The sequence below is a fragment of the Malania oleifera genome, chromosome 12 (assembly GCF_029873635.1).
Source record: "Malania oleifera isolate guangnan ecotype guangnan chromosome 12, ASM2987363v1, whole genome shotgun sequence".
Lineage (NCBI taxonomy): Eukaryota > Viridiplantae > Streptophyta > Magnoliopsida > Santalales > Ximeniaceae > Malania > Malania oleifera.
The window spans coordinates 38930971-39003059 of record NC_080428.1 but is presented as its reverse complement, the minus strand read 5'-3'; the positions used below and the strand labels follow the sequence as shown (position 1 = coordinate 39003059).

Here is a 72089-nt window from a genome sequence, read left to right as displayed (position 1 = left end):
TCAAACATAAAATAACTATGCAGGATTGCCCACCCAACCTGGCTTGCCCAGCCTAGTACACCAACAACCTATAGGGATTAGTAACACAGTGGGTATCCTACTACACTGCCTACACTTCTGGGCTAATTGGCCACCGGCCCACACTTTCAAAACAATGTGGTTGCACTGTAGGCTATACCCAATCCGGTCTACCCAGCCTACGCACCGACAACCTCTGGGGTTGGCACTCAGTGGGTATATCCAACTACACTAATATAATTGGCTAGCTACGGTATCGTGCTCTTTAACATTTATAACCATTCAGGTTCTGCTACTATATAATACATTTCATATAACATATTTCTGTTCGTAAGTAACATTTTCATATTTCTGTAATAAAATCTGGCTTTTACATAATTTAGAATAAAAATTGTTATTCCATAATTTCTAAATAAAATTTTCATATCTGATTGATCACAACATCTACGCCGGCTATCATTACACGACATCTACGCCGGCTGAATTTTCATAAAATACTGAACAATATCTTAATTTCCATATTGATCATTAACTTTAAAAACTATTGCCAAATCATGCTTATTCTGGGAAAATATAAAATATCCTAACGTGTTATAAATTTGTAGTAAAAATTATCTATACTCATGCCACACAAATAAGTATTTCTATACAATATTATCTAGTCTGGAAAAAACGTATTTATTGAAAAAATAATATTAAATATAAATTCATGATTTACTCAGTTCAACATCAGTATTTTCTAAAAACTAATTATTTCATACATATAATTCCTGAAACATATTATGTATAATAAACGTTAAACTTTTTGAAAACCCTGACTTAATCTATTCCTTTACCTAGTTTCCTAAACTACGCATGCAGAGATCCCGAAATCATACCAGCGGCGCTCACCCGAACCCTGAATTCAATAACCCTAGTTCAATCCCAAAATGCCCAATGTTTTAACATTTTCAAATCTACAATAATTATATAAAACTTAATTTCTAAATAATCCCCTTATCCTAATTTTGGGGCAATGCCTACGATGACCCCACGAGAAATCTGCTCCACTAGACTCGTAGAGAATCATCTTTAAATTCTCATGGTAGTGTCCAATCGTCCATTTGACTTAGGATTTAAGAAAAATTAAGGTAAGAGTGAGAATTTAGGAGATATGCCTACGTTGCTCTTACGACAAATCAGCTCCGATATATATGTCGGTGGTGGAGAATGGAGCCCAGTGGTATTTTTCATTTTCCAATCAGTGCTTGTTAAGCCGATGAGATCGAGGAGAATGAGAGAGAGAATGAGGAGAGAGAGAGATGGAGAGTTGAGCGTAGAGGCGTGAGCTCTCTGTTAGATTTAGGAAAGGAATTTTACATTCTTTCTTCAGGAAGTTTCAACTTCCTTATACCTATAATTTATATAATCATTATATAATAATCTTATATATATATATATATATGTATGTATGTATATATTAACATTTTAATTATTTAATAAATTCAATTTATTAATATTTAATTAATTAATCTAGTTTAATAATTTTTAATTAATTAATTAATAATAATAATAATAATAATTATTATTATTATTATTATTATTTTACTTTTCCATGCGCACAATTTTTTTGGGGGTCATTACATAGGGTCCGTAGGCTGTCACAAGAAGATGAGAACGATGTCGAGCACTACATTCGAATGCAGCTTTTTTTTTCTGTATTTTTTGTTATCAGAACATATCATGTACATATGATGTTTTCAAACAATTTGTATACATTTTTTGAACAATTTATGAATTTTCATTAATTCTGGTTCAAATTATGTGTCCAAAAATGTAATTACATGTTTTTACAGGGATCAATGGGTGATTTTTAAAAAAAAAATCATTTTAAACTTTTAGTGACGATTCTACAACCGTCACTAAAAGTTGATATAGTGACTATTTGTGACGGTTTTAAAATCATCACTAAAAGTCCTACTATTAGTGAAACTGTCACTAAAGGCCTTGTTTTTTGTAGTGCATTTAGTTCATAAATCCATAATTCATCTATGTGTGTATCTTGATTTTAGGTGTGTATCTATTTATTTTTTATACATATTATTTATTAAATATGTGGATAATGAAAGGTCTTATCTGCCTATAAATAGACTATTTTAGCATTAGCTATATAAATAGCCTTTGCACACAATTCTCTTCACATAACTCTTATCATACTATCCTATCATTTGAGTCTAAAGAGTTTAACAACATAAAATATGTTTTTTTTCTTTTTGTGAAGTTTTAGACTCTTCTATTAGTGCAAAATTAGAGATTCTCATACAATTCAAATTGGTTAATATATCTTTTGGGAGACAAGTTGAAGAGTTATGTTGCACCAATTTATGGCCTAAGTCGAAAAACCACATAAGGTTTGAGTATCCTTAAAGGGAGTGAAATATATGTGTCTTATCCTAATTATGAATCGCTTTTTGTATTTGTTTAGTTATGACTCATATTTAGAGAGTTTGTCTACCTGAAGTTTGTTACAAATGGGAGGGCTCAAGGGCCCACTAGGTGCAATGTAATTGTATTATAATATGAGGGTATTTTGAGATTCACATATGGAGCTATATATAGATATTATAGCCAAGGGTTAAAACCCTACGACAATTTTCATTTGATGATAGTGGAAATTGCGTAGGGGCTTTGTGGGCATAAGCACATTACTAAACCACACAAATTCGTTATTCTTCTTCTCTCATTTGATTTTCTTTATATTTTTATATTTGATGTGTGTATGTGTGTGCACATAACCCTAGGGCATTATTTCACAACAATTGGTATTAGAGCACCAAGTTCATGCTAAGTTTTATAGGGTTTGCATATAGATCGCAACAAGGATAAGTGGGGTGAGTACCAGAATCGAAAAGTTCTATGGTAAAGGAAACTTCAGTCTATGGTAGATGCAAGTATCCGATTTGTTGGTTCAATAGAAGGTTTACAAAGCTCTGGCAAGAAAGAAATTAGAGAAGATGGATGAAGATTATTAGGTGGAACCAAAATAGACAGTCGTCAATATTATCTGATATTGTTTGACAGATCCTATCATATTCAATGTGACGAAGGAGAAAATTATTGAGGGTTTATAGATGAAGTTGGAGATCCTGTATATGTCAAAGAGTAATACTAACAAATTACTCTTGAAGAAGTCACTGTTGTTTCTTCGTATGCCTAAAACTATGAATTTGAATCAGCATATGAATTAATTCATCAAAGTCTCAACTATTTTCTTAAAGTGGATGTGATGATTGAAGTTAAAGATAAAACACTAATGTTGCTATCTTCTCTTCCTTCTCCATTAAACACTTGGTTACGACACTATTCTAAGGAAACATATTATAAGCTGCGATTAGGTTTCTGGGGTTCTTAGGTCAAACCAAGCTAGAAGAGGACTCAACAAATAGGACCATGAACTAGAGGGTTTGGTTGCCAAGGCCAAACATAATAGAAAGAGATTCGTGAATAACTACAAGCAGAGGGGCAAATCAAAGTCTAGTTCAATGACTAAGAATGTTGAAAGCTTCAAGTGCAAATAAAATGGGCACCATAAGCAGGGTTGTCCTCTTTGGAAGAAAGAGGAGAGAAAAAAATACCGACCTTCGAGTTTTGCAAGTGTGGTGGTGGATAGTTCACACGATGAAAAGCTCTTGCTGGTTGCTTCAGGTAACACTTCTTTTTCAGGTTACTTAGAATATGGATTCTAGTTGCTCCTTTCATTATTGTTCATATAAGAGGTGGTTTGATACTTATAGGAAATGTGATGGTGGGTTAGTATTTCTTAGGGATGATCATCCAGCTAACATTGGTATTGTGAAAGTTAGAATGTTTGATGACATTGTTAGAATATTACAAAATGTTATACATGTTCTAGAATTGTAGAAAAACCTACTTTCTTTAGGTTACTTAGAAAAAACTTTGCATAGGCTTTCAACAACTATCGAAAGTGGAATCCCAATGGTGTCAAAGGTTTCTATTGTTATAATGAAAAAAATTAGTTGATAACAATTTGTATTGGCTAATAGGTAGTACAGTTGTGGGTAGTGCAACAGTTGCTTTATCAAATACCGACACAGTTGACACTAAGCTCTAGCGTATTTTTCTGAACATATGAGTGAGCAGGGTATGATGGAACTCCATAAAATAAAAAATGTTGAAAGGGTTGAAAGAGTGCATAGTTGATTTTTGCAAGTATTGTGTTTTGGGTAAAATGTGTAAAGAGAAATTCAAACTGCTTTGCTGTAAGAGTATAGGCATTCTAGATTATGTTCACAGTGATGTTTTGGGTCCCATAGGGGTACCAACTATGAATTAAGCTTAGTATTTTGTTCATTGATGATTGCTCCAATAATTTTTGGGTTTATTTTATGAAGAAAAAGTCAGAGGTAATCTCCATATTTAGGTAGTGGAAGGTATAGGTTGAGAAACAAACAGGAAAGTTAGTGAGTGTCATATGTCAGATAATGGGTTGGAGTACGAGTTTGATGAGTTTTTGATCTTTTGTAGGTCTGAGGGAATCTTTAGGCATTTTATAGTTCACTGGACTCCACAACATAATGGGTAGTCAAAATAATGAACAAGACCTTCCTTGAGAAAGCTAAGAGTATGAGACTGCATGTAAATTGCTCAAGAATTTATGGGCAGATGCAGTTAGCACAACTTATTATATTATTAACAGGTCACCTTCTACAGAGTTGGTTAGTGAAATAAGTGAGAAAGTTTGGTCAAGTCAAGAGGTTGACTACTCTACATTAAGGATCTTCAGTTGTTTAATATATGCTCATATTTCTAGTGAGCTTCATTTCAGACTAGATCCCAAATTCAAAACGTTTATTTTCATTGGTTATGAAAAGGGGGCTAAAGGGTTCAAGTTGTGGGATCTAGAGGAAAAGAAAGCAATTATGAGCAAAGATGTAGTGTTTGATGAGGCATTAATGTTGAGGTACAAAAAAGATGAACAATGTAGTAAAGTTGACAAGAAAGAGTCAGAGGTGTTGGTGGAGCTTGGAAAACTTTAGGACTAGCAGCCAAAGTTGTCCTCAGCTTAGCAGCATGGTCGACGACAATCAGATAATCACGGTGTAGCTACAGATGAACCTAGATGCATTACCCATGCACTGTAGAGATATGGTTTTGAGGATATGTTGGCCTAACTAGGTTTTTCAATCTTGTTTTGATGATAACAAATGTAGATGGTTTAACATGTGTTTTTGAGTGATTTTGTTTCAGGAATACATATCTCAACACAAGATAAAGAAGTTATAAATCAAAGCCACATCAAGAGAAAGCTTCTCAAATAAATCAAGTATCAAAAGACTAAAGCTTGAAGATAAAGAGAAACTCAATGAAAATCTCAGTATCTCAAAGCTTGAAGAACAAAAGCATGAAGACTTGAAGTGGTCAAGAATGGCAAAAAGCTTAGAAGTCTTTATGTAAGTGTTTTAATATTTAAATATCCTTTGGAATATTGTTGAAGCTCTTTAAGGGACAAATATGAACTTAAGAAACTCATTTTTAAATCCCTAAAATATTTTATGAAAAATCCAATCATAAGCGTAAAGCTGAAATGGAAAAATCAAAAAGAAAAATCAATCTTTTGTCTGTCCAGCCGGCTGACTAAACCAAGGCAAAATTACTCGACCGACTGACTCAAAATGAACTATATCTCGCCAGCCGACTGACAATTTCTTGAAATAATTTTTGGAAGACGGAATGGTGTCAGCCGCCTATCCAGCCAACTGACCCTATAATTTTTGAACTACCCAGTCGCCTGTCCAGCCGACTAACTCCATGGGTTTTTGTTTTTTAAAACTCCAACGGGCAAATTTCAAAAATTGGTTTTTCAAAATATGAACGTTGTAAAAACTTTGGAAACACTCAAAGTGACTTGGGGAACAAGGAAACTAATCCTAGAATGCCTATAAATACCTCTTTGAACCCAAGAATTATACAACAAGAAATTACACAAGCATACTTGCATCATATCTCTCAACCTCTTTCAAAGTTCTGAATTGCTCAAACTATTGCTAGAAAGAGGACATCTGAATTGCTGCTGAAATATCTACCAAAGGTTCTCATACTAAATTTTTCAAAGCATAAAGGAAACCTTGGTGAATTCTACTATTAAGCTTCAATTTTATTTCTTAGTGGTATTTAAATTATTGAAGTACATAGAGTTGAAGTTGTACTAATCTACTTTGTTTTGAGAGTGCTTTGTATGCAGTATTTTCTTCATATTTTTGTGTAGTTCTTGGATGGTTCAAGGTGTTCGGATCGTTGGCTAAGCAAGGGGGTATTGCTTAGAGAGGCGGGCTCTAGCCTAGTTAAGGAGTGACTAAGTGAGGGTATATCGCTTAGAGAGGCGAGCTCTAACTTATTTGAAAGAGTGACCGAGTGAGGGGATATCGCTTGGAGAAGGCGGGATCTAGCCTTAACAAAGGAGTGTGTAAAGGTTTGTTCCACCCATTAACGGAACATGTTTAGTGAATCATTTGGTGGTTTTTCCAAAGGCGAGGATGTAGGCTGTGTTGAAGCCGAACCTCATAAAAATCCCGGTTTCACTCTCTCTTTCTCTTACTTTTTATTTTTAGTACATATTTCAATTGCGTGGATGGTTTAAATTTGAAATCATATATACTACGTAAACTTGGAAATCAAACAAACTCAAAGTTTAATTTTGATTTGGGATTGCAGAAACCGAAAAGGGAGTACGTTGGTTAAACCATTCTTTGCGGAAACCTTACGAGAGTGCGTTACTTGGTTAAACACCCAAAGACAAATTTATCAAGAGTTTATTTGAGTTTTGAAGTTTGGAAAGAGTGTGAATATTGTGTGGATTGAGAAAGCTAAATTATTATCAAAAGTGATTGCATTTACAATAGGGCTGCACATAAGTTGAAAAAGCTGAGAATTTCAATGTATATCTTGATTGAATGTGTTTGATTGGTTTGGATAGTGTGGTTGATTGAAAAATTGATTGTATTGGTTACTTGGTTGTTTTATTAATTGTGTTGTCAATTATACAAAGAGATTAAGTTATTGTGTGATTAACAAACAAAACAAACAAGTTAAAGAATTGGTTAAAGAATTAAAAGAAGTTAAGAATTCTTAAAAGGAATTAAAAGAAAATTTTAAAATCCAATTCACCCCCCCCCCCCACCTCTTGGGTTGCTATCCTAATTTCAGGATATAGTGTCTTTTGGTCGAGTTAGTGGTAGTGGTGATTTATATTCTTTTCAGGATGTAGTTTTGGTATAGAGAGAAATAGTTGGATGTCAGCTATGATGGAAAAAAATTGATTTTTTGCATAAAAATCAGACTTGGGAGTTGGTGGAACTTTATGAAAGAAGGAAAGTAATGAGATGCAAATGGGTGTTCAAAAAGAAAATTGATATTTTAGAAAATGATAGTAAATGGTTCAAGGCCAAACTAGTGGCAAAAGGGCACTTTTAGAAGGAAAGGATAAACTATGATTAGGTATTTTTTCCGATAATCCAACATACCTCCATTCAGGTTTTATTGGTTGTAGTAGCTCAATTTGATTTGGAATTAGGGATCATTTGAAACCACTTACGTAGAAGTACTTTTTAGAAAAAAAAAAATGCCGAAATTAGTAGGTGCTGATAATAAGTGTTAAACCAAAAAAAATGTTGAAAGTTATAAGTGGTATTTGGTTGTATTTAAAATAAGTGGTATTTGGACACTTACTTTTATTATAGTGTACTATAAAATTATTTTTAAACATACTTTAAATTACAAATGTTAATAATTTTAATTATAGTTTCATTAATAATTATTTTAATTATTTATAATTAAAATTTAAATATTTTCTATTAAAAAATAATATTTTATTATTTTTAATTAATAACGACCTTGTTATTAATGTATATTTATAACATGTTACTATCATACTAAATTATTATAAAAATAATATTATTAATTAAATTTAAAATTTTAATTTATTTAATTTTAATTTAAATTAATAAATAATTATTGTTTAATCCAAAATTGAATAATAATAACTAATATGTATTTTAAATATATTTTAAACAAATATATCTATTATTTTTATAATTTTAAATTTAAATGATAATTAATTTATTTTTATAATTAAAATTTAAATATTTTATATTAACTAAATAGTATAACATTATTTATTAATTAAAAATAATCTTGTTATTAATGTTTATTTATAACATATGATCATCACATTAATATATGTTAAAATAGTATTAATAACTAAATTAAAATTTTAAATTTATTTAATATTTGTTCAAATTTATGGATGGTTCTTTTTATTGTTCCAAATTTTTATTAAATTTTATCAATAATTAATAGGTTATAATGCATAATAAAATAATATACGATTAATTTTTAATCAATAATTTATTTAATAATTATTTTAATTGTTATTTTAAATTAATATTTAAATATTAGTGTTAAGTAAAAAATAAAATATTATTTTTTTGATTAATAATAATCTTGTTCTTAATATATATGCATAACATATGACTATGATACTAAGGGGAAACTTGCAAACCATGGATACACCCTCTACTGACAATCATCTTTCTTCTTCCATCTCTCTTCCTCCTTCCATAAAAAGAACTACTTCTTCCAAGATTACTAACCTAGTAGAATACTCTTATATTCCTGATTCTGTTTAGATCCAGGAAACCTTTCTTCCTCTTGTAAATCCCTACAATATTTTCAGAAAAAAGAAATCCTTAGTCAACCAAGTCTGAACTCTTCTTATATCCTATAATAGACCTCAAGTCAAAGAATTCGTTCAGACCACAACCCTCGATAAGTGTCTTATCCCAGCCTCTTCCAGAGAACAATATATTGATCTTGAGCTTGACCAAGATCTGATCAACCAATGGATTAGAGAAGGTTATACTCACTTTCACTTTGGTGTTGTTCAACTTCTTCTCACCTTACATGGAAGAAAAGGACTTCCTATTACAGCAAGAATCACTCTTCTTAATACTACTTATACTCAGTATGAGCATGCTGCAATCAGAACCTCTCTCACTACACTTCAAGCTGGAAGTGTTTGCCTCACCTTTTTCCCAAATTTCAATATTCCTTTAAGGGATAAGAATCTGAAGAACTGCATAAAAGTTCAGCTTCAAATCATTGGTGCTCCTCAGATATCCTCTGCTTACATGGCTACTCTTCACTATCAGCTCATTTACAGACTACAAGATCATGCTGTTGATCTCCCCCTACCGAGACAGTCTGACAACACCATTCTGATCACTGTTGAAAGAGAAGATGAAGTGCCAACCATTTTGCAGATACGACGACAAATCAAAGAGACAAATTGAAGCAATTAATCCCTTTAGAATGGATTACCAGCTATGAACAACTTCACCAGCAGTCAATACCTATTCATCTTTCAGATCCAAAGTTCGAGAGACTGCCAGAAGAAACCGCGAAGACTGTGTTTGATCCCAAAGATGGTGCTTCCTTTTGCACACCACCGGTCTTCATTGATGATAAAGCCTGTCACTTTTGAAGATGACATTCCCATTGACAGTATCAATTCAAATGGATCTCCCATCTATACTAACAAGATTAAAGGCCACTTTATCTGGGATGTCGACCCTATGATGTGTGATCCAGATTGTGATTGCCACAAATCACACTAGAAGGAAACCAAACCATCCTGTAAACCCTTTTCTCCTTACAAAAAGCCTGACAACCCAAGCTGCCCATGGATAGGAATCCGGCGTCCAGATCCTAAACCCAAGCCTTTATGGATCTATGACAGAGCTCTTAAAATTCTTCGTCAAGAAGGATTACTTCCTCCGGAAGAGCCTGACCCAGTTCCTTACCAAAACCCAGTACCTACCCAGAGTCAAGCCCAACCTATTCCTTGTTTTATGGCTTCTCCATATGACAAACATTTTCCACCATTGGAACCTAGAGCATATCCATAATTAAACATCCATTCTAGACCTTTTGTTCAAACCACTGAAGTTCAACCAGATGGCTCTAGAAAGCCTCCCTCTCAAGCAGAGTAAGTCTTAAATTGGCAAACTTAGAATGCCAGATCTCAGAATTCAACTTTATCCTCCATCGATCATAAAGTTGACAAGCTTATTTCTTATGGCACTCAGATGAACCAAAGACTTGATCATTTTGATTCCCAACTCAACGAGATGTACACTAGCCTGAAAAGAAGGATTGCTAGTCTTGATATTGAGCTCAGATGATACATTGATGAAGGATATTTTGGACCTATGTTCAATCGAAAGGAGTTTGAGATTAATAGACTCAAAAACCAATTATCTCAAATGGAACGAGATCTCCGTCATCCTCCTCCAGTTTCTTATGTCCCTAAATCCTTTCCATATTCACCATCCTATTCCTCTTTCCCATCTCATTCACCACCATCTCCCTCCTACATGCCAAATTATTCTAAACATTTCAAATCCACAGCTGAATTCCTCAGAAGAAATTCTCTCATACCACCCTTCAAACCTTCCTCTTCGAGATCCTCAGCTTTGCCCAAATCAGAATCCTCCAATCCCACTTTTACTGACCAAAAGTTCAAACAACCTTTTCCATCCCAGGATCAGCCACCATCAATGCTTGCTAATAGTGTTCTGACAATCCCTGATGTATCCTCTGAAGAAAACAATGATAGTGATGAGGTATTGTCAGAAACCTTGTCCACATCAGATGATGAGATTACAGATCTCTCACACATGCTTATGACAACTCCAACTGATCCAAGATCATCCAGAATGCAGGAATTCAATGAACAGACTAATACTACAACTCCCATTGTAGAAGAACCCATTGAAGTTGAATCAACCCCTACTGACCTAGTCCCAAAGCAATCTGTTCCCCAAAATGGTCCTTGGTTTTCATTTGAAGGTCTATCACCAACAAAATGGAGAGATAGAATTGGAGAATTTGGTGCTTGGATTGACCTCCAACTATCTAAACCAGGAAACAATCTTGATACTGTTCTACTTGAATTTGTTTCTAGATTCACTGGAACATTAAGAGATTGGTTTCAAAGTCTTGGTGATTATAGACAATTGACATTCATTAGATCACATTCTCCTTCTCAAGCTCTTGGAGTTCTTTATCGTGAATTTATTGGAGACCCTGATGGTCATGCCAATGAAGTCAGACAGGAATTCTTTGAAATGAGATGTTGTTCTCTAAAAGGAAAAGATCTTGATTTTCATTATCAAAGACACCTTGGCAGTATAAATGATGAAAACCTCAGACAATTCTATGTTTTCTCTTCCAGAATACATTCAACCTGAACTTCAAAGAAAGCTCTTTGATCTTCAAAGATCTTTGAGAGACATCTCTCTTGGAGAAATTCATCAGCTTGCTTTAGCCTCTCTTGGGAAACTATGTGACACTCATCAACTATTTTCGAAGATGATGAAACAGAACCACAAGTTCACTAAATAGTGCAAGAAGCCATATCTTAAAATCAAATGCAAAGAAAAGGATTGCATCTGTAGTCCTAAAAAGAAGAAACACTTCAAAGATTATGGTTCTGACAAACGTCTCAGGAAAAATTCTAAAAAAAAGAAATAAATTTAGATTCTTCAAGAAAAAGGATCAACAAGGACATGACAAATCTCCTTGATGTTTCATTTGCAAAAGGAAAGGACACTATGCCAAACAGTGCCCAATGAACAGGACAAAGTCTGCAAAACTTGCCCAACAGTTACAAATAAAAGACTTTGATGCAGACGTTGAGTCTGTCCTATCGGAACAAGAATAAATGACTGAAGAGACCATTCTTGTCCTTACTATTCAAAAAAATCCGATTTAGAAGATGATTCCCAATCAGAGGAAATATTTGATATCCAGCCTGTTCTCTCCCTTGAAGGTTCTCAGATAAGTCCTCATATTCAAATCTAGCTTCTCCCTGAAAAGTATGGAAAACCTATACCTGCTATTGCATTCATTGATATGGGATTCCATAAGACTATGATTAATCCAAAAGTCCTACCATCAGATTGTTGGTCTTCCCACACTCAATTCTTTAGAGCTGCGAATGATCAGATTTTCACTACCACCTTGATTTCCAAAAGAAAAATTGGGATTAAACTTCTTCCTAATTGCATCATTTGGACTCATGTCATTGGAAGTTCACTTCCTCAAAAAGATGTTTTATTAGGATGAGATGTCTACTGTCTTTCAAAATCCTTGAGGATTCTTCCCACAGGAATTCAGTGCAAAAGAGAATTCAAAGCCCTCACCCTGATCAACAAGATCTATTCTCTTTCCCATTCCTTCTCTAATTCCCTTCCCATTCAAAAACAGTTGTTGAAACTATATGCTGAAAGTCATGATCAGTTCACCCATAACCATCCTCTCTGGAAAAACCCAGACTTTTTCATTCACATCCCATTCAAGCTTAATGAAGATGTTAGTCCTACTAAAGCTACTCATCCGGGGATGTCCCCCCTCAGATCTTAAACTTGCCAGGGAAGAATGTCATTCATTGTTAAAGTAAGGTTTAATTGAGCCAACCAGTTCCTCTTAGGCATGCCAAGCATTTTATGTTGAAAAAAGATCAGAAAAGATCAGAGGAAAGAAAAGATTGGTTATTGATTACAAGCCATCAAATGTGTTCATTAGGGATGATAAGTTCCCTATTCCAAAGGCTAAAATGCAATTCATCTATCTTGCTGAAGCCATGATATTTTCTAAGTTCGATCTAAAAGGAGCTTTTTGGCAACTTGGAATTCATTCAGATGACAGATTTAAAACAACCTTCTGTATTCCAAATGAACAGTTCCAATGGACTGTTTTATCCTTCGGACTAAAGATTGCACCATCACTATTTCAAAAGGCAATGACCAGGATTTTCAATCCTATCTTTCACAGTATCCTGGTCTATATTGATGACATTTTATTATTTTATAAAAGTCATGCAGATCATTATCACCTTCTTGAACATTTTCACCAGCTGGTATCACAGTTCGGGATAATGCTGTCAGAAAAGAAAAGCATGATCGGACAAACCGAAATTGATTTCTTGGGAATGAAAATATCTCACGGGACCATCTATTCAGGTCCCCATATCGCTGAACAGTTATTACAATTCCCTGATGATAATCTCTCTGTCAAGGAAATCCAGATAATCTCTCTATCAAGGAAATCCAGCAGTTTCTCGGTATTATTAATTATGTTAGAGATTTTATCCCACATACAAGTCAATTCACCAGTGCCTTGTCATAGCTTTTGAAAAAGAAACCACCCCCATGGGGCCCTGACCAGACACAGGCTGTCAAACACCTCAAGAAAGCTGCAAAGGATCCACCGCCTCTAACTATTCCATCCATAAGAAATCTTATCCTCCAATCAGACGCTAGTGACCATTATTGGGGTGCTTTATTACTTGAAGAAAAGGACAACAAGAAATCCTACTATGGACATGCTAGATAGAATTCAAGGATTCCCAGAAGCATTATCACACTGTCTTCAAATAAATTATTGCAGTGAAAAATGGAATCCAGAAATTTGACTTTTATGTCAGATCAAAGCAATATAAAATTGAAATGGATAATTCATCTTTCGCAAAACTGCTTGAATTCCGGAACAAGATTCTTCCTAAACCACAGATTCTCAAATTGAAAGATTGGTTTTCCAGATATGACTTCTCTGTGAAGCATATAAAAGGCGACCACAATGTTCTTGCCGACATGTTATCTCACCCTCGGAGAACTTCCTTCGTCATCTCAAGACACCGAGCCATTCCTCTTATCCTTATGGCCTCATCCTCCTCCTTTTCACCTCCGGAAATCCTCTATCTTGGTGCCTCTACCCAGATACAATTCCCTTCAGAAATACTTCCTTAGACCAATGATGCATCCAAAATCAAATCCTGTGCTAAGACCTTCTATGGCTACTATGCTGACCTGATAAACGATCACCTGACCTTCCCATCTTACCCTTTCCTCAATCCTTACATCATCCAGCCATCATCCTTTAATACTAATGTACTATGGTATATATGGTACATCTCTATTTTGCAGGTACATGCTGTATTCCTTCCACTATAGAAGACGTATGCACATCTCAAGAATCCAGCTAAACAGAACTCCTTATTTTGGACTTTCCTCCAACTGTTTGACCTTCTTTTCACCTGGAGAAAGAAATTGACTATTCTTATAGGTAATCATAACCTTTGGAAGATGGACCCAGCTGAAGCAGCCTCAGTACACAGTATCTTCATTCTACATAGACCGTATTTCTACAATTCCAACAGGAATCTCTTATGGTCCCATTATCAAGTCTGCGAATGGGATACATTGTACAACTTCCCCAGTACATGACCCAGCTACAAGCCTTCATTACTAAATCACCTCTGCGAAATGAACGATCTGCAGTTCTGCTCTGAACTCGTCCATGCTATTCTAGACGAGATTCCAGCTCCTAAGCCACCAGCTGACAAGGACTGCACTGATCATGATCCTATGGACACTAATGAAGGTTATCCTTGGGATCCGCCAACTTACCACCATCCGATCCATGGAAAAATCACGAATGAGGATTACATCAACCTCAACCTCTCTCCGTCACATCGCATCTAGCCCCACATGTTCCCCACTATGTGTAAGGCATCTAATGCCTCTAATAATATGTAATTTGTAAGCTTGCATGTGAGTCAAAAAGTTGTTGGCCTTAGAGTCAAAAGTTGTTGACGTGATTAAAGGTGGTGGGTCACTCCCACACAAATGCAGCAGCCCATGTGTTGTCACCTTTGTTGTGTTAGTTGTTAGGTCATCTATATCAGTAGTCAGTCGATGCCATAAAAGTATTCACCCACTTTAGCTTTATGTCTTTGTCAAGTTTTTGTCCACCTTTATGTCCCTCTCAGTTATTTGTTAGATGTTTACTTAGCGTGTAAGCTTTGAGGTTCTTATACCTCTATATAAGGGATTGTCTTCTTGTTTGTAAGACAGAACAAGTTTGAAAGAAATAAAAATCCTTTCGTGTGTTTTATCCATGACTCTCTAAATTCTCTCTCCCTAAAGACTATTTGTCCAAAGGGATTCTATCTTCCACTTCTATGAGCTTGTAATATCTTCCATGATATTATGAGGGAATACTTTACAGTGAATACCCGTAACCTACCGAGTCACGGTGCTGGCGCAAGGCAAACTTCAGGTTTAACAAAATTGTAATAGGTTCCTCTAATGATCATGACATGACACCAAGTATGCTCTATGCTTGCCTCTAAAGAGGATCTTGCACATTAGAAAGGTTGTACGGTCCCCATTGACATCCTCTGGTAAAGCATTGGTTGAAAGATCCGAGTTCTTATGTTCACAAAATTTACTCTTCCTATAAATAGTATCACTTATAAGTGGCCAAAAGCTATCCTGGCTATCTTGGTTTTCTTTTCAAAATCTACTTAGATAATTTTCAAAAAAAGTGGTTATGGAAAAACACTTATTGTAATCGATGTTTATTGTAGTGCAAGTCAAACACCATTTTTTTTTTTTGGTAATTTTTTTTATTTTAAGTGATAAGTGTTATAAGCACTTTCTTTTTAAGTGCTCCTAAACGGGGGCTTAAAGTAGTTAGATGTTAAAATAACATTTCTTTATGGTGACTTACATGAAAAAAATCATATAAAGCAGTCAAGAGGTTTTATAGAGCCTGTGAAAGAGAATTATGTTTGCAGATTGAGGAAATCATTGTATAGCCTGAAGTAATCACCAAGGCATTGGTGTAAGCATTTTGATTTATACATGGTGAGTATCGAATATACCCATTTGTGAATATGATTATTGGGTTACTTTTAAAGTCTATCTAACATTTCATTTATCTTTCTACTGTTATATGTTAATGACATGTTGATTGATGTAAAAAAGATCTGTGATGTCAATAGTTTAAAATCCTTATTAAGGAATTTGAGATAAATGATCTTTATGCTGTGAATAGATCATTGAGATGGAAATGCGAAGAGACAGGAAATGTCATAAGCTTTAGGCCTCTCTAAAGGCTTATATAGAGAAGGAGTTTGAGAGATTTAACATAGCAATGTTAGGCTATTGTCTACCCCATTGATAGATCATTTGAAGCTATCTCCAAGACAATATCCACAATCATAGGAGGATATATAGATGTTAAGGGTATCGTACACCAATGTAGTTGGTTGCTTGATGTATGATATAGTTTGTTTTTATCTAAATCTTGCACATGCAGTTAGTATGATGAATAAGTTTACAGCAAATATAGGCAGAGAGCATTAGAGTGCTTTGAAAAGTGGGTCCTCAAGTATTCGAAGGACATTGCAAATTTTGGGCATTGGGTTTGGTACATGACAAAATCAACTTCCGTACAAGGATTCCTTTATGTAGATTATGTAAGAAATTTGGACAATAAGAGATCCACCACAAATGATGTATTCACTATAGCAAATGAACCTACTTGTTGTAAACCTATGTTACAATCAATTGCTGCATCATTTGCCACTAATGCAAATATAACAGTGACAGAGGTTACAAATGAGACTATGTGGTTAAAGGTATTGATAACTAAACTTAACCTAAAACAACAAACTATTCATTCACGTTATGATAGTTAGGATGCTATTTATTAAGCAGAGAATCAAGTTTATCATGCCAAAATAAAACACATTTTAGCCATATATTACAAAATACGAGAGTTGCTTGGCACTAATAAGATTTAATTAGTTAAAGTGGTTATGTGAAAAAAAATGTAGCTAACTTGTTGACAAATGTTGTTATTAAGGAGAAAAATTGCTTGAACTTAGTCCATATTACTTGCTGAATTAATGATGTGCAACTTCAAGTGGAGGTACAAGTCTAAAAGCTTTAAGAGATGCATTTTCACTAAGGTAGAGATTGTTGAATTATGATTCATATTTGTAGGGTCAACAAAATGAAAAATTAATATATTGAATTTAAGAATTTTTGGGAAATAGTTTCAGATTTGGATATTGCACAAAAAAGGGAAAAAATGAACACCGCTATAAAACGAAGTCGTGGAGTGTAATATTGACGATAAATCCCAAGTTCGCTTTTCCCCTCTCAGCTCCACTCCTCTTTAGGCTTCCAGCCAACCGTTTTCTGGGAGCAGGGTAGAGGATGAGGGTCTTCCTCTGCAACTGCTCGGCTGCGCTCTCTCCATCCCCAACCTCAACCCCAACCTCAAAATCTCCTTTTCTCTGCAATATCAACAACAGCAATGGTGGTTTCAATTGGCCTCAGAAGACTCTACTTCGTGCCTTGACGGGGGCTCTCTCCATCAGTCTCTTCATTTCTCCTCCTTCTTCCGCTGCTTTGGAGCCTCTTTCCCTTCGAAGCCTCAGCGCTTCTGCTGCTTCGCCGTCTGAGTACTGTCGCGATGATGAGGGAGAAGAGAGGTCTCGTGTAGCTCCGGAATTTTTGTCTAACGAAGGGATTGTTGAGGAAGCTTGGGAGGTCGTCAATGATAGCTTCCTCGACGCTGGTAGCCATCGATGGTCCCCTGAATTCTGGCTGGTAACTGTCTCTCTGCGTGCCAATGTGTGCGCGCGTGTATCGCTCTCTGCAGTTTTTTTTTTTTTTTTTCAAAAAATTTTTATTGTAAAATTGTTCGTTGTTTTTAATTGAAAGTTGAAACTATCCCTCCCCCTCTTGCGCACTCCAACACCTGCTTTTCTGTAATTCGGAGTGGTCTTTTTTACCGGTATGCTTGCTTGAGTACTCGTTATTTTATTATTATTTTTTCTGCTAATCTGGCGATCGAGTACTTTGCTGCCGTATTAAGGTTTTTTTCTGGATTTTTTATGTTCTCTAAAAATTCTAAAAAAATCCCGTCCACTAAATGCCATGGACAGTATCAGCAAATGCATATGGAAATTAAACCAAGTTTTAATGCTTTCATTTTATTCGTTGACAGTATTTCTTTTGAGGCGAATGAGTCACAAGGGATAAAATCCCATATATTGAGTTTCATGTGGCGGTAGAATGTGATGTGGACAATGTCTTGTCCTTTTCCGAACTGGATTTTTGCCTCTTGAGTTGTTTGCATCTCCTTTGAATGAAGAAATGCATTTTTCTTGCTCATATATACTACCTCTTATATTTGGTTATGTGATTTATTACTCTTTGTGTTAAATTAATTATTTTGAAGCCCACATGTACTCATCCAGTATCAGAAAATACAAAGGGAAGTGTTTATAGAATTATAAGATATTTGGAATGTTGGAGATCAAGCTTACTTTACAAAGAGTCCTAGATGAAGCAAGTTCGACGCATGCTTAGCAATGTTGAGTGCTCATAGATAGAAAAAAATCAAGGGTTGATGTTTTTTTTTAATGTTATTTACCCCTAAATTTTTTTTGAGAAGATTGTGCACACAAAAATGACAAAAGAGGTGTGGGATTGATTATCAATGTCATATTAGGGTAATGAATGGACTAAAAAGGTGCAGTTGCAATCTTTTTACAAAGAAAGAACTAGCTTTTGCACATTGTGAAATTAGAGACTAATTCTAATCATTTTTGGGTGTGGTTGCTGACTTTACAAATTATCTTTAGCACATGAGAAATTAGAAACAATTTATAATTATTTTTCACCTATATTAACTATTGTCAATTAGATGAAAGCCAATAGTAATAAGATAAAGAAAGGTTAGATTATGGAGAAAATCTTTTGGACTCTTGTTATGGGTATGAATATATTGGGACTGCTATTGAAGAGTTATAATATTTTGATGGGATGTTGCCAGAAAGTATTATTGGTATCATTGTAGGCCCATTAGCAATAGTTGAATGGAAAATCACATGATTGGTCAGACGAGTCAGTCATAGTCAATCCCAAGCAACTACAATCAACCTAGAGAAATCAACGATTTAATAGAAGAGAGAAAATTATGGATGAGGCTTGAAAAAAGGACAAGGCTGTGGTGTTACTCAAAGGCATGATAAATCTTAGGTTCACGGTTCACCATGATTGTAAAAATATGGTTACTACAAATATGAGTGCTGGAGGAGGAGTTGTGGAGGAAAGGACAGGGCTTTTTGGAAGCCCAAAATTGGACATTTGGTGTGTTGCCTATGCCTACGCAGGATTGGATTATCAAAGAGTTAGAGAAACCTTCAAAACATTTTAGAAATTCTTTATTTTAATTCCAATAAGCTCAGAGAGCAGCCAATTGGTGATCCACCATCTTTTACTGCATTGCCTACTTTTGTTTAGTCATCTAAACATTAGTAGCATTAGTGTCACTTGCCAACACATTGGTTATAATAATGATTTATCATATGAAGGTGTTAGCTTTATTTGTAGATTGTGGCGGTTCGACCCATTAACTTACGAATAAATTGTCATTGATTATACTTTTCAAGTTTAAATTTGTTCATTTGGAATCTAGGTTCTTTTATTTCATTTTATTTTTATTACTTATTATTTATTTATTTATTTATTTATTATTTTCTTATTTTCCCCTATCTTTTCCCTTCCATCATTTCTTAAGTCCCATACGTTTGATCCTGTAGAATTTGACCCATTTTCTCATTGAGTGAAGGGTATGAAATAAATCAAATTGATTTTTCGTTCAAAAGTACCATGTGAAATCTTCGGTTTTTCCTCTTCCTCTTTCCCTATCCCATAGGTACAGCGTTTGTATCAATAGAGAACCTTCTCTTCTGTATGAATTGATATTATTACATTTTAACTCCTTTTTGATCCCTCCCAAGGAAAATCTTGAATTGGATCCCAAATTGACGGGTTAGTATGAGCTTATCCATGCGGTTATGCACTCTTCAAATAGGAATCCATTTTATGAAAGATCCTAGCTTTCGTGCTTTGGTGGGTCTCCGAGATTTAAGCAAATTGGTAGCAAAAAGATTTAAGCAAAAAGAAGGTATTGATTATCTTGAGGTGTTTGCACTAATTTCAAATTGGATATAGTATGCATGATTGTTTCTCTTGTTGTATACAATTCTTAGAGTAGTTTTCAGATGGATATGAAGTTTGCTATTCGAATGGCATCTTTGAAGAGAAAGTTTATGTGAAGAAATTGGAAGAAGATAAGTTTACATGCTTAAAGGGCTTTGTAGGGATCAAATTAAGACCCTAGAGCATTATATGCACTTATTAATTCATATTACCTTGAGCATTGTTTTCATAAATGCCTGGGTTGGCATATTTTATATGCTACATCTGACTTTGGGGTCAGTTTAGCCAATAATTGGGTTAATTCATAATTAATTGGACCATTAAGCAACAAAAAGTGAGTCAAGAGCAATCAATTAGGGTTTTTCTTTCCTTTTCAATGTTTTAGCATGCATATTGGCATTTTTGAGCTTCAATTTCATGTTTTAGGGCTGTTTACTCACACTTTAGTTGGAATAAGAGAATATCATGACTCGTTTAAGTTTTTTAAGGATAGAATAATGAGACGAGTGCCCAAACACCCTAGCTTGCTTCGTTCTGTAAAAAGGAAGCTAAGGCTCCCAAGACACACAATTAGACTGAAGAGGGGAAAGAGACATTTGCATTCAATAAGGAGAGGAAGAGTGAACTTACATTCAATTAGAGAAAGAGAAAGGGAGAAAAGGAGAAAAGAGAAGAAGGAAGAAGATTTGAAGAACTTCTTGGTTATCTTGGTGTATCTTAGAAGTATTTGGAGAAATTTCAAGGTACGAGCTACTTTTTATCTCCTTATTAATTGTATCTTATGATCAAAATTTCATTTTTTTTTTCTCTTGGGTTGTGTGTGTGTGTTCTTGTGCCATGTTAATACTTGAGCTTCATTATCTTGATTCTTGATGTAGATCCCTATGGCTTGAACACTCAAAATTGTTATTTGTATGTTGATTCCATGATTTTGGGATTTACATGATTTGAGAAGCATCTTCACTATACAACCACCTTCATCACCATCATCACCTTCATCCATTATGGCCTACCCATCCTCACGATTTCATTATCTAGATCATCATCCACAAAAAAAAAAAAAAATCGTTATAGTTGCAGCCCTCTCTGTCATTCTCATCATCAAAATATAATTCCCATCCTCACAGTATCACACAAATCGTGAATAGAAGAAAAAGCTACCCCATCTTTATGATCACCATCGCCATAAATCCTACCCTCCATATTCATCATCTTCTTTTTCTTCCAACCTCCACAAAGCACAGCCATGAAAGAGAGAGAGAGAGAAGGCCGTGCATGGTAGAGGAGAGTGGCTGGGGGGTCTGGCCACTGGCATGGCAGCAACGCTGGTAGAAGCACGGGCAGAGGCCATGATGGCTGATCGGGTGAAGGGGGAGGAGGAGAAGCAGCGTTAGCAGCAGATTCAGCGACTGTTTGGCAATTCGACGGCTCTGACAAAGAGAGTTGGTGACAGTTGACAGGCCGCGAGAGGCGCCACACAGGTTTGGTGGCAGAGGATGGCCAGATTAAAGCAGTGCTGCAGACGCTAGGGTTTCAAAGAAACCTTAGCTTGGCTTGAGGTTGAGGAAGAGAAGACTCGAACTGGTTGAAAGATTTTGTGGGAGCCTGGTTTCCTTTTATTTATGATTTCATGTTTTTTGATAGTTAGTAGAAAATAAATTTAAATACATAAAAAATGCAAAAAATACATAAAAATATAAAAAAAATCTAGTTTTATCTTAAGCATGGGTGTGGTCATTTTTCATTGTATTTTTATTACTATTGTCATTATTATTATTATTAATCATTAGTATTGTTATCACTTGAAAAATCCAAAAAAAAGAGAAATATGTTTTAAAAAGCCTAAAAAAAAAATCCTTTTTGTGAGTTTAATTAATAATTGAAAAATATATAAAAAATCATAAAAATAATGAAAAATTCTAAAAAAAAATTCCATATTAATTCCTTTACGTTCTAAGGTTGTTGGAGTGTCTAGGGTTTTCTTTTGAGTGCTAGATTAGGGCTTCTTATATGTCAAGAATTGCAAAAAAGGGAAATAAAATTGAACCATCAAAATGTTTCCTTTTACGTAAAATTAGTATATTGGGTCTCCTTGGTTGTTCTAGAAGGATTTAAATCTCATTAGTTAGGATAGATGCATTTTGACTTCCTTAAGTAGTCCCTCTTAGTTCAGAGTAATATTAGGCTTGTGTTTTTTTTCATCTATAGCAATATGTAGTTGCTTTTTTTTTTTTTTTCCTGTTATTGCCTTAGAGATTTCTGTGGAGTGATTTGAGGTGTTTTATTACTTTTGGACTTATATGTGATATTGTGTTTGTTTTGGTGTACCTCGTTTCTTCAATAAGCTTGCTTTTGCTTGATTGTGTTTAACTTGAGTTCAACAAACCCTAATTTACTTAATCCAATGATGGATGGCATATAGGGATGCACTAGCACCCTTCATCGGTTTTGTTGAGGTGAGGGAAGCCCTGCATTCCATTTCAAACTACTGTGAGGAATGCAAGGTAGAAAAATATCAAATGGAAGGGTAATAAGAAATAATTAAAGGACAATTGATTTGTTTCAGACCTTTCGGTGATTATATGTGGTTTAGTAGGTACCATTTGTGGAATGGGTGTGTAAAGGGTGCTAGTATCTTCCCCTTACACAACCATACTCCTGAACTTGACTCTGGTACGCGGACTATTGATTATTGATTCCTTGGACCCTAGGTTTAACTTAGAGACCAATTAATTTGGTTTTATTTAGTTGAACAGAGACTTTTTCCTCTCCATGTGACTGTCAACTTATAGTTCTTTTTTATTTGTCTTTTGAGAATGCTTAAACATTTGATTGCCATAGTTTGGTGACTTCTAAAGTGCAATATGTTTCACCCATTTGTATAGAGCTAGGGTTGAGGTAGATTGTGCAATAAAGATGTGGCACTATACATCATACACCATCTAACCCTAAACTCAATCTTGAGCGTCAAATCATCACCCTATGCTCGATTTGGGAGGACCCATCCATCCTCGCTCAAGGTATATGCTAAACATATGACTACCAACCTATGCTTAGTCTTGATTATCTTCCCTTTTGAAAACTTCTCAAGCATCCATCTATCAAGCACACATGCTCAACCTGAGAGCATTCCCTCTTCATGCTCAATTTGTGTGCATCCATCCATGCATGCTCCAACTAAGAGCACCCATTTGTCCATGCTCAATCTGCTAGCATCTACCTTTCATGTTGTGAGCACCTAAACCTTCTTTTTGAGTATCCATATGTCTATGCTCAGTTGAGAGCATTTTATCTCCATGGTCATCCATACCTTTATACTTGACTTGATAGCACCCGTACCTCAATCTAGGAGCACTTATCCATCCATGCTCAACCTTGAGCATCCATATGTCCATGCTCAATCTTTGAGCATCTTCCATCCATCCTTAGTTTGAGATTCTGATTCATGCTTAATCTTGAGTGTTTACCATTCATTCGTAGTCTGAAGGTATTTGTCCGATTATCCTCAATTTGTGAATATTCATCAACCATCTTACTCTAAGGTAACTTTCATTCATGCTCAATATACGAGTATCTATCAATTCATTCTCAAACTAAGAGTGCCCATTCCTCTTTCATGCTCATTGTGAACACCCAACCATTCATGCTCAATTTGACAGCATCCATCAGTCCATCCATCCATTCTTAATCTATGGGAAACCATACATCTATCTTGAACATCCATATGTTCATCGTGTTTGCATGCTCAATCTGCAAGCATATAGTTGTTCATGCTCAATTTGAGAGCATCCATCAATCCATCTATCCATGCTCAATTTATGGGCAATAATGCATGCATATTGAGCATCCATAGGTTCATCTATTTTATGCTTACATGCTCAATTTGTGAGCGTGCTTCCATTCATGCTCAATTTGTCCATGCTCAATTTGAGAGCGTCCAACAATCAATTAGTATGTGAGCACCCATATTTCCGTTTAGAACATCCAAATGTCCATTTATTGTGCTTAATCTACAAGCATACATCAATATACACTCAACCTTTGAATGGCAAATCACCTGTCATCTCTTTATGCTCTTATTCATCCACCTATGCCCAACCTTAACCATCTCCCCTTGTGTTCATCGCTTGATTAACCATTTATGAGCATCTGTTCGTTAATTCTCAAGTAGTGACTGTATATCTATCCAAATTCCTTATGTGAGCATCTACCCTTGCTCAATCATCCATGCTTCACCAGGGAATATCAATCTATCAACTCAATATCTTATGTTCAATTTGCGAGCATATATCATCACTTATCTCTCAATTCTCACTAAGGAGTATCATTTCATCATTTATGTTCAACCTCTGAACATGTGCACATACCATTATTATGATCGACATTTGAGCATTTTTCATCAATTTGTCCTTATATTTACAACCTGTGAGTGTAGGTTGTCAGTTGTCTCCTTAATTGACGTGCATCAATTCATCATATATGATTAATCTAGAAGCATCTATCACATCTTTGAGCTACTATCTATGCTTAACCTAGGAGTGACAATCTATTATCAAGGCTCAATCTTGAGTGTTTGAGCCTAAACTCATCTACTATCAATCTACGAGCATGATCATCCATCCCTTGTTCCTCCGTCCAAGTTCAGCCAGTGAGTGTCGACTCATCATTGATCCATCTATGCCCAACATGCGAGCATCCAATGATCATTGCGCTCATTTGTTTTGGATAATGGCAATTCCTTTAATCATTCTTCTTTTCACTTAACTAGTGGGTGTTCTTTACGCTAGTTCATTCTTGAAATTACTTGAAATAGGAACATCCATCCATCCATTGGCTTCATGAAACTATGCTTACAGCCAATCACTCTTGAGGAGATGGATACATTCGTTCATCCATTTATTCACCCATTATCTCATTAGGCATATCTCTTTTCATGGGTTTAGTTAAAACATACATTCATCCGTTTATAAGCTAAAGCGGGCATTAGTAGGAGTGAGCTTCTTAGAATTTCCTAGGATATCCACTATTTGGTTGTGAGGTGGGCACTTTGCTTGTTTTGCATTTCATCCTCTTTTTCATGTTGCATACACATTATTTGAAAAATTGTTTTTGCATCATATTAGTAGAAAAGTAATCTCGGTGATTTTGGCAAACTATATCTTCAATACATCCTTCAAAATGGCCAAGCATTTACAAGATTCCCTAGTTCTTGAGCACTGTATCATTTTACGAGGTGGTGACAAAAGGGTTAACCAACTTTTATTGTGTTAGAAAAAGGGAAGCTCACCCCTCCAAATACCAACATTAGGCATGGACATATACCTTGAGGGTGCGAGAGATGCTTGAATCCTTTGTTTGATACAAAAATCCGTCTTCCATACTTTATCTTAACCCACCATTTCTTTAGAAAATTCAACCTTTGCACCATATTTCGAAAGAAAAAGTTGCCTTCCATCGCTAATGGGGCATCAATACCATCCATCCATCACTTGTTCTATCCTACCATTCCCTAGTTTCAATATTCCTTTCGGATGATAGAGGAGTCCATCAACTCAAGGGAAAATCCAAGTTATGAAGTCATCAATGCAAAACCAATCCATCAGATATGTTCTTGCGCATGGTTTGATATTTGAAGAATTCCAATGCTTCATTAGCTATGGTCTCAAACAAAAGCAAGTTGGATGACATTGCATAAATCTAAAAGTTCTTGCTGTGGCTTCATAGTCTAATTAAACGTGTCGTAAGTGAACAATGGCTATTGTTCTCCTATTTTCACAAATCACAAAATATCCTTCGTTACCCCTTTTGAGATTATAAAGAAAGTTCTTTCATCACCTCATCAGGGATCACAACCCCACACTAAAGCAGCTTCCTTTCTTGGTGTGCAAAGTGGGAGTAGTCATCTGTGTTTTAAGGAGACTGAAAAAGGCAAATGAAGTAAATATTGGGGCATAGACTACACTTTTGATACGTAGGCTTTCAATATCTCAAGCATGACTGTTAATCAAGAGGGAAACATTCAACATTGCCACCTAAATTCTAATGGATCACATCAAAGAGACTTCAGTTCAATGAATATTTTATGCGATCAAGGTGACTAGTTCCAAGAGTAAAATTCCTTTTTGAGAAGATCTAGATAATACCATGGTCGGAGTTGTGATGAAATCTTCTTCCTTTTTAAGTATTTAGTTGATTTAATTTTATTTGTTTTATTTTTATTTTTATTTTTTCAGATTCAAAATCCACCACTTTTCTTGATTTTCAAATAATTTAGAATTACAACAATTTCATTAGTTAATAGGTAAATAGTCCTTGTGGGTTTGACATCCTTCTTTATCACTATATTACTTGTTACGATTTCGCGCACTTGCGAAGTTCACAACAAACTGCGATGATTTTGGCTCATCAAATGTGGGTAGAAATTTTAAGCCCAAGAATCAGCCATTGTTCTCAATAATCACACCTCTGCTACATTGGCAATGAGGACCTTAGGCAAGTTTCGGCAGGAAAGGAAAAGTCCCTAAAAAAGAAAGCAAGAAATATACTTTCATAGGGGATTTGCATGGAGAGTAAGTTATCCGTCTTTAGAAAAAACTCAAATTCTCAAGCTCTAGTTTGGGCCATCTAAAATGGTACGGTGGTACCAGCTTGCTCCAGGCTATGGGAAGGCCCAAAACATTTCGAAAGTTGGGCTTAGGCATGGCAGACGAAAGAGGCCAAGAAACAAGGTCTAAAATTGTAAATAGCTTAAAAAGAGGCACTTTTAAGAAGGCTGCCCAAGCCCAATCCATTAGGCGCTACCTATAGAGCCTATAAAGAAGCCATGGCTTTTTCCAACAAGAAAGACGAGGGGAGTAGGGTGAATTCGCTGAGGGGAGCTGCAGAGATCAGATTTTGCAGAGGCTCTCTGAAGCTCATAGGAAGACAAACTTGCACTTAGGAGACGGGAATTTCAATCCATTGAAGGGGAAGCAGGTAGCTAGTTCGGAGGGAGTAGAATCTGATGCAAGCCTAGAAGAGGATGATGGGGATTCTCTCAATCCTCACTCTTCCTCAAGGGTTCCTGGTTGAACATTTATGCAGGAAAGGTGAAACATTGGAGGTAGAAATGGGAAGAGAACCGGAGAGATATTTGGTGGAGACCTTGGAATCTGACAATGATTGTGACAATTCTATTTGGAGTAAAGCAGTTCTAGATATCTATAACCAAAAAAACCCTTGCCTAAATATCTTTGATGCTTAATGTACACGCCAACTACGCATTGATAATTCCATTTTTTCTTATTCCTTCCCAATCTTGGTAGCAATGGAGTAGCAAAACAAAGTTCTAGAGGCCCCACAGGTTAATTCCACTATCTTTTTGGAGTCTTATAAACACTTTTGAGTCATTGCTGTGCCATAGGGAATCAATTGAATAGGAATCTTCCCAAAGTGTGGACTTATTTGGTGATGAGTGGGATAACCAACTTAGACCTCCTAGACCAGCTCAATCTAGTTTCGATGAACTCTAGTCGTGGGAGAGTTAGGTTGAGCAAAGTGGAGTTTGGGGATAGGAAAAGAGCTAAGGATCTATGAAGGGAGCTGTTTAGCGTTGTCAGTTAAATAGGATAAGGGATGCAAGTCTTTGAGGGCCCTAAGTAGTGTAAAATAAAGCATCTTTCCTTACAGGACTAGGGGATCAGGGTAAGAGGAGATTAGTCAAGGAGTTAGTAAATAAGGCTAGTTGTGACATTTTGTTTCTTTAGGATTCTATAAATGAAGATTGGGTGGCTATATCTATGTTTGGGGCGTTTGGGGGCCTTGATGGCTTAGGATACAAGGATGGGATCCATTTAGGGTCAACTTGAGGGGTCTTTCCCTTTGTCGAGCTTGTTATAGATTAGATTCTTTGGAAAGTAGTGGTTCACGTTAGTTTGTGGCTTGAACTCATCTTCCTTGAAAAAACTTTTCTTTAAGGAGGTAGTAGGTGTCTTTGGCCTTTGTTGTTCAGGTTGGGTGGTGGGGAGGGGGTCTCAATATTATTCACAACTCTTAGAGATAAATTAGGGGGGCTCATGGATCTCTATAAATGTGAGTAGGTTTGACTTTCTCATTTGGGACTGTGTGCTTAGCGATATTCCTTTAAACAATGGTAGTTTTATCTGGTTGGCATTAGGAGATAGACAAGCCTCCTCTTGTATCAATAGATTCTTATTTTCTAACACATGGGAATCATGGTCTTAAATTTCCACGAAATTGTCGAAATTTTCGTCAAAATTTCCGATTTCTGTCCCCCTCGAAATCGAAATGGCAGCCGATTTCCGTCTTGCATAATTTCTGTTGAAATCTCAATGAATCATCCGAAATTTATCGAAACCTCAAAATTTTAGCGAAATTTTTCAAAATTTTAACTACACAATGAAATTTCGTCGAAATTCAAACGAGAGATTCAAGAGTGAAGTGAAATTTCTCTTTTAATTTATTTTATTGAAACAAAAGATTACCACAAGTGCTTTTGAAATTATACGAAAAAATAAACTTATAGTAATATTTTATTTAATCATTCATGTCTAAATTATCAATATTTGTATGATAAATAATATTTAAATGAATTATGAATTTTATTTGCATTAACTGAATCTATTTAATGTACATTATCTTACAAACATGTTTGATACAAATACTATTTTAAAACTTTTCCACCCTATACAAAATATAGATGTATTTAATTTGTAATATATTAGTCTTAAAACTTATATTATTATATTTGTTAACCATTTCTAAAGTTTCACAAGGAATTCCATGTTTTACTACTAGTTTCCGTTATTTTTTCAAATCTAAATCAAAATTGACATTGAAATCGAAATTTCAGTCGAAATTTCCGTACTTTTGGAGCTTTGAAATTTGAGTCGAAATCGAAATTTAAGACCTTGATGGGAATACACTTTTCCTCATCTAGTATAGGTAATGATCCCTAGTTCTACTTTAGACCATTGTTTCCTCCTCCTTGAGTCCAACGTGCTGCCACTGGGTCCCTCTCCTTTTTGTTTTTTGAGAACATGTGGTTGATACATTTCTTTCTTTGGGAGAATGAAAGAGTGGTGGCGTGAGTGCCATATTTAGGGGTGGGAGGGTTTTAAATTAATGAAGTTGAAGTTTGTAAAAGATGAAGTTGAAACAATGGAATAAAGATATATTTGGAAATGCAAAAGTTAGAAAAACAACATTCTCTTAGAAATTGTCAGGCTGGATAGGCTATAGGAGTGTGGTTTGTTAGACAAGAAGGCTAGGGCTAGGAGGTCCACTATGTGTAATGATTTAGAGGTGCTCTTAGTGAGAGAGAATATGAATTGGCAACAGAAAGCAAGGGTAAAGTGGGTTAGAGAAGGGGACTGCAACTCTGGTTTTTTCTTGGCATGTGGGAGTAGGAAAGGCCATCAAGGAATTGGAGTTAAATTTAGGGTATGTATTGAGGAGGCAATTATAGGTCAGGGCTGAGATTACCAACTTTTTTTTGATAGAAGCTGAGATTACCAACTTTTACTATAACATTTCTTTGCTGAGGAGTTCCCACATAGATTAATGGTGGAGGATATTTATGGAGCCCCATTGAGGTGAGTTCATAGTGGTTAGTGAGACTTTTTGAGGCTGAGGAAATCAAAGAAATGGTGTTCAAGATGAGTAGGGATAGACCCCCTGGCCTTGATACTTTCATGATGGCTTTTGTTTAGGAGAATTAGGAGGTCTTGAAAGGAGATAATGGTGTGGACTCTCCTTTTTTTTTCCAAGATGCATGCATTTTGTTTTAAAAAAGTTGCCACTTTTGTCTTATAGTCTGCAATTTGTTGAAGGAACCCATTGCTCTTATAATATATTTGACTTGGAATTGGTTCAACGGCATTTTTTGAAATTTCAACAGTAGTCTTTCCTTCAAAATGCTTATATAAATAAATATATTTTCACTGCCAAAATCTTCATTTGTTATATTTGTACATGCAGTTTCTTATATATTTCTTTATCTGCATATATTACTCTCTCCCAAACTTTATGAGCATATTAGTCCCCTAGGGGGCAGTTAGCGTTCGGGACTCTTCCAAGTTGGAGGTCTCAGGTTAACCTTTAAAGGGGGGGTGGGGGGTGGGAAGGAATGTTGAATGGGATGTGAGCTACCTCCCGCTGAGTATGTCTTTTTCAAAACAATCTGAGTATGTCTTTTTCAAAACAATGTATAAATTTGAAGACATACAGTAATTTTGATTGAGGAATGAATGCTAAGTCATTTCTATGCTGAATTAGTCATTGTTATTGATGGAAATAATTATTTTTTGGTATTATTTCGTAGTTATCTATATTTTCACATTCTAATTGATGGGCACCTGTTGATTTTCCAGTATTTGACCGTTTAGGGTTAATTTATTCATTTCTGCTTCCAGCAAAAGAAAGAAGATATCTTAAGCACTTCCATTCAGACAAGATCAAAAGCTCATGATATCATCCGACGTATGCTGGCTGGCTTGGGTGATTCTTACACACGTTTTCTTTCTCCTCAAGAGGTACTTTTTCCCCTTAATTTTTTTTTGCAAGTGTTTTTAGGCATAAGTCTGACAAAATGGCCTATGATTAATGGTGGGTTTTGCTGGAACTTAATGGCAAAGATTTTAGTAGTCTACTTTAACTCTCTAAGTAGTTGCAATGATATGCCTTTTTTTTTTTCTTTTAATTGAATTGCTTTTGGGCATTGATCATATGTTGTCTAGTGTATCATATGTTGTCTAGTGTTTGTGGATGCTTTTGGGCACTGAACATATGTTGTCTAGTGTTTGTGGATGTTTGTTTCGCCATACTTACGCCCATGACGCGGATATAGGTTTTGAAAACACTTGTGGAGAAAATGTCTCTTTTGAAATGAAGATTGGTACAAAAAAGTTTACTATGACTTTTTGTTTTTGGTAGTTTTTTTTTTAAATAAAAATTACTTTCTCCCTTCTCTAGCCCCGCATACATGGGAGCTTTGTGCTCTGGCCTGCCTCTTTTTTTTTTTTTTTACTTTCTCCCTTAGGATCAGTATCCTAATTTTTGGCTTATAGCAAAGAGGAACATTAGGGAGAAGATTGTATTGGTGTTAAAGCACAAGACTTGCTATCTTATAGAAAAAGCTAAATTAGAACTAATTACTGCTGCAAGAAAGTTTGCTGACTCTTAGATGGGTCATTGTGAATTACTCATTCCTGAGGTCAACTCTTGGGTTATTATGGGTTTCTTTAGTTGTGGAAAACAGTTTATGTTTCCATTTCGCTTTTCCAAAGAATTACAAAACTGCTACCTTGTTTTCTGAGATTTTTATAGAAAAGCTGGAAAACAAGAAAAAGCCATTTTCAGCTACTGTATACAAATGTTGGGAAACTGAAAAACAAGTTGGCATTTTAGTAAACTTTTGGAAATGGAAAATAAAAATGTTTTCCACAAGTCAACAGGTCCTGTAGTGTTGTGGGAGAATCTGATGATTATTTTGTTCTTTTTCCTCTATTTTTTCATACAACAATATTCACAACAATTGTTTTATCACCTTTAACTTCTATTTCTTTTGGTTTGCATCTTGGAAACTAAAAGGCTTTGCTGGAGTGCTTAAAATTGGTTTGATCATGCTCTTTTAATTCCAAATCTCCCTTTATCAGCCATAAGCATGTTTTTAGTGCTGAACGCTTGTTAACTTGATGTGTATTTTTCTTCTAGAACTTGTTGATATTAAGCGGTCAGCATATCCAGAAAATGACAGAGAGAACACAACCATGCTTGAATCTCTAAAACTATGGCATAAGAGATCTCTTTTAATTTTTTAAAGATGAACGCCAATGCTTGCTTAAGCCTCATATTCAAAAATAAACTGAAGAGTGTTTTACTGACTGAATTGGATGTATTTAAAAAAACAGAAGAACAGTGAGTTAATTAACTATGGGATTAAAAAGGAAGTGACTCTGCTGCTATGACCACCTGGTACTTTGAGATGTCTCGGTAGTGAAAGATACCATGAATGTTTGTGACTTTTTGACTTGATTTAGGAAGGTTCAATTTGTGATATCTCTCTCTCTCTCTCAATTTAAAGAAAAGGTAGACCATTTATTTCTTCTAATTGTTCTAAAGGGGACATCCAAATGGTTAGAGCTTGGAACTTTCATATTGGATGTCTCAGTTCTAATCTTAGGAAGGGGTGGGAAGGGATTTGGGATGGGGGATGGGGCTATCCCACTTTGTAAGGCTTGAACCCAATGGTCCATAAAACTTATATCTTCTGATTGCATTCCTCCCTAGTTTGAATTTCCTCCTTTGCCCTTCTGTTCTTAATTCTTTTTTTCCTTTCATCTTTGCATTATCATAAAGTATCACTAATAATGTTAAACATTGCTTTTGTTGTGCCATGCCTCTGCCCCCTCATCCCCTCTCATTTTCTTCCAGTCATCTGATTATTTCATCGCATCAACATGTAGTTTTTACTTATGAACTTTTCAGTTTCATGTACCATGGCGTATGTTGATCATATTGTTGATGAAAGTTCTCCAAGATGTCAAAGTATGACATGACTGGGATCGGCATAAACCTTAGGGAAGTTGCAGATGACAATGGAGGTGTGAAACTGAAGGTGTTAGGTCTTATATTGGATGGTCGCGCCCACTCAGCTGGTGTTAGACAGGTGCATTTATAGCCAAAATGACAGATGCATAATGCTAGTATATATGCCTCTTTTTGTGCTAGATTGATTGAATTGTTCTTGGTTCAAGTGGCAGGGATATTGCAGTATTAATTTGGTATATCAAGGTCAATGATACTATAAATTACTAGCTATATATTTTTCTTTTCTCTAGTATGCAAATTTTGTCACACAGCTAATGTTTTTCTTCCACAGACTTACCATGTCAAGACACTGCTTGTATAACTTCTACAATCCATTTTATTTAAAAATTTTGATAATGCACTAGCATTCTGTTTGGGAGGTTTATAGTCATCTGTTGTTGTCTTCCAAGGGTATTAATACTGCTGCATATTTCGGCAGATGATTTGTTTTAAATGTTTTTAATTGTTTTTGGCTGGACTGAGAAACTCCAATGACCCAATATTCTGCGTTGGATCACTATTCTAGTTTGATATGTTTATGGTCAACCCATTTGGCCACATATGTCCCTTTTTTTATTCTTATTTTTAAAGTAATGGGGACATTTGTCTACACCAAAATGGTAGTGCAGTTGTAAGAGGATTAACATGAATTTGGCTGCTATTTTTGTAGTTGAATAAGAACATCATAGAACAATTTACTCCAAAAAACTCTCATTTTCTAAAGGAAGTCTACAGTTTTTTTTTTTTTTTTTTCAGGCAAACAGCTAGGATGTGTTTGAGTTAGTAATCAATACATGAGTTTCTTTTTGTTTTTAGAAAACGAACCTTTCATACACTTGGTGTCAACTTTGAATGTACGATCTTTTCTATTCAATTTTTTTTTTTTTTGCAGTCTGCCTTTTAACAACACAAAGAGTCTCCTTTATTGGATTCTCACTCATTAGCTGGTGGAAGAGAACAGCCTTTTGCTTATCATCATCTACTCCAACCAGCTTAATAAACAAGTTTTTAGCCTGGTAAATGTAGTTAGTTCCTTCCCTAATAACTCAAGCTTTTGGGGTCCAGTGGCAGCTTAACATATTGTTAGTGCCTTAGCTCTCAACTTCTCCCAGTGTCTTGGTTTGCTAGTTTAACACAAGCAGTCTTTAAGTTCACTGTTAACATGCTTTATCGCGCAATAAATTAATGAAAGACCTCAACGTCTTTCGCTGCATGGATTGATCATATTGTTATATTCACAGGGTTGTGTGGAAGTAATGGTAAATGAAATTTTAAGATACTCATTTCATAGTTTTCTAATCATTCATGTTATATAAATATAAATATATCCAAAACGGCTCATAAAACACACACACACACACACACACACACACTATCTCTCTCTCTCTCTCCACTCTTGTACATTCCCTTTCATCAATCGCTGCCTTGAGTCCGTGACATTGTCATATGCCAAGATAGGAAGAGGCTTCAAGTGATCAGTTCAGATTCGAGGGGAAATCCTTTAATCTGACATGGGATAAGTAGGGAAGGGGGTTTTATTTTTTTGGTCAAGCGGTATCTGGTTTATAATCATTTCTTGGTGGCAGTGAAGTGGGTCCATGATGGATATCCGCAGTTTTTGGTAGATTGGAAAGATTCTCATCGTATTAGATATGGGAGTGTGACCTATTGGATAGTTAGATGTATGAAGATGGGGAAGCTTCTGGAGTTGGGGTTGGGCTAGAATTGCAAACTTTTTGTTTTTTATTTTTTATTTTTTGTGTTTTTCACAGGTGGGTTTAAAGGGGATAGCTAGAGAAGCTTTATGCAAGAGTTTTTAGCGTTGATACTGGTGTTATCTTATGTATAGGAGTATAGGAGTCGATGGCTTAGTGTCATGGGTTGAACACATCATGCTGTGTGAAGGGACATGTGGCACTAGTTGTAGGACACAAGCTTAACTAGTCGGTTGAAAGTAAGCCGTGGATTTACCACTTCAACAAGTTCTCAAGCATCAAATACAATGTGTGCTGTAAAAGGTAAGCAAACATGAAGTAAACACGAGTCAAGTGTCATAAAGCCACAAAATTCATTTTATTACACCTCCATACTCAACATGCTTTTAATGTGGTAGGCTAGTAGGATAAACAAATTTATAATTACTTGTGAGTTATACAAGGATTGATGAACACTTGCACTCCCCTAAACAACTTCTATGCAAATATGGCTCAAGCATGAGGAAACATCAATATGACCAAGGAGTCATACTCCCCCTTGTTCACTAAGGCAATGCCCTACTTAAAGAATAAAGCCTACAGAATTCACATGATGGTTACCCCATGAATGCGCACAAGACAAGCAGTCATGGGCAAGCACAAGGTGTAAACAAGCATGGCTCAAGCTACTTAGGGTTGCAGTGAGAATCTTGTTCTTGGAATGAGGTTGTGATGGTGGACTACAGAGGCTTTTGTGGGAGGTGCAGTGGAGTGTTGCTAGTGGAGAAGGACAATACATCATAACATGGGATGTTCTTTAGGTAGCTAGGGTATTGTTGGGACTTGGGGGCAGGTCTGGGATGGTGGAGTGGGTCTGGGTATTTGAAAATTGTGTTGGATTTTGAGCTAGCTTTTGGATAGTAATGGGAACGTAGGCTAAATTCCTCAGGTGGGCCTACATATGTTTTAAAAAGACAAGCCCGAAGCAAATGCTTTATGGTGTTAATGTGCCCATATTCAGTTTTTAAAGGGTCATGCCAGTGGTCAGTCCAATTATGCGGAGGCCTATTGTGGGTTGAGATGGTCAAGCCCCGCATGCTCAAACAGGTGCTAGTGGGCCCAGCTAGCCTTGAAGCATTGACCATGGTTTTGCTGCTCCTTCACTCCAAATTTAGAGAGATGGGGATGGTCAATGGGTGGCAAGGAATCAAGACTGGTCTGGGAATCAGGTGTAGTTGCAATTATGAGAATGTTGACTACTAAGCTTAGATAGTATGAATATTTGATATTCAAACAACTTCAATGGTTTGAGCTGGCAAGAAAGGACCCTTTTGGACCATAACCTGTTCCAGTCAGGGAGGACAGGATTGGTGGTTGCATGCATCAGTCAAGGATGCATTACCTCTACAGAGTAAGTTTAGCAGGTGCTTGTAAAGTTGTATCGAGATCCAAGGTGGGTGTTTGGGAGATGATGCGAATATAGTAGGTAGAAGTTGGGGTCACAAGTATTATATCAATGTTGGAAAATGAGTCTCGTTGGCTAGGTGTGGCAAGGATGATGGCTGTTTAAGGGAGATGCAATTGGGTTTTGATTTGAGAAAGAATTTTTTTTTTAAATAATGCTTTAATTCAAGTACTAGTACTAATAAAATTTTAAGCAGTGATAATATTGACATTTTTATCTCGTAAAAAGCCTATGCGTGTAATCGAGTCTAGCCAAGTCGACATAGTGGGATAAATTGACTTGAAAGTGTTGAGCTCAAAACTTGACACGTATTCGATAGATCACAAACTAAGCTCTACTCAGTTTCAAGTTCTTAAAACTTGAGCTTGTCTTGATTAAGCTCGATTTGATTATGAATTAATATCAAAGTAATATAAAATGGTATAATGTATATATAATATCAAGTATATGTATTAAATATATATTATATAAATCAAATATATGTGTCAAATATATTGTTAGATCACCACTTTACCTAAAAGCTTAAGCTGTCAGGTTGTGGGCCAGCAATGTATCAAGCTTTAACACTTCATTGCACATGCAGTTTGACAACATGTGGAGAGATGAACTCACAATTTAAACACCACACAATAAATGTGGGCAACAAGACTAGAACCTTGGACCTCCTGATAACTAGCTTTGGTACAATGTGAGAACCTAAAAGCTTAAGTTGCTAGGTTGTGGGCCAACAATGTATATCTAGCTTTATATATATTATATGATTTATATAATAAGAAAAGTATCAAAATTACAAAAACTCAATTAGGCTTGCGAGCAGTATTATAGGACTCAAAATCAACTCATTAAGTAACTTTAGTAGATTGAACTTGACTCAAACTCGAGTAGAATCGAGCCGCATTGAGTTACAAAGCGCAAGTCAAGCTTGAGTAGCTTATGAGTAGGCTTGATTGACTTACACACCTAAGAAAGCCTTAATAACTCAAAAGGGTTGCTTTGTATAAAAAGTGGTGAAGGTGGTTTGAATTTGGTGACTAAGATGTGGGGGGTTGAATTGGATGCGGGGAGTGAGTGTCATGGTGTGTTTGTCTTAAATAGTTGTTAGTTATTGCCTTATTGGACAAATTTTGTGAGAAGTAGGGTGTACCTTTGATTCCTTATGGGCGTTTGGCTTGCGGCATCAAAACTATTCCCATGGAATGTCATTTCTAGGAATCTCATTCCCGGAATGGATGCTTGCCTCATGGGAATATTTTTGTTTGGTTTGCATTGTAAGATTTCTGGAAATGTGCGCAAGATTCGCATATCAATATTTGGTTCAACATGGGAATCATGATAGGCATTTCAAGAAGATGCTTGACATGTGTGTAAACAATGTATGAAGATAAAAAACCTACTAACACTACGTACGTAATTAAATCCATGTCCTAAAACTTCAACAATCATAAAAACTTCAACACTTAAATAGCCAATTAACCAAAATAATTAAGGGCAACATGGTGTCTAAATATCAACTATTATATTACATTATTATGACACAATAATAATATTAATATCGTTTTATTAAGAATTTTTATTTTAAATAAAATAATAATAATAATAATAATAATAATAATAATGTGATAATACTATATCATAGGGGCTCTCTTGTCTAACCTATGAAAATAGTGAGGGTAGTTCGATTAAAAAAGTAGGATTCGTATGAAACATACCCATAGGGGGTAGGTGGGAATATGATGCCCATGTTTTGTACAAATCCTTTCATTCCCTAGAATGTGAACTTTCCACCATGGTCTTAAATTTTCCATCAAATTGTCAAAATTTCCATTGAAATTGCTGGTTTTAATCACCCTTGAAATCAAAATGGCAATCGATTTCCGTCTTACATAATTTCTATCATTTTTATGAATCATTTGAAATTTATCAAAATCTTGAAATCTTTGCGTAACTTGCTGAAATTTTAACAACAACAACAACAACAACAACAACAACAACAACAACAAAACCAAGCCTTAGTCCCACTAAGTGGGGTCGGCTATATGAATCCTTTTCCGCCAATTTATGCGATCATGGACCATTTCTTTTGATAGATTCAAAGATATTAAATCCTTATTCACTATCTCCTCCCAAGTTATTTTAGGTCTACCCCTACCCCTTCTACTGCTCCCCACAGTAACTAAGTCACTCTTCCTCACAGGTGCACTATAAGGCCTACGTTGCAAGTGTTCATACCATCTGAGTCATCCCTCCCTTATCTTATCTTCTATAGGAGCTACACCTAACTTACCACAAATATGTTCATTCTTTAATTTATCTTTCAATGTTATACCACTCATCCATCTAAGCATCCTCATCTCGGCAACTTTTACTTTTTGGATATTATGTTTCTTCGTCGCCCAACATTCTGATCCATATAGCATAGCTGGTCTTATAGCTGTCCTATAAAACTTCCCTTTCAATTTTAAGGGTATTCTACGATCACATAGAACACTTGAAGCACTTCTCCATTTTACCCAACCTGCTTTAACTCTATGTGTTACATCATCTTCAATTTCTCCTTCAGCTTGCATAATAGATCCAAGGTATTGAAATCTACAAGTGCTATTTATTTCTTCATCATCAAGTTTAACTTTGTCTCCAATATTCCTCCTATCATTACTAAAATTACATTTCATATATTCTGTTTTATTTCTACTTATCTTAAAGCCTCTAAATTCCAAAGCTTCTCTCCATAATTCTAACTCAGCCTCTATTCCATCCCTAGTTTCGTCAATTAATACATTATCATCTGTAAACAACATACACCATGGAACCTCCTTTTGAATACTCTTAGTCAATTGGTCCATCACTAAAGCAAAAAGATAAGGACTTAAAGCAGATCCTTGATGTACACCTATGGTAATTGAAAATTCTCTAGTTTCTCCATCTATAGTCTTTACACTAGTCATTACTCCATTGTACATATCCTTAATGACATCGGTATACCTACAACATACACCTTTTTTTTCTAAAACCCACCATAGAACTTCCCTAGGTATCCTATCATATGCTTTCTCAAGGTCAATAAATATCATATGCAAGTCCCTCTTCTTTTCCCTAAACTTTTCCATTAATCTTCTTAAAAGATAAATAGCTTCTGTGGTAGATCTCCCAGGCATAAAACCAAATTGATTTTCTGATATCTTCGTTTCTAACCTTAATCTTTGTTCAATTACTCTTTCCCATAGTTTCATTGTATGACTCATAAGTTTAATTCAACGATAGTTATTACAATTTTGAATATCTCCTTTATTTTTGTATATAGGTATTAAAGTACTTTTCCTCCATTCATCTGGCATTTTCTTAGTTTTTACAATTGTATTAAATAAATTAGTTAACCATATAATTTCGTTTTCACCCAAGCATTTCCAAACTTCAATTGGGATGTTATCTGGTCCCATAGCTTTCCCATTTTTCATCTTTTTTAGTGCAAACTTAACTTCGTTAACTCTAATTTTGCGAATAAATCTTATATTTTTAGTCTTTTCCTCATTTGACAATTCTAAATTTAAGCCTTCTATTTGGTTTTCATTAAACAACTTACTAAAGTAACTTCCCCATCTTTTTTTAATATCTTCGTCCTTAACCAAGACAATATCATCCTCACTTTTTATACATTTTACATTTCCTAAGTCCTTGTTCTTCCTTTCTCTAGCTTTAGCAAGTTTAAATATATCTCTTTCCTCTTCTTTTGTACCTAATCTATCATACAAACTATTAAATAATCTATGTTTAGCTTCACTAACGGCCCTTTTTGGGAGTGAAGTGAAATTTCTCTCTTAATTTAATTTTTTTTTTTTATCAAAACAAAAGATTATTACAAGGGATTTTGAAATTATATGAAAAAAATAAAATTACAACAACATTTTATTTATCCATTCATGTCTAAATTATCATTATTTGTATAATAAATAATATTTCAATGATTTATGAATTTCATTTGTATTAATTGAATATGTTTAATGCACATTGTCTTACAAATATGTTTAATACACATATTATATTACAATTTTTCCACCTCATACACAACATAGATGTATTTAACTTGTGATATGTTAGTCCTAAAACTTACATTATTATGTCTATTAACCGTTTTTAAAGTTTCATAAAAGAATTCCATGCTTTACTACTGATTTCCATTATTTTTCAAACTGAAATCAAAATTGACGTCAAATCGAAATTTCCTTAGAAATTTTTGTACTTTAAGAGCTTCAAAATTTGAGTCGAAATCGAAATTTAAAACCTTGGTTCCCACCATGGTAGATTTCCATGCTCCAAAAAACATGGAAATGAGATGCCATGGGCATCATATTCTTAGGAATTTTGAAAGATGCCACGAACCAAATGCTCGCTCAAAATCTGTGGATCATTCCCACTTGTTTGAGATTCCTATAGTGGGATTAGGAGGGATTTCAATTTTTGAGTGAGGGATATGCTAAAGAGTTATATAATGGTTAGGTTGTCAATATGACAATTGGGATTCAAGTAGATGGTATTTGCATATGCCTAGTTCTTGAGTTAAGGTTAGCGAAAAGGATGTTGCAGGTCAAGAACTTTTAGATAAGATAGGATTTCCGTTGTGGGCTACAAGAGGAAAGAATTTTTGGTTAGAATTAGAAAATTTAAAATGTTGTGTGAATTGTGAAGGGAATGGGTTGTTTTGATGGTTATTTGGTCATCTAGTATTATAAGTATATGTTAGAGTTATGTTAATAAGTGTGAGTTAGTAAGGGTATTATTTTCATTGGTATTGTACTTGACATTAATTATAAATAGAGGGAGAGACCTATCGTTGAGGTAGGTATTCTATTTTCCCAACTATTCAACACGACAATAGAGTATGATCCAACCTAAACTCAACCACCAAACCAAAATCAGCCATTGCTGGAAAACACCCTCCTATCGCTGTCCTTCTTAAAACCACCACAACTCCTCAATATTTTACAAAACCAACCACATAGCCAAAGATAGGACTCTCTGAACTATAACATTGCAGAATCCCATCGGCAGAAACCCCCTTATGTACCCCTATGTGCCGATCGATTGCCAGTACTCCTGATCCCACACGCCGACATGTGAGAGAGTTTTCAGCTGATTATTTCTGCTTTTTTCTTCTAAAATGTTCTGATTCCTTCCATAGACCATAATATCAAGCTATCAAACATGTTTTTTTTTGGTTAAAAAATCCACCCTTTTTCAACCATGTACTTGTGGCAATCTTATGTTGTTGTTGGGTATTAGTAAAGTTCGTTGGCGAGTCTCTTGGAACAGTGGCAGCGTTTATACATTGATTTGTGGGGCTGTGGCAGTGCTATGTCCAGTTGTTGGTGACTTGTTTATGGTTGAATCAAAGTGTTTATACTCGTTTATACATTGATTTGCTTTCTTGGTTCGGAAGTTCACTTGTGGTTGTTTCAATTAGCTTAGAAGTTGACTTTTTTTGGAATCCCAAGAGCATTTTGTTAGCTGTGTATTTTTGATTTGCTGCTGTATCGAGGTTGTGTGTGTTGGGATGACGTCCTCAAATCCCAAAAGTGTGTTTCCACCGTTAGGCATTTGTTCAGGTGAACAACTCAAAGGAAGAGTATTCAACGTTCCTACAATATCAAGCATCTTAACAAGCTTCTCATCACATTGCATCTTTTGCTCAGAAGGGTAATCCTACAGTTTGCATGTCATTTGATATCTCTCCTACTAGTACTTGGATTATCGAATCAGGTGTAACCAACTTCTTTCTTGCCCTTTAGCATCCTAAAAATCTTCTTCAAGTTACCCTTATTGATGGGTCCACCACTACAATTAAGGGGATAGGAACAGTAAATCCTACTCCTTCCATCTCTCTTTCTTTTGTTTAATCCTACACCTTCCATCTCTCTTTCTTTTGTTTGTACATTCCTAATTCTCTTTTCAATCGCATGTCAGTTAGTAAGCTTACAAAGGCAATAAATTGTTTTGTAACCTTATTTCTTGATTTTGTGGTTATTCAGGATCTGAAGATGAGGAAGACAATTGGCATATGATGTGAGGCTTGTGGACTTTACTTGTTTGAGTCGCTCTCTTCTAGCACTGCTTGCACAACTGTTGCTATACCACTTCAAATCCATTATCGCCTTGGTCATCTGTCCTTGGACAAATTGAAACATCTAGTTCCTACCTTGAGTTTTGTGCCTAGTCTTGAGAGTGAAATTTGTCATCTAGGAAAACATCATCATGTTCCCTTAGCTTCCAAGGTCAATAAATGGGCAGATAGTCCTTTCATGCTTATTCATTTTGATGTTTGGGGTCTTAGTCTTGTCACGTTGAAATTGGGGTTTCGGTACTTTGTTACATTTATCGCTCCAGGATAACTTGGTTGTATTTAATGAAAGATCTTTTTGAATTGTTTAGTATCTTTCATGCCTTTTTCTCTCAAATAAAGATTTAATTTGAAATTTTGGTCAAGATCCTTCGTAGTTATAATGCTATGGAGTACTTCATACCCAATTCAATAACTATATGACTAGTCCTAGTATGATCCATCAGTCATCTTGTGTCCACACTCCACAACAAAATGGAGTTGCAAAATGGAAAAACAGATATATTCTCGAAGTCACTTGTACCCTATTGTATCAAATGAGTGTCCTCAAAGTTTTTTGAAATGATACGATGCTCACTACTTGCTCTTTCATTAATAAAATTCCTTTCTCTATCCTTGGTGGTAAAGTTCCATATTCAGTTATCTTTTCTAAGGCTATTTTGCTCTTTTTTCCTCCTTGTACATCCGGTTGTGTGTCTTTTGTCCATCACTTAACTCCACGAGTGGATAAGTTGAATCATCATGCTATCAAATGTATTTTTTTGGGGTATCCCTATACTCAAAAGGGATATAGATGTTATAGCCCTTCTACACCATTCTACACTAATTCCTTGAGTTCTATTGATCTTAATGAGTCCCTTCCTTTGCCTTGCATTCCAGATCCTGACCTAATATACCCAATCCTCCTACACCTTCATGCAATTGGGTCCTTCTTGTCGCTTGGATCATCCCAATTTGCAGGTGTACAAATGGCGATTCAAGGGAGGAGAGCTTCCTTTAGCTTCCACTTCTACGCCTTTAGTTCCCTCGTTAGATGATCCTATCTCCCAGGATGTTGATTCTCCCATTGCTGTTCAAAAAGGCAAATGTATTTATATGCAACACCCAGTCTCTAATTTTGTTTATTATGATTTCTTGTCACCCTTATATTATTGTTTTGTTAGTACTTTGTCTTCTGTTGCTCTTCCAAAATCTATTTCTGAAGCCTTGTCCCATTCTGGCTAGAGGAATGCAATGATTGAAGAATGCATGCACTACATGATAGTGATACTTGGGAGTTGGTATCTCTACCTCTTGATAAGTCTATGGATGGTTTTTGTTAGGTGTATACTGTGAAGGTTAATCTAGATGGTTCTATGGCTTGATTGAAGGCTTGCCTTGTTGCTTAGGGATATGCTCAAGTGTATTGTTTGGATTATTTAGACACATTCTCTCTAGTCGCTAAACTTGCTTCAGTACGTTTGTTCATCTCCTTAGCCACTACTTATTATTGGTCTCTACATCAGTTAGATGTGAATGCTTTCCTACATGGTGATCTTCAGGAGGAGATCTATATCAAACAACCACTTGGTTTGTTACTTAGGGGGAGTCAGACTTAGTGTGTCGTCTCAATAAATCATTATATGGTTTAAAACAGCTTTTGAGAGCTTGGTTTGGTCAATTCAGTGCTATCTCACCTGAGTTTGGTTTCTTGGAAGAGTAAGAAATAAATTGTGATGACTAGGTCAAACAGATGAACTTGTTTGGTTGAAAAACATGTTGGAAGAACGAGGTTTTCCTCATTTTCAGCCTATGGAGTTGATGTTTGATAATCAAGTTGCTATTCATATTGCCTCTAACTTGGTCTTCCATGAGCAGACAAAGCACATTGAAGTTGATTGCCACTTAGCTTATTACAACCACTCATGTGAAGTCTCTAATTGTAAGCTTGCTGATTTGTTCACTAAAGCTTTGAGGGTTGCTCATGTGAAATTCACTTGTTACAAGTTAGGAGGATATGATAAATATTTTCCAGCTCGAGGGGGAGTTTTAATGGATATTTGGTCATTTAGTATTATTAGTATGTGTTGAAGTTATGTTAGCAAGTATGAGTTAGTAAGGGTATTATGGTCATTGATTTTGTACTTGACATACATTACAAATAAGAGAGAGAAATCCATCATTGAGGTCAGGTCTTCCATTTGACCCAATTATTCAACAACTTGAAATGGGGCTTTTTTATTTTTTATTGCTGGGGTTTTTCCTCATTTTTAATTTTGACTTTTTTTATTGAGGATTTCTTGTTTTCGCCAATTGCATTTCTTCCTTCTCTTACCAAATAAATTTCTTTTGTTATTGTGCGTGTGTAGTGAATTCCTTATAGAGATTTCTCTTTCCACTCGATGAAGTTGGCCTAGTTGTCTGGATCTGGTTGATGTAAATTGTGGGGTCAATATGACTGAGGTAAAATTAAAAGTCATTTCCACATTTAAGTCATAGATACATAACCAACTGGAACATTAAAAAAAAAAGTAATTTGGTTCAAATTTTGCCCATCACTAAGTGCACATTGTCGTAAAGATTTTATTTCTGGCTCTTTTACTGCAATACTGCTCAATGACAATCATTAGTATCACATTTTCACCTTGAAATACTGGTAATATTTATTGCTTGATTTTGAATGGGTGATTATTTATTCTCATCTGTAGTTTGGCTCTATTTGGTGTACCTGGAGCCGATGATATATCTTTCTTGATTTATTGTAATTACATGGTAGAGTTTGGAAAATATGTTTCTTGCATTTTGTCTTCTTTTGGTAGGGGGATGAAATCTTATCTGTTAATGGAGTTGATGTTAAGGGGAAGTCAGCATTTGAAGTATCATCCTTGTTACAAGGACCAAATGAAACATCTGTGGCCATTAAGGTTTGATTCTGAAATTATCTGATAATTTAATTTTTAATTTGTGAAGCTCTTCTATGTGGCATTTTAAATGACTGTCCAAATTAAATGTTGATGATTTTAGGTCAAGCATGGGAAGTGTGGACCTATTCAATCCATTGAAGTGCAGAGGCAACTAACTGCTCGAACCCCAGTTTTTTATCGGTTGGAACAAGTTGAAAATGGTTCAATTTCTATTGGTTATATACGCCTTAAAGAGTTCAATGCATTGGCTAGAAAAGATTTGGTCATTGGTATATGTTCTTATTTAATAGAAGTTTTAGAACATGTTTGTATTCCCCATGCTTTATTTGACGGTGAACAAAAACACTAGCATTTTGAAGTTTGTCATGTTCTAAAATGCAGAGGTCTTTTTGGACTTTTAGGGAAATTTATTATCTGAAGTATTTGAACTGTTTGTCAGAATTTGGTTATGTATAAGTTGCAATGTTCATGGATTGAATTTGAATAACTATGTAATTTTGCAGCATTCCAGGATCTTTGTCAATATTTTCTTACATTTTTAAAATTTTAAAATTATTCCTCTTAATATTTATGATATTGCTCTGATTCCATGTTTTAAATTATCATAGCTGGAGTTATACTGATCTTTTGAAGAAGAAGTAACAAGAAACAAAACTGAAAACAAAGCTCTGCCAAAGTTGTGAATAACATAGAATTGAAAACTGTAATGCTTAAGAATGCAAATTCAATCAAGTACTTGAACTTCTTATGGATTATTAGTTTTCTTCCTCAAAGTTTTAGAGACACTAATGAATCCAACAAGCAACTGGTTTTTTGAAGTTCCTACTTAGTTAAGTTTGTTCTACAAGTTAGTTAAGTTTGTTCTACAAGTTTTATTATTTATTTTTTCTGAGCAAGTTTGTTTTAGTTGGTGTTTCATTTCTACAAGTTGTTAGCTTGGATTACTTGTTTCCTTATGGTTTCATGCAAGTTCCTACATTGTAGTGATTGCAGTAGGTTTCTCTCTTTATTGTTATTATCATTACTATTATTACTATTTTCTGTGGTTTTTACCCAAATTTTTTCCAATTATTATTGATCTTGTGATTAAAATGGCGAGAAATAATGACTGTTGCAGCAATGAAGCGGCTTCAGGACTTGGGTGTCTCATATTTCATTTTGGATCTCAGAGATAATCTCGGGGGACTAGTTCAGGTTACTTCACTACGTCTACTTTGGCTTTCTTGCTCTCTCTCTCTCCCTCTCTTGGGTAGAGGAAGCAGTTTTCAATCAACATTTTTCTCCTCATTATTCATAAAATGCTCTTGAGCTCACCGATGAAAATGCCCTTGATTGTGTGAATTGGCGGAAAAGGATTCCTGTAGCTGATCCCACCTTGTGGGATTTAAGGCTTGTTGTTGTTGTTGTTATTCCTAAAATGCTCTCAATCTAATTCCAACATTTATAAATCATGCATACACAAGTATTATAACAAAATAATTTTAATTTTAAATTTGTAATAGGTCTCTATAAACTCCCTATTATCTCCATGACTTCCACTCTTCACTAAAAGAAGTGAGTTTATGTTCCCACTGTCCACAGCTAGTGTGTGTAAATATACATATATGTATGTATGTATCTATGTTCAATAACTTAGTCCTTCATTTCCTGATTTTTCTTTTTTGGGTTTTCTACTTTGTTGTTTTCTGGTTGGTTAAATCATAGCGTGCGAATCAATGAATATTAGTGGATCAATTTCTGATTTGAGCCTCTACCTGCAAAACCATACACCTTTCTTCACAAATATCCCTTCCTTGAGAGAGGGGGGGGGGGGGGGGGTTAAGGTGCTGATTGCCAATGCAGGATGACCTAATATTGGAGAATCAGGCTACTTAGACTTAAATACATGGAATTGAAATTAGGTTCAGGAGGTTTATAGTGTAAATAGGAGGGACAATAAGAGGACATTGCTATAAAGGGCTTTCTGGCTGGAGCGAAAATAAAGAAAGAAAGATGTGCACTAGAGTTTATAGAAAGAGGTGAGAGAAATATGTCCTAGGGTAGCCCAATAGTGTCTCAGATGTGGCTCATGCCATCAACTAAATGCAGTGTATGCTGATAATTCTTCACCAAAAGTGGACGGTGGTCTCTGTGCTGCAAGCATGTTCATTGATATTATGAAATAATAGACCTGTTTATTAAGGCTCCTTGCAGTTAGATTTTTTGGTAAAATGAAGAAAATTTTTTTTAGAAACTAGGACAGACTCGTAAAAGCTAAAGTTGCAAATAAAACTGAACATAATTCCATGATAAGCATCTCTGGATGTAACCGATCCAACTCTATCTGCATCATTACCAAATAGCCCCTGAACATGTGATCTTTACAATTCCTTTTATTTTTTTTTTGGGTGAATGATAATGATTGGTCCACGTTCCGCATGAAATCATCCTGTAAAATGTGGGAGGTGATTTCCTTCAGTTTGTTATTGGTTACCGCAGGGGATTGTGCCATTTTTTCATCAATGTCAAGTGAACCCATTATGTGGCTTGAAATAAATGCTAATTACTGGAGAGTTTGCCTCTTGAATAACAATACCATACCATGGGTTTTCTTTTGTGCATTAATACATAGTTGCCAAATCATGATTCAAATTGTGAATCAGAATCCCATTTCCAGTAATCTAGAATTGAGAATTGAACAATTGCAAGATTTGGAACAAATTTCGAAAATCGAGTTAAAAATGACATGTATATAATAATATAGCTACAGCAAAGAAAATAGTAAAATGCATTAAATTTTAACATTAAAAAATCATATTTCATGTGTATGGCTGTATTATTATTTTTTTCACAAACAATAAAGAGTAAGGGGAGGAGTCAAGAATAATCAATAAAAAACTGAAATTATGTTTTTAAAGGGAAGGAATCATGAAGCAATAATAAAAAACTGAAATTTTGGTGTTTATCAACATTCAAAAATTCATATTTCATGCATATGCTTTAAGGGCGTTCCCGGGCCATAGGGCTCCCAGCTTTGCGAGGGTAAGGGGAGGGTCGTCACAATGTACGCAGCCTTACCCCTACTTTTATGTAGAGGCTGTTCATGCATATGCTTTCTCTAATTACAAAGATAAAAGTAATTTAAACGAAACTAATAAATAATTGTACAAATTACTAAAAGAACCAACCTTTAAATCTTACAGCGGAACGTGAGTATACCCACTTAACCAATCAGTGTTTTGCCCCTTGTTCTCAATGGAAAAACACTATACGATTCCAAGAGTGTAGAATGTTTTGTGAAGGCAACATAAGAGCCATAAAGTAAAAAGTTTTATTTTCTCCTTTTTCTCAGCATATAACTGACATAGAGAATGAATGGAAGGCAATCGCGTAAAAATAGCAATAAAAGACGGTGTTTTTTGGGTTTTAAAACCAATTGAGTCTTGATAGATATGATATGTCCACAATTGTGTGGAATGACCGATTCATGTTGATTTGTTAGATTTAGGTGTTGAATCGATAGATTCAGCAACAATTTGGTTGTTTTTGGTTCTTTAGAAAGATTTGAATTGACTTGGTGTGGAACTTGTTGAAGAATTGGTTAAATTGGAAGATCTAAGCACAACGATAGGTCTCTCCCACTCTATTTATAAAATATATCAAACACATAACAATGACCATTGTACCCCACAAACTCCTGCTTATGAACATAATAACGACACATAATATAATGCTAAATGACCAAAATAGCTGGTAACACTTCTTCTCAAGCTGGAGCATAGATGTCATATGCTCCTATGCTGTTACAAATGAATTTAACTTTAGCACTCTGCTAGGCTTTAATTCGTAAATCAACAAGTTGGAATTTAAACTTTACAGTAGTTGTAATGTGCTTTGTACAAGTTTCTCCAGAAGAAAATGACAATCAACTTCAATATGTTTTGTCTGCTCAAAGAAGATTGGGTTGTAGGCAATATGAATACTAACTCGATATGACACATCCACTCCTTAGACCAAGAATGTAGAAAACCAAGTTCTTCCAACATGTTCTTTAACTAAAGAGGTTCACATGTAGTGTGAGCTATGACGCTATACTTAAGACTCATCACTTGACTTGGCCACCATAGTTTGTTTCTTATTCTTCTAGGAAACCAAGTTACCACTAACAAAAATATAGTATGTGGTTGTGGGTTTTCTGGAAGGTGATCTAGCCCAATATGCATCTATATTCACTGAATATAAGGTGACCCCAATTGTGAAATGAGAGACCTCTATATACCCCTAAATATAGTGATCCCAATTGTGATATAAGAATAAGCAAGATAATTCAACTTTCTAACTAGTCTCTGGTATAGGCCGGGTCTGGCAATAGACCCATATTTGGCAATAACATAAGATCCATGGGTGTATTAATAGGTTTGGATCCCATTAGCCTAGCCTCATCTAGAAGTTCTTCCTTTGTGACAAAATAGTTCCCATATAAGATGTGGATACTTCTATACTCTAGAACTATTTCATTGGTCCCAAGTCTTTGGTTTGAAACTTAATTTGTTGAAAATGCTTTGGGCCTTGGATACCTTGAACATCATCCCCAGTGAGCACAATATCATCCACATACACAATAAGCTCCTATCATATGGAGTATGATAGATAAACTACATAGTGATTTACTACACACAATTGGAGGCCAAACTAAAGCACAACAACAATGAAACGAGCAAACTATGCGTTGGGAGAATGCTTTAGGCCATGAAATGATTTCTTGAGCCAACACATTTAGCCTTACACCCCCTGAACAACATACCCAGGTGGCTGCTCCATATAGACCTCCTCATGAAGATCACTATGTAGGAAGGCGTTGTTCCTATTACACTGATGCATAGGCCAGTGACACATTGTGGCTAAGGAGATGAGCAAACGTTTGGTGACGGGAGAATGTGTTTAAATAATCCAAATGATACACTTGAGCATATCCTTTAGTAAGGTGGGCCTTCAAACGAGCCACAAAACCATTAGGATAGGTTTTCATGGTATACTCTACGACATACACCCACACTTATTAGGAGGAAGATATGCCAATTACCAAGTATCATTATCCTATAGCACTCATCTCTTTAACCATTGCAGTACTCTATCTAGGATAAGGCTAAGACTTCAAAAAACAGATATAAGAATAGAAACAAAAGATAGATACTAACAAAACAATAATATGAGTGACAAGAAATCATAGCGAACAAAGTTAGAGATTGGATGCTGTGTAGAAATGCATTTAGCCTTTTGAATAGCAATGGGAGGATCAGCATCATGGAAAATGGGATTATTGGACTAGGAAACTAGAGGTGTAGCAATAGAAGTTGGAGGGGACTCTCCTCCCTTGAGCCACCGTTGTGTATACACTTGCAAATTAGGATAATCGAGGAGACGAGATGGACTCAAACTACATGAAAGTGCAGGTGGATGATTTGGTAGAGATAATAAGCTAGAATCAGGAAGATTAGGCAGTGGAAGGGACTCATTGAAGTTAGAAGCACCTCAGGACTCAAAATAGTATGGTGTAGATTCAAAGAAGGTATGATTTTGACATACACAAAAAATGATGCAGAGTAGGACTATAACAATGATATCTCTTTTGAATGCATGAGTAGCCCAAAAAAATTATATTTTATTGCATGAGGGTCCAACTTATCCATGTCGGGGGTTGTTGAACAAAGGACACACACTCGAATATACAAGGAGGTAAAGAGAACAAAGGAGCATTTGTGAAGAGAACAAGGCAGGAAATTTTACCACCAAGCATAGAGTGGCATTTTGTGATAAGAGAGCAGGCAGTGAGTACAACATCACTTCAAAACAATAAAAAGATAAAGTAAGGTACTAGTGACATCGAAGACATGTCTATTTTCCCTTTTTGCAATCCCATTTTGTTGTGGAGTGTGGGTATTGGATAATTGGTGGACTATACCAGACAGATTCATTAGTAGTGGACTGGCCATTGTAGTACTCCTTAGCATTCTCACAATGAAGTATCCGAATATGCAATCAAATTAGTCTTTGTTTCAGAAAAAAAGGCACAAAGATATGAAATAGCTCAAACCAATCTTTAATTAAATAAAGCCAAGTCATCCTTTCATAATCATCAACAAAAGTTATGAAATATTGGAAACCCAACTAGGAGCCCAAACATTAGAATGGACCAACATGAAAGGCCTTGCTACTCGTTTATTGACTTAGGAAGCACATGGAACATGATAATGCTTTTTGACAAGGTGACAAGATTCACTCAAAGACTAGACACTGAACTTAAAGTGGGAACTAATTTTTCCTAACTTTTTCAAATGAAGGATGACCAAGGTGAGAATGGATTTGGAGTGGTGTAGCAGCAGCAGTGCAATAGAAGGGGATAATAACTCCAAATGGCAAAGTCGAGCACCTTCACAACCTTCGCCAATCATCTTCCCTGTTCAAATCTTGAATGACAATAGAATTAAGAAAGAATGTGAATGAACAATTCATGATTTTGTAATCTTGCTAACTGACATAAGATTGAAGGGAAACTTGAAACATAAAAAACAGAAGAAATAAAACAGAGAAAGTGGGGTTTACTATCCTTATTCCCGTAACAGAACTAGTAGACTCATTAGCAAGGATAGCACGAAGTAAGCTTTAAGAATTTTGGTGATCGGGAAAGAAAATACTTATATTTTTCATATGATCAGTAGCGGTTGAATCTATGATCCAAGGACTAGTGTGAAAAAGATTGCATTAGGGATGTGTGGCGGTTTACTATGAAGATCCAAATACTGTTCAATCATATGACCTCCTTATCCGCAATGAGTACACTTGAGAGGGGTTGCTCTACCACATCCATCCTTTACCCATGACAAGTTAACCACCCTGAAAAATTCTATGACTACTTGGTTGAAAACCAAAATCACCTTGTGTGATGAAAGCAGCCTTCTCAAAGCGAGGGGTTGAAACACGAGCTGCAGGGGTTGAGGAATGTGTGTTAGAGGAAGCATGAGGGCATGAGAATAAACATTAGCAAAGGATGGAAACTCTGCGCTATGAAGGACCTGGAACAGGATTTTCTCAAACTCGGGTTCCAAAATTGCTAGGACAGGAAGAACTGTCAGGTGCTCCCTTTGCTATCTCCTAAGCATTGGTGGTTATGGGTCGCATGATATTAAGTTCCTCATGGATGCGCTTCATCTATGCAAATTACTCTGTGGCACTCCTATCTCCCTCGAATAAATGAAAGGACTCTTGGGATAGATTGTACATATGTGTAATGCTACTTAAATCTAAGAGTTTAGCATAATCCAAAATCTCCTTGCATACAAAGTAGTTGCAAGCAGATATGTGCAATCTGGGGTTCCATTGAGTTCCAATGCACATATTTCTTTCCATCCAACTTTTCAGTTGTTCTGTTATCTGTGTCAACGATGAAAGGAACATACTTTTGGATTCATGGACTCCATCCCCACACTCACAAATGAAACCAACAAAACGCAACGTTAATTGCCAGAACAACCGGAACAACTGTAAACAAGGTGAACAACTGAAACAACCACAAACAAGTCACAAACAAACAGAACACTGCCACAGCCCCAAGAAGCTAACACACGGACACTGCACAACCCCAAGAGGCTAACTGATGACCCTAATGATACCAAACAACCATTAACAAAGTGCCACAAGTGAATGATCGGAAAAGGTTGGATATTTGAACAAAATATATGACCAACAAATTGATATTATAGTATATAGAAGTATTTAAGACATTTTGGAGGAAATTGGAGCAAAAAGAGGTCGGAGGAACCTCCCACACCCTGGTGCGTGGGGTTGGAGCTGCCGGCTGTTGGCCGGTGCATGGGGGCACGTACGACTTCCTCTAGCAATGAAATTTCACAACTCTGTAGATTGGAAGGTTCTGTGCCTAGTTATGGGGTTGGTTTTGCAGAATCTGAAGGGGTTCTTGAGATTCTGAAAAGGCAGAAACCTCAAGGAAATTTTCCAGCCACTTGCTTAGTGTGCACCCTTTCGTCTAGTGCCTGCCTAGTTTGCTGTGCTGATGGCCTACCAAGCACTTGCGTGTTGCTACTGCCACAGAGTGCTTATTATCCTTACTGTTCTCTCCTCTGGGCCACCTTCCATTGCTCTCCATAAGCTATGGCAGCTTGCAACCACAGGGGCCCACCCTGCAAGGCCATTCTGATTTTAATGGTGCAGTTGATCCTCTTATAGTGGCGGGCTTGGGTGGAATGATTTGGTTTAGGGTTTGATCTGGCGGCAGCCATGCACTTAAGGGTTTAGGTGGATCTTGCTCTAATACCATGTTGAAGTTTTGGGTAAAAAGGAAGACCTAATCACAATGATAGGTCTCTTCTTTTAATTACTTATAATATACGTCAAGTGACCATAATATTCCAACTAACTCATGCTTACTAACATAACAATAGTACATATTAGTAATGCTAAATAACCAAAATAAACAGTAACAGAACTAATTCAAGTTGTACAACTTGAATTGCAAATGATAAGATTCTAACAACTATGGGTTGTATCGTTTGTAAACAACTAGAAGCATTTGGTGATCCAAATGGGATTTACATGGTGATCTTAATTGGAGGACTGGGTAATTCTCTTTGCTGCTTTTGTTGTGTTGTATTCTAATGATCAATGATTTTTTTTTTTAATATAAATAGTTTCTGGTAAATTAACAATTTATTGGAATGGAGAAGGAATAGCATAAAAAAGGAACATAACAGCCCACCCCAAACCTCTTCATGCTACCCCAACAAATCTTTTAATCAATAGAACAAAGTATGCCCAGCTACATGCCGCACTAATTCTGGCAGAAACATCGTTTTTGACCTCTCAACAAATTCAGACCTCCCTAAATTGTTATCCTTAAAATTCTGTAATTTCTTTCTGTTCATTCGTAATATGTAAGTGGGATTATCATGGTGATCTTAATTGGAGCAGGGGTAATTCTCATTGGTGCTTTTGGTGTGTTGTAGTCTAATAATCGAAGATTCTTTTTCCCTCTCTAGGTAAATAAACAATTTATCAGAACAGAGAATGATCGACATAAAATCGAACAAAATGGTCCATGCAGCCCCCCAAATCTCTTCATGCTACCCTAACAATCTTCAAACCATTTGGACAAAACCTTCACCACACTCCCCAATGCATTAATTCTGGTGGAAACATGACCTGCATATAATTTCATGCCTCCCTAAACTTTTGTTCCTGAAAATTCTGTAATTTCTGTGTGTCCAGTTGTAATCACAGCTGAAGAAAAACTAGCTTACAGCTGTGCCTCTGAATCACTTCTGCCCCTGCAATTAACCACTGTGCAATGACCACTACAGCCTACAAAGGAATTGTTTGTCAATACCTAACCAAACAAGCACCTCTACCCAAATAAACTACCTAGCCAAATAAGCACCTCTACCCAAATAAACCTTTTAACTTGAACACTCAAAGAAAAGAAAGCAGCATCTTCAGTTGCATTCAGTGGCTCGAATTGATAATGCCCCTGCTGCATACAATATTTTCTGTTAGTAGTAAGATATTTAATACAGAACTATGTGGAGTAACTACATCTTTGTTCCAAACGAAACACTTCTAGAATGCTAAAGCTGAAGGCTGTCTTATCCTCCCCCATGTTCTGACTGCTAGATTCACCTTTGAAATCCTGACCCCACTGAATTTTTTATTCATTCCTTTTTTGGAAAAGACAATGATCAAATATTCTTGTGCCTTGTATTTGATGTGCCATGGGATTATAAGATCAACAGCTTTCATCTTTTTGTTTTCTTCCCCCATCCTGCGGGCTCATGTGTGGCCCATTTTTAGAATGGATTATTATTATTATGTTAACTTTGATCAACCCCATTCTTTATCTGACTAGTGATTTGCAACAACCACAAATATTTTCTTTTTTCAGTATTCAAATGTTGTTCTTACCACTTCTTCACCTAACCATCAATCATAACATCAACTTGGGTATTTGATTTTTTTAAAAGATTGGATCTGTTCTATATTCTCCTTGAGCTGCAGAGAGAATAGGTGTTGGAAAGGACCTGCTTCACTTTCGCTCAATATACATTGTTATCCCACAGACTAATGGCTTAACTGCCTAAGCTTTTAAGTGTGATCTAACATTACCTCAGGGCTATGGTTGCCAGGAAGTCCTGGGTTTGTTTCTTGTCCAAGTTTATCACTTGTTTAAAAGTTTAGCTTAGTCCCATAATGGATGCTATTCACTGTTTGTTTACCTATCCATCAGAGTTGCAAGTCCAGGCAATTTTTAAGGCTTGATATGTGTTGTTACTTGTTATCCCATGAGGGCAGGCCTTGGATCAATGGTAAGGTTGCTCCTTTGTGACCAGTTGGTCATGGGTTCAAGTCCAAGGAAACAGCCTCTTTGCATAAAAGCAGGGATAAGGCTGCGTACACTGACGACTCTCCACCATCCTTGCAAAGCGGGGAGCCTTCTGGCCTAGGGACACCCCTTTTATGTGTCGTTAGCTGGTAACCTGAGATCTTAAGCTTTTAAGTCGAGTGGTAATCTTGCACAGTTCAATGTTTGCAGGCACATGCTTGCATAGAAATGCACGCGTGCGCCTGGATGATGGGCAACATTCATATAGTTAGAGGAATATACATGCATGCTACTAGCAGGGAAAAATGTGTTCAGGGAAAAAAAATTTGCTGTTTCTATTTTTCTGATTGTTTACAGTAGGATGTTTTGTGTTTTCTCGAATTATGCATCCGTTGTGTCCCTTTACTTCTCTTCTTTGAATTGTGTTCTTGCATAATTAAAGATTAAAAATGTATCTATAATGTTCTCAGTTTTAACATATTGTTTAAAAATTGTGTAAATGAGTTTTTTTTTTTTAATTATCAGGCTGGAATTGAAATTGCAAAGCTCTTTCTGAATAAAGGAGAGACGGTATGTGAATATGCAAGATTTTAATATTTGTGACGCATTCTGTTTGCCAATATTTTTTTCCTCCCATTTTGTTGTGTCTTGGGAGCCAAATGTGCGTGTGTTTTTAAATAAATTTTTAAAGTTGTGTCCAAAGTTGTAGGGATGATAAAACCATGTTTCTAAAACCTGGACCAGACTAGTCGGTCCAACAGGACGTGATTGGAATAGGGTACAAGTTTGGTATGGTTAGCACCCAAAAACTGGATTTTTGATGATCAGGTATTGACCTGAGCGACCTGATCAGAACCAGCGAAAACCTGCTTGGACCTGGATCATTGGTGGGTCATCCTCTACCCCACACAAAATAATGCGCAAGTTGCTGCTAGTGAGCATCAAACTTGAGACCTTGAGTACACAATGTCTTGAGTTACCACATAACCTACCATTTTTGGTGGTTCAAGTTACCATGTAAATTGTCAGCATGTGTAATAAGTAACGCACTTAGACACCTGCTTTATTGAGTTTTTAATTGATAATTTTACTCTTTTCTCTGATTTCAATACTTTCTATGGAGCCTGCAACAGCAATAATTGAAAAAACAACTAACTGTAGACAATGCAAATGAATCAACCATGGTTCTAAAAAGTTTTTAGTTGGATCATACTCTTATCAATGCCTTACCTGTTTTCATGTTCGGAATGGGAATCTTATTTGGTTCTGGGTGAGGCGGTTTGGGTGGATGAGGTTTCATTGGAATCTTTGGTTCTTTGTCTTCTTATACTTTTTTCCATGTGTAATGCACCAATTTAATGCTTTTTATTCTTTTGAGGGGGGTTCTCTTTCTTGGGATTTTCATTTTTTTTAATCAATGAGAGAGAGGTTGATGATTTAATCATTTTGTTAAGGTGTTGGAATCCTTGTTCCTTGAATGGGGAGTGATTCAAGGATTTCGTTCGCGGATTTTTTTGTCTCTTTCTCTACAAAATTCTCACTCCCAATCCTTGCCAAGTTCATGCCCTTATTTTCCCTTGAACCATTTTATCTAGATGGCTAAGGCTCCTCTTAAAATCAAGGCTTTTATGTGGATTGTGGCTCTTAATAGGCTTAATACCAATTATTTGTTGTAGGTGAGGAGGCCTTTCAAGGCTATCAGTCTCAATATTTGTATGATGTCTTTGGAGATGTGTGATTTTTACTTTGTTTTGGATGATGTGGATTGAGAAAATGCAAGGATTTTTTAAAGATAAGACAAGTCCCTTGTTCTTTGGTATAAAGCTTTTTTTTTTTTTGGCTTCTTTTTGGGCACATTCTTGGATTTCTTTTCTCAATGCATTTTGTTATTAGATATCTAGTGGGATTGGAAAGGGGCTCTCATCTAATTGTTTTTTTTTTTTCCTATTGTTGTTTATGCATTTATGAGATTACTTATCCTCTGCCATTTGTAATTTTCGCTCTTTTCTCTTTATGAATTTCTTTTTCCATCCAAAAAATAGAAAAGAATCGTAATAATAATAATAATAATAATCATAATATTATTATTATTATTATTATTATTATTTATTATTATTATTATAAGTTTCATGAATCTGTTTGAGTTCTCTGTTTGCTTGTTTATTTTGTTTTCGTTCTTGGGACTTTCACTTTGGAAAGGGTTTTAAATGATAGAGAGGTGGAGGAGCTGTCTTCTTTACTCATTGTACTGGAGGAGGCTGCCATATTTTCAGTAGAAGTAATGGTAGAGTTTGATCTTCCGATTCATTAGGGGATTATTTTGTGTAGATCTTTGTTCCCTTATCTAGAGGTTGATGTGGGTTTTCCTCTCTATCAGGGTATTTGGAGGCTATGTTCTCATAGAAAGGCACTTGCTTGGCTGGTGGCCCTGGCCCCTGAATAGAGTACACCAACAATGTGCTGCAGAGTATGAGGCCTTCCAAAGTTCTTTCTTCCGATATGTGTCACTGTCACATGTGTGGAATTAGTTCAGGGGATGCATCACATTGCATTAATTGTTCATTTGCTTGGAACTTGTGGAATACTTGTTTTGGGGTTCTTGGTGAAATGTGGGTTTTCAAAGACCTGTTGACTATTTCTTTTTACTTGTTTTCGGAAAGGCAAGGATGTTTGAAGGTTGTGGGGGTGTTGCTGTGTTTTGAGGAATTTGGCTGGTAAGAGATTGTCTATGGGACTTCTTTGGGACAGGATATGGTACTTGGCTTCGCTTTGGGTTTATACAGCAGGCTGTTTTAAGGGCTCATATGAGACTGGGGGGTTTTATTAAGTTGACTTAGTTTTATTTTCTCCATTTCCTTGAGTGAGGTCAATTTTCTTGAGTGAGGACTTTTTGTTCTCTCTCTCTCTCTCTCTCTCTCTCTCTCTCTCAATAAAGCTTCTTTTTTCTTTTTTCTATGAAAAATAATAAGTTCCATGAATATTTTAGAAAAATAGAAAATGTTCAAAATTTACCAAAATTTTGGGTATTGATTGTTTTCTTATTGTATTTAATAGTGTTAATATATATATATTGTTGGAAATATACTTGAAATATTTAATAATAAAATCAATATTAAATAACCTTGATCAGGCCTTCATACCTTCTTAAGAGTCTTTTGTCCTTACCATGAAGGAACCAAAATGTTTCCAGTGGTGCTTTGACTAGCAGGATGTCCCCAATTTCAAATTGTTGTGGTCATCTCCCTCTTTCTGCCCATTTCTTCATATGCTTTGAAGCTTTTTCCAACTGAGCTCGAGTTACTTTAATATTTTGCATCCAATTCTTTGTAAATTGGTTTGCCTTCGAGCAATTCCTGCTGTATGGGCATTGATGGTATGTGGAAGAGTCGGCTGTTGAACTGTTACAATCTCAAAGGGACTTTTATTAGTTGATGCTGATTTTATGGAATTAAAACAAAATTTTGCTTTATCCAATAGTGAAATCCAATTTTTCTGATTAGCGTTAATAAAATGTTGCAAGTATTCTTTCAACAACCCATTAAAATATTCATGGAACTATTTGGTTCATCTCCTTTAACAACACGGACTTGATGGTACCTTGATCTCAAATCCAGCTTGGTAAAATATTTAGTGGAGCTCAACTGGTTGAAAAGTTCTGCAATCAAGGGAATGGGGTACTTATTCCGAACCGTCACCTTACTCAAGGCTTGATGGTCCACGTACAAGAGGAGGCTCCCATCCTATTTCTTCTGGAACAACACTAGGGCTCCAAAGGGTGCTTTAGAAGGTTGAATAAACCCTACTTCCGCTATTTATTCTGGAATGGCACTGGGGCTCCAAAGGGTGCCTTATAGGGTCGAATAACCTTGCTTCCAGTAACTCATTTAGTTGCCTTCGAAGTTTTACTAGTTTAGGCAGTGCCAGTAGGGGCGTACAAATTTACCGAAAATTGAAAAATCAGACCGAAATTGAAACTGTTTACATTTCAGTTCGGTGTTTCAATTTCAGTTTCACAAGAATACGAACCGGAAAAACCGGAAAGCCAATTATAATATGAAAATAATTGATATTTATCAATATATATATATATACACAAACATGTTCTTACATGAATACATGACAAGATAATTTTTAATAATGGTGAAAATATGTAGCTTTGGCTGCATTTGTAGAGAAGTAAAACACCTCCTCAAGTTTATTCTCTCGATGCGGGACAAGGAGCAGTGCTGCAGCAATGCGCTGGCTTTGGTTAATAGTTACGTTGAGCAGGTGGTGGGAACTGATGACTACTGAAGGATCCAATGTACGTGCATGCATGGAGGTTTGTGCGTATGATTTAGTAATCAAATCAAATGGGCTATGGGTAGGTTGATATAATATTTATAATATATATATATTTAATGAGAGAGAGCACTGAGAAGAGTTGGCCATGGGGTGTATTGTTGGGAACCAATTGTCCCACATTGACTGGAGGAAGAAGGAAAGATCCTTCCCCCTCTTGTAAAAAAGGGATTTTGTCTACACTGAGAAGCATTCCAGCCCAGTGTTCAACAACAGTGGATCCAACTTGGTAGTTTAATTAATTAGCTGGGCTAACTATCAAAAGCCTATTTCGATTGGGCAATAAAATTATTTGTTATTGGCTAGGCCTGTCAATTTAGCTGATGGGTTAAGTTGGTTGCTGAAGCTGATTTCTTTTGGGCATTGAACAAAAATAATTTGGGCCTCCCTTCAGTTGAGCCAATAGGATTATAAAAAACTTTGTAATAATCGAAAATAGCTGAATTGAACTGAAAAAATTCTGTCTATGGTTAGACTGAACCGTTGGTGTGCTGTTTGGTTATCGGTCTTGCCCAAAACCGAACCGAAAAGAACTGATTGCACCCTTAGTGCCATATGTAAGGGACTTTGGTAGGTAATTTTACCCTAGGCAGGAGTTCAATCTCATGGTCTTCTTGTCATTGAGGCGGTAGTACCTTGGTTAGACATCTTTGAATTCTTCAAGGACTTCCTTGATTCTAGTTGAACACTAACCCAGGTTCTTCACTGCTGGGTCTACTGGTAACATAAAAAATGAAGATTCTCTTTTCTTCAACTAAGAGCAACTTCTTTTCATTTATAGCTCTACGGGCCACTAGCACTGTATAGGGTGCATCCCCCATCATCAAGTGGCAGTTTGCAGTGGGCATCGGAATTGCTGAAGTCATCTTAAGAAAATCAATCCCCAATACTATGTTGAAATCATCGAGGGGTGCCACAGTGAAGTTTAGTAGTTTACCCTTTTGGACGAAGGACCCATCTGGCATGCTTTCTTCGAAGAAACACCTACTATGGTCAACGCTTTAGAATTCATTCCCTTAGGTTTTTAATCCGTCGAGCTACTGTGTCAGCAATGAAGTTGTGAGTGACACCTCTTTCTATCATTGCCTTGGTATTCTTTCCTTTAGGGCCAGGTCAACATACATTAGCCCCTTGTCTTGTGATTTACTAACACTCGCTTGGTGTTCAAGGACCTTTAAAAATCTTAAGGCCCCCATCGTATCCTGATTTCTCTTTATGTTCTCTGTCGTGGTTTTTGTTCCATCTCTTAGGGCCTTCAAAGCATTTAAGGCCTTCCATTTAGGACACTTTGCTACCTAGTGAGGTACTTTGCAAAGCAAACAAGAGATAGGCGGTCGATTTTCCCGGTCACTGTGTATTTGCCCCTTAAGTCCCTAGATGAGAAGGATCTTCTATCTCTTCCAAGGTTAGCAATCCCTTTGTCCCCTCCTTTGCTAGGAGGCCTTTTCATCTTGTTCGATCTTTGCTCATTAGAGAAAGTGAGCCTTTTCTCTTCATATGGCGTTCAGAGTAGTCATTTAGACGTTTCGTGGTAACAAGAGTAGAGGGAAGGTCACAGACTCCTTGTTGTCGCAGATCATTTTTAGGCTTGTGTCCACGTAAAAATTGAAACAATCTATTAGACTTAGTCATGTCATTGATCTGAAGCATCAACGCCTGAAATCCTCAAATGTATTCTTGGATCGAGCTTGTCTTTTGTAGATCATACGCCAGGTAGCTAGCCATATACTTAACATTTTCTGGATAAATTGTCTTTAGGACCTAATTTAATTCTTCCAAAGTGCTGATGGTACAACGATTGTTTAGGATATCTTCACATTTGGTCCTCCACCACAGGTTTGCATCGTCCACAAGGAATATTGTGGCAAGTGCCACTTTGCCCTCCTCCAATTCGACTCGAGAACACTTTAAACAATGTTCCAAGTTGAAAATGAAGTTGTCCAACTCCTTGGCATCATGAGCCCCACCATACGATTTAGGGTCTGATTATTTTAGCTAGGTCCCTTCTAGCATCTATGGATCTACTGAGGATCTCTTAGACATTTGGGCCACTACATTCAACTTGGTATTGACCTCTTGCATTTGGTTATGGAATTGATCCATTGTGCTTTGAAACTTTCCTATTTCTTCTAGCTCCCCTTTGAAGGAGCTAATGGACTCCTTCACATGATCTGCATGCATATAAAAATTCTCATTAAGCTCCCGAAAGGAGGCCTTAAGCTCTATTGGCCCTCCCGTTTGGGAAGATAGTGATGGCACCACACCTTCTATCTATTTCAGCCTATCTTCAAAGGCTTTCAATTGTTCAAGATTCCTATGGAAAGCCTTAAGCTCTCTTGGCCCATTCTCTAGGGATTTTACGTGTGGAATAAGTTTCCCTAGATCCACAATTTTTTCCTCAAATTCAAATGCACAATAAAGGATCCCTTTAGTGGTTTTTTGGGCAGCCTCAAGCTTTGTTGGCATGCCCTTCTCTTTCGGAAATTTCACCACAAACACTTGGAGCTCAAAGAAAGAGTCTTTAGGGTTTCTAGTTTGGCAACTCTTGCCTCAAGTGTTTCAATATGCTTTATCTTAACGAACTTGGAGGTTCTTTGTTTACCACTCATGTTGATTGACTATTGTGCTTTGATACCGTCATGGAACCGCAAGAGTTAACACCTATGAGGGCCGCACAACACTCGTTCAGAATCCTTTCTCATTCGAGTTAGCCAAAGGTTAAATGCTCATGCTTGCAGGCACAAGAATCACATCAGTCTCTCAACAAGAGTAGTAACACGAGAGTGAAATGAAAAATCATAGTTTATATAAGCAGGGGTTAACCTCACAAAAGGCATCCATACACAAATAAAGTACAACAACAGCAACAACAAAAAACCTAAGCCTTAAGTCCCACTAGGTGGGGTCGGCTATATGAGTCCTTTCTGCCAATTTATGCAATCATGGACCATTTCTTAGATTCTGGTATATTAAATCCGTATTCACTATCTTATTCCAAGTTGTTTTAGGTTTACCCATACTCCTTCTACTGACCCCCACAGTAACTAACTCACTCTTCCTCATTGGCGCACTATGTGGCCTACATTGCAAGTGTCCATGCTATCTAAGTTGTACCTAGCTTATCTTTACTATAGGAGCTACACCTAACTTATTGCAAATATGTTCATTCCTTAATTTATTTTTCCGTGTTGTACCACTCATTCATCTAAGCTTTCTCATCTCGACAACTTTTACTTTTTGGATATTCTGTTTCTTCGTCGCCCAACATTTTGATCCATATAACATAGCTAGTCTTTTAGCCATCAACTAAAACTTCCCTTTTAATTTTAAGGGTATTCTACGATCACAAAGCACACTAAGCACTTCTCGATTTTACCGAACTTGTTTTAACTCTATGCATTACATTATTTTCAATTTCTCTTTTAGCTTGCATAATAGATCCATGGTATCGAAATCTACTAGTGCTATTTATTTCTTCATCATCAAGTTTAACTTTGTAATATTCCTCCTACCATTATTGAAATTACATTTCCTATATTTTATCTTATTTCTACTTGTCTTAAAGCCTCTAGATTCCAAAGTTTCTCTTCATAATTCTAACTTAGCCTCTACTCTACCCCTAATTTCATCAATCAATATAATATTATCTACAAACAACATATACCATGTAATCTCACTTTGAATACTCTTTGTCAATTGTCCATCACTAAAGCAAAAAGATTAGGGCTCAAGGCAGATCCTTGATGTACACCTATGGTGATTGGAAATTATCTAATTTCTCCCTCTATAGTCCTTACACTAGCCATTACTCCATCGTTCCTTAGTGACATCAGTATACCTCCTACATACACCCTTTTTTTCTAAAACCCATCATAGAACTTCCATAGATACCCTATCATATGCTTTCTCTAGATCAATAAATGCCATATGCAAGTCCCTTTTTTTTCCCTAAATTTTTCCATTAATCTTCTTAAAAGATATATAGCTTCTGTGGTAGATCTCCTAGGCATAAAATCAAATTAATTTTCTTAGACCTTCGTTTCTAGCCTTAATCTTTGCTCAACTACCATTTCCCATAATTTCATCATATGACTCAAAAGTTTAATTCCACTATAGTTGTTACAAGTTTGCATATCTCCTTTATTTTATTTTTGTATATAGGTATTAAAGTGTTTTTCCTCTATTCATCTGACATTTTCTTAGTTTTTATAATTGTATTAAATAAATTAGTTAACCATATAATTCCATTATCACCTAAGCATTTCCAAACTTCAATTGGGATGTTATTCGGTCCTATAACTTTCCCATTTTTCATCTTTTTTAGTGCAAAATTAACTTCGTTAACTCTAATTTTGCGAATAAACCTCATATTTTTAGTCTTTTCCTCATTTGTCAAATCTAAGTTTAAGCTTTCTATTTGGTTTTCATTAAACAACTTATTAAAGTAACTTCGCCATCTTTCTTTTATGTCCTCGTCCTTAACCAAAGCAATATCATCCTCACTTTTTATATATTTTATATTTCCTAAGTCCTTATCCTTCCTTTCTCTAGCTTTAGCAAGTTTAAATATATCTTTTTCCCCTTCTTTTGTATCTAATCTATCATGCAAACTATTAAATGGTCCGTATTTAGCTTTAGTAATAGCCTTTTTTGCATCTTTTCTCGCTTTTTATATTTTTCAAAGCTATTAATGTTTTTACATTTTTGCCACATTTTATACCAAATTCTTTTTGTCTTTACGACTTTGTGGACATCTTTATTCCACTACCAACTTTCTTTGCTATTCGAGAATCTTCCCCTTAATTTGCCTACAATCTCTTTTGCTATCTTTTTAATAGATCTAGCTATTCTACCCTAAAGAGTATTTGTATCTATCCCATCCTTTATAGTTTAATCCTCATCTTTGATCAGTTTATCTTTAAATTTTATTATATTTTCTCCTTTTAGGTTTCACCACCTAGTTCTCTTACACTGATATATTTTATTATTTTTCTTTCGTTTTTTAATACATATATCTAACATTAAGACTCTATGTTGCGTGGTTACACTTTCACTTGGAATAATTTTACAATCATTGTATGATAAATGATTTACCCTCCTAATTAAAAAAAAAATCTATTTAACTTCTATTTTGTCTACTTTTAAAGGTTATTAAGTGTTCTCTCTTCTTAAAGCAAGTATTCATTATACTAAAATCATATGATATAGTGAAGTCTAAGATCATCTCCCCAGGCTCATTTTTGTCCCCATATCCATATCCTCTATGTATTCTCTTATAACTTTTATTATCCCTTCCAACATTTTTATATCTTCTCGTATAAATATTTCCTCAGTCCTTGGTATGCCTTGTATCCATACCTTCCCAAAATTGTCTCTTAAGATTTTGTGCTAATCCTACTTGAAGAGCATAAGCACTAATGATATTTATTATCGCTTGGCCTAATACCATCTTGATTTTTATTAGTTGATTGCCTATTCCATTTACATTGACAATGATATCTTTTAAGTATTTGTCTACATTAATTTCTAGTGTACCAAAGTTTAAATCCTGATTTATCAATTTCTATAGCTTTCTCCTCCATCCACTTAGTTTCTTGAAGGAAAATTTATTAATTTTTCTTCTAATCATGTGTCCACAATTTCCATGCTTTTACCTATAAGTGCCCTTATATTCCAAGTTTCTAATCTAATCCTAATTTCTTGAACTAACTTCTTTATCTGCCCACGCCCATAATGATGCAAGAACCCTCTCATATTTGACACTGTACTTAGGTGCCAACATGGCGCGTTGCTTCGGGATGATGACCTAGCTCACCCTCGTCCACTTTTTGCTACACTCGAGTGGTACAAGTGCAACACATCGTTCGTAGGGGACGACCTAGCAAATATTCTGTAAGGATTCATATCATAGTGATCTGACAAATTTTACGCTGGTTGTTAGCTACCTAACGCAATCCTCCTCCTTCAACCAGGCCTGAGACCGGTTGTGTGCGAAATAATTAGGACATTAATTGTATCACAGGCGGAGTTATCCATACACAAGTAAAGTGCACCACATTTTAACACAGTAAAACACAATGAAAATAGTGTGAATTTTTCTTATTTAATCAACAAGGTAATTGTTCAAAGCATTAATAAAAACAATTCATTTATCATTATAAATCCCTAGAGAGTAATACATGGAGTCCTTGTCTCCCCCTTGTTATCCCATTACATTGTCATCCCCTAACATCCTAATTCACCCTTACTAAATGAGGCCATAAATGAGCCTAATCCAAGCCTATGAAATGAACCCAAGTGCTCAACCAAACCTGTAACCTAGTGGAGTACTTGTGAGGAGTGAATTAGTTACTGTTCCTGGCATGAAAAATTGTAGGGGTAGACCTAAAATAACTTGAAATGAGGTAGTGAGGAAGGATTTAATAGCCCTTAATCTACTAGAGAAAAACAATCTCAATTGGGTGAATTGACGGAAAAGGATTCATGTAGCTGACCCCACCTAGTAGGACTTATGGCTTCTTCTTGTTGTTTTATCTGATAGATAAGTTCTCTTTTGAGTTTTCCCTTCTCTCTTATTTTGATGATATTTTCATCACTGCCCCCTATTTCAATAGATAATGCATGTATTCTGTATTCTTTCTATTAGAGACTGAATAAATCCAAAATATTAATTGCATTAGAGTTCATATGTCATCAATATTTTGCTTCCAAATTCCAATTTCTGCTGTAAATAGTATTGGATATAGAATTAGGATGATTGACATTAATTGTACACTTTTTAAGTTCCACTTCACTACTATTTTAATTTGGTGTTTTATTCTGTATACTGTTCTGTACAGGTGATTTATACTGTTGGAAGGGATCCTCAGTACCAAAAAGCAATTGTTGCAGAAGCCACACCTTTGGTTACAGCTCCCCTCATTGTACTGACCTCTTTTACCCATGTGGTGTTAACAATGAGTACTTACTGTTTGATTTTAATGCTATATCGGAAATTCAGGCCTTTGATCGTATAAGTCTAGGAATTCTTTTAGGTAAATAGTGTGGCTGTGATTTTGGAAATGTATGGGTGATAGTGTTGCACCTACAAGTTTTCTGATGGATAACCTCCTAAAATCTGAATGGTGTTGCAACCATGAATCTAAGCTAGGCGTCAGCGTCTAACAGAATTTAAGGCAGACATTATTTGCTTGTTGTATTTCCTTCATAAAGACAAGGCAAACTATCCATGAGCATCCAAAAGTTTTTGAACGATCAAATGTATCTACTAGATATCTTGTTTTTCTTCAGATTGCATTTTAACATGAACTGAAATTTTGTCAGTGTAACACAGAACTAAGGAAGAAGTGAGAACTTCCTTGTTACATTGCATGTATATTTTCTTTCATGACGTGAGAACAATAGATGCTACTTGATGTGGGTCAAAAAAGATGTGCTTTTTGAGTTTATCGGAAAGAGCCTCAGCTAGCCCAACAAAATCCTTCGCTCAAGTTTGATAGGTGTGCCATTCCAAATAAGCCTAGTCAACCTGAGTTTTGAATTGTTTGAGCCTTGCATGTCAAAGTTAAATCAGGTTTTGAGCCTAGGTTGTAACTTTTCCCCAGCTTCCCTTAGGCCCCTGGCACAGAAGGTTGGGAATGGAAATTAATCCACGAACTTCTTTAAAACCCAATTAAACTAAGCTTGGGGTGAAAAGGATAGCCTGGGAAATGAGGCTTATGCTGATGCTGAGGGTCAGGTTATTATATAACTGAACAAGCATGGACTAAAGGAGTCTCGGTTGCCTGAGCAGCTTGGTTCGTTGGCAGGCATCAAATTTGATTGTGGTTTGGTCTGTCCAACCTGGATGTAACTGTGCTCAATGCTCGTTCTTGAAGTTGACTTGCATTAAGACTTTGATTGTACCATATCAAACTGTTATTTTTGGCCTGAAATCTTCTAGCTTATAAATTTCAAAAACTAGATAATTATGGCAAAGCTTTTTGATAGCCTGGATTTGTCTCGAGGCTAATCACTCAATTAATCACTTCCATTGCAGGTTTTAGTGAACGGCAGAACTGCTAGTGCTAGTGAAATAGTGAGTATATTGGTTTTATCACTTTGTGGGGTGTGTATTTATAAGAATATAGTATCATGAACAGTGGTTCTGACTGCAGGTTGCTGGTGCACTTCATGATAACTGTAGAGCTGTTCTTGTTGGGGAGAGAACTTTTGGCAAGGTCTGATTAACTTGTGCTGCTGAACTGATTAGTGACAATTCTTCACCTTTTCATTTTTCTGTATGGCATGCTTTTAGATAAGATGGCTATCTTGATGACTCCTTCTGAGAGATCATTATATTTACAGATTTTCCAGCAATTATCAATTCTAGACTTCCATTTTTTAGGTTCCTTATTGGTTGTGGCAATTACGAAGTTACTTGTTTTCAAGGGTCAAGTGAATCTTATAACAGGGCAATGTCCCAACTTCGAAGGTTCATAATAATTGAAATATCTGGAGAGTTTCATGGATATGAAGATTTGTGGTTCAGTAAGAACTGAGACGTAGGGATAGTATGGGAAATTTGTGATCTTTATTGGTAAATTTAATCATAAATTATCTTTAGCAGGGTCTGATCCAATCTGTATTTGAACTTCATGATGGATCTGGCATGGTTGTCACTGTTGGGAAGTATGTCACACCCAACCATATGGATATAAATGGCAATGGGATAGAACCAGATTTTGAGAATTTCCCAGGTAATAGATCTGCTGTCTTTTGCAAGAAATGGATATAGATTCCATTTTATTTAAAGGATCTTGTAAGTTGTTATTTCAGCTTGGAATGAAGTTGCAAAGCATATCTCACAGTGCAACATGCTGCGTCAAGGATAAAATGTAGGTTCAGCGCCTTCCTAGTTTCCTTTTTTTCCCCCTTTTAGTGATTGTTTCTACTAATGGTTAACAATGCTCTTGCCTTTTGTTTTATCATGTAGTGTTTCTTGAAACTTTGCCTGTGCAAATGGAAGTTTGTTGTGGCATATTGATCTTCTTGCTTGAGGTTCTTCTGCCACATGAAATAATGTAATTGAACTTTCAGCTCAAGTAAGCAGACCAGTTCGCCTTCTTATTTATTTATTTATCTCTCTCTCTCTCTCTCTCTCTCTCTCTCTCTCTCTCTATTATCGCTGGACAGACTAAATTTCTCACGGAATTTTGGGGTGTTACTGATTTCATTTATCAACATGACATCATTGATTCAGAAACAACAAGAGTCATGCTATGCCTCGGATGCAATGGAGATGAGAAACATAAAGTACTCAAAAAGAAAAATTGTGGGGGGTGGGGGTGGGAGTATAGGACATTGAATGCTTGCTGGAAAATAATGTTTGCATTAAGAAAGTTAGTTACTGTAAATTTATTCTAAGGTTGTGTTTTATTTTCTCAAATACATTATTATTCGCTATAAGCATATTTGGCTGATTGTAAAGAACCCTCGAGCTTTAGTTATGCGATTCAGTGCTTACCAAATTCTGTAGAGCGGTAATTAAGTTAAGAGTCATATTTACTTATACAAAACAAAGAAGGGTGTTATTTGTTTATTTACTTTTTGGTATTATTTACTTGTATATATCTGACATCTACCTTCTGGATTAATAAGCACTGTAAAACAGCCCCCCAAATACAATTGTTGTAATTTGTAAATTTAAAGTTGGAGAAAAGAAAGAAAGGAGAATAAGAGAATAAGAGAGGAGAGAACATAATTAACACTTCACCTCAAGTTGGACTCGTATAAATATCAATTGATATAAACCTATTATTACTACTAGGCAAAGGTTCCATACTGTTACTACTAGAAAAAGGTAGGCTGAAATAAAACATTGGGAAAATATTGCCTAATTAATCCTGAGATTTCATAGGTAGAATTCTTAAGACCTACTTCAACACAACATCGCTCACAAGATGATACTCAAGTTCAATGTATCTTGTCTCATAAAACATTGGGAAATAGTATGTTATGGCAGTTTGATTGTCATAAAACATATCCATGGCTTCTTTACCGAGAATTAATCTATTAACACCTCAACCAAATAAGCTCAGAGACACTATAAGCCATAGTGTTGCATTTTTCTTCAGTTGTGTTGCATTTTTCTTCAATTGTGAAGTTGTTTCCTGTTATACCACATAACAAGATTACTTCCTATAAATATATAGTATTCAATAGTAGACCTTTGAAAATCAACTGAGCCAAACTAATTTACCCGTGATCTTTTAGTCTAGTCTAAAATATCATTCTAACTTTGCAAGTCGAAAGAATATTTTTCGTTGAGATAGATTCAACCCTTGCATTGTGCGATCTCATTACGTAGAGAGTAACATTGAGTAACTAAGTTCTTGATTTGAAATAAGATTTGACAAAAAAACACACAGAGATGGAAACACAGAGTGAGTGCTTTTTATAGAAAACCCTAGCCGACGTCTCTGTAGTTGATTTGCCCTTACCGGTTGTCGTCTCGTCGCAGCCTCCTGCCTTCTTGCAGATCGATAAGGAATGGAAAAAGGTTTAATAGTGCCCTCTTGTTCGTGAAGCCTCTGCTCTCTAGCCTCGGTAGTGCAAGGAGAAAAGAGCAAAAGGTTTAACAGTGCCCTTTTGTTCGTGACTTTAGCGCTGTTGGACCTAGACCAGTCGTAGTTCGCCAGTCCGCCCGTCGCAGCCTCCAGCCCTTAGCTTTCGCAGTTTGAGGCTTCGCCCTCGCCGACGTCTTTGTAGCCGATTTGCCCTTGCCTGTTGCCGTCCCGTCGCAGCCTCCCGCCATCCTGCAGATTCCAATTATGCGTCTTCTAGTTGTGTCCTGAACATCGGTTGCCCTGCGAACTCTATCTTCACGAAGAACCTCTGTTTCTCGTCTTTGACGCAGATGGTGTTTCTCGTCTCAGACGCAGGCGGTGAAGCAACTCGCCGGAGCAGCAGCAAGCCGTGACACTGTCCTCCTTCGGCGAACACTCTCTACCGCTATTTCCAGGGAGACGCACGAGGGGTAGCACAAAACAACAATTTGTGACAAAACTGCGAGCCGTCACTGTCGAGGACAGAGGAACTGCACGCTGTTGCTACTTAGGGAGTCACCAAACAATGCAGGTCAGTTTGTTTTCCATTTAGAAAAGTTTTACTTTAATTTCAATACATTGTAATCTAGTGTCGTCCCCCGCTGATGGTCGCACCTTCGGCGGGGAATGCCATCCAGGAAAGTCCCGGGGTGCAGTCATATGCACAAGTTGTGAGTAAAAAAGTGGAGATGCATACGTTCAAAATTTCTATGAGATTGCTCGTTAATATTAATGGGGAATTGAGATTTATTTTCTCAGAAGCAGAGATGTTTAAGGTTGAAAAAAAATTTTGTTTTGCATTAGTAATAAAATTTTTGAGGAATCGGCAATCTATTGATAAAATTCGGCTATCGATTGTGAAAAACGTGGGGTTTGACAAAAATTCCAACGATCAGTGTTATGGATGATTATCACTTGTTAATTCACATGAAAAACAAATGTGACTTTTTGCATGGTTGGTCAAGGGAAGGTAGAACTATGGAAGGCAATTCTTTTCGGCTGTTCAAGTGGACGAAGGATTTAAATACTAAAAAAGAATCTCCATTGACTTCTCAATGGATTTTCTTATCAGGGTTACCAATGCATCTTTACCAAATGAATTTTCTCCAAATAATAGTGACTCGTTTTGATCGTTATCTTAGAACTGATAATGCAACAATAAATTGTACGAGAGCATCGGGAGCACGTATTTGCGTGGAAGTTGACCTAACAATGGAGCCGGTAAAAGGATTTTCTCTTGTTTTATCTCTGAAACAATGTATTTGGCAAGAGGCCAAATATGAAAAGATGAGTTTTTTCTACTCTAAATGTTGCAAGTAAGGACATACCTCGATTGTTTGCAGGGTGGGAGAGAAGTGAAGAGATGATGAAAAATATAAAGAAAAAAAATATGGAAACCAAAGACTAATGATGGTGTAATAGAAACCGATATCGACGTGGATAAAGGGGCAAAGAAGGTGGTGCAAGAAGTAGGACCCATTACTGTGCATATGATGAAGCATATTAATGATAGGGGCCCTGAAATAGCGGAAATTCCTGTGGTTCAAGAAAAAAGGGATCATGCAAGGCAAAACTCTGATATACCACAATGAGGATTGGAAAATAATGGGAATGAAGGTTCAACAGAGAGGAATGAGGGGGAGTGTGAGGAAATTGGGTGTGATGATGATCCTCGAGTTTCAGATGATGAACTTATATCTCAAGAGGAAGTGGATGACGTGAATAGTTTTAAACTGATTGAAGGTAGGGACCAAGGTTTGCATCAGGAGGAATTGGCTTGGGGTTATTCGTCCAAGATAGAGGAAGGTGAAATATCAGTTTTAAAGGGTAAAAAAAAAAAAAAAATGTGTGAGTCTGATACAGGGCAGGGATGAATTTTCATAAAAAATTCTGTGAGGAAATCTCAGAGGGTTCTCATCCGACCACATAAATTAAATTTATGACGGATACAATTCTTTTCTAGAATATTAGGGGGTTGGGCAGGTTTAGAGGTAGGTTAAAAAGCTAATTAAAAAGTTTAATGTTGGGTTGTTTTCTATTTTAGAACTTTTCGCAGTTGACGAGCAGATGGTAATGCTGGTAATTTTC

At 36.1% G+C, this 72089-nt stretch overlaps 1 protein-coding gene across 3 annotated transcripts; it reads left to right on the top strand.

Annotated features, from left to right (window-relative positions):
• The first annotated feature begins 17056 nt into the window (after positions 1–17056).
• LOC131145097 (carboxyl-terminal-processing peptidase 1, chloroplastic) lies at positions 17057–68995 on the top strand. 3 transcript variants are annotated; one of them, XM_058094173.1, is made up of 14 exons: positions 17057–17540; positions 30356–30475; positions 32473–32610; positions 44601–44705; positions 44806–44974; positions 45823–45899; positions 55600–55644; positions 66255–66338; positions 67454–67492; positions 67572–67634; positions 68024–68153; positions 68233–68291; positions 68390–68498; positions 68657–68995. In XM_058094173.1, exons 1-12 carry the CDS (start codon positions 17145–17147, stop codon positions 68286–68288), a joined length of 1422 nt encoding a protein of 473 aa, XP_057950156.1. In that variant the 5' UTR covers positions 17057–17144; the 3' UTR covers positions 68289–68291; positions 68390–68498; positions 68657–68995. The 3 variants fall into 3 exon arrangements, with proteins under 3 accessions (XP_057950156.1, XP_057950157.1, XP_057950158.1); XM_058094174.1 differs by having other exon boundaries at positions 17080–17540; positions 44806–44905; XM_058094175.1 differs by lacking the exon at positions 66255–66338 and having other exon boundaries at positions 17080–17540.
• The last annotated feature ends 3094 nt before the right edge of the window (positions 68996–72089 follow it).

Excerpts from the sequence above, each read along its gene's own strand:
- LOC131145097 (XM_058094173.1), top strand. The coding sequence starts at position 17,145 with ATGAGGGTCTTCCTCTGCAACTGCTCGGCTGCGCTCTCTCCATCCCCA. Across the intron at positions 45,900-55,599 it reads ATCTCGGGGGACTAGTTCAG|GCTGGAATTGAAATTGCAAA; the intron begins GTTACTTCACTA and ends TTTAATTATCAG. Across the intron at positions 67,493-67,571 it reads CTGCTAGTGCTAGTGAAATA|GTTGCTGGTGCACTTCATGA; the intron begins GTGAGTATATTG and ends TTCTGACTGCAG.